The sequence below is a fragment of the Bemisia tabaci genome, chromosome 10, assembly GCF_918797505.1.
Source record: "Bemisia tabaci chromosome 10, PGI_BMITA_v3".
NCBI lineage: Eukaryota > Metazoa > Arthropoda > Insecta > Hemiptera > Aleyrodidae > Bemisia > Bemisia tabaci.
In genome coordinates this window covers 28,472,459-28,544,547 of record NC_092802.1, presented here as the reverse complement: position 1 = coordinate 28,544,547, position 72,089 = coordinate 28,472,459, and positions in this window count along the sequence as shown.

The window sequence follows — 72,089 nt, the reverse complement described above, 5'->3', positions numbered from 1 at the left end:
GCCATGCTGAATATTGTGTAGCATCCTAGAGCGCAAAGGTTGGATGGAGTGATTTCTTTTGCGGACTGTTCACCTGTGCTGTATGTAGTGTTTGAAGCGGAAAGCTTAAGATAACGCACATTTTGTACGGAGATTGTGAAGTCAGGAGTGTATTTCAAGCTTTTCCGATGCGCTCTTTGTGATTTTGGAGCCATTAATTAACAAATGAAAAGAATGGGATACTACACAAGGTACGAATTTCAGCATTCTGATACATGTTTCTTCTTCACTAAAATTTTACGTAAAACACGATGCGCACAACGAAAATTACCGAAATCATCTCCTTCGGAAGATATTTAATGATTCTCGGTGCGTGAATTGAAACCACTCGCTCATGAAAACTCAATGCTCTACGTGATACACATCGCGCGCTAAACGTTATCATGACACTCTCTGCGATAAACAAAATCTGGCAACCTCAATCTTGACGCTTTGGCTCAGCTATAGCAAATTACTTATAGTTTGAAAAAAACATGGTGAGAAATGAACATTGTTCGATTGAGAAGCTTGCTGAAACCGTTGTAGTGCACGATTTGACTCACGTAGAGCTTTGAGTTTCTTGTCAGCGGGCAGTTCAAATTCCTCTCGTAACCAATGTGAAATAAAAATGTTAATATCTCCGCTAGAAGTTGCTTTCAGTAATTTTCGTTGCACGAATCGTGTTTTACGTGAAATTTTGGTGAAGGAACATGTATCAGAATGCTTAAATTCGTACCTAGTTTAGAGGTCCATTTTTGTTTTTGCTCCGGCTAGAGTTTGCAACAGGCCCATCCATGTCCAATCTCAATCGATGGATGTCTTGTTCCACTGTACGGCGCGGCGTGGCGCTCAGTTTTGGCTTTGGCGGGAGAATTTGGGGCCGGATTAATGCCCCCGTCGGATCTCGTTATCCGAATTATCACTCGAGGTGAAAACATGCAGGTAGGAGCCGATAATTGCTCCGATCCGATCGCCGGCACCCGCTCCGGTCGCCTGGAATTGAAAATGATCTCGGCTCGGTTTTTGGGAGGTGGGCGCGTGGGAGCTGAGGGTGCGGCTTATTTTCGAAAGATGGCTCCGCAGTTACCCCCAGGACCTAGGTGTCATCGTTGGAGAAAACTAGAGTCCCTCTTAAGAGAGAGTTGAGACAACGTGGCTTATAGATATCATGGTATTTGGAGTGTAGCCGACGAGTGCTAGAAATAATGTAATTTTTTTTTTTAAAAAACTTACATTTAATCAACAAACTTAGACCGAAGCTTTTCGAAGCAAACGCTTCATCGTCAGGGTCACAAAATCGATATCACAGAGGCCATAATTTTTTACAAAAATATATATTAATATATACAAAATTTTACATTATTTCTAGCACTTGGCTACACTCCAAATACCAATATATTCAGTGCTGCTACCATTCAGACATTGTATTACAATGTTCACTGATTTTGGTATAGATATCACAAACGGGGATAAAGATTACACAAATCGGACGTGTTTTGTAATCTTTAGTCAACCCATTCCCGAATTCCTGTTTCCGTTCCCTCTCTCATTTCAATTGGATTGCATTTTGCAAAAAGGAACCAAGAGAATTACAATGTTGCTAAGATTGTACAGGTTCATCCTTTGCGATGAAAGTACTAGAAGCATGCAAAAATATAAAATTTACATGGTAATTTTTGTCTTCAATTTACAATTTTTAGGGTGTAAATTAGAAATTGTTTATAAATGATCAGGATCCCTCTTCCCTCTTTTTCCTCTTCCTCTTCATCTTCTTCCCTTGTTCCCTCTTTTTCCTCTTTCTCTTCATCTTCTTCCTTCTTCCCTCTTTTTCCTCTTCCTCTTCCTCATCTTTTTCTTCTTCCCTCTTTTTCTTCCTCCTTCTCATCTTTTTCGTTGCAACGGTGCAGATGAACTTCGTTTTTAACCCTTCAAAATGGATATTTTTAGAGACAAATGAAATTAACACCCGAGTTTTCTTAAAATAGTTAAAGAAAATTGAAAAAAATTGAAAAATGTGAAAAAACTTAAATAAAATACACGTAGCACTGAACATTATTTCCGCAATAAAACGAAATTTTCATTTTTTCCGAATCGAACAGTCTTCACGGAGAACCACTGAACCATGGCACCATTAGTCGTTATCGTTAGAAGCCTTTTTACTGTACGAACTAATACAAAACAAGCAATGTTAAAAAATAAAATTCGCAATTGTTTGTGATTGCCAACCCATAAACACACAATCAACCCTACAAACTACATCATTGCTGTAAAGCATGTTTTAGAGAGAATCGGCAACATTAGCCTTTGTTTACCCTCACAGCGCCCAGGGCTCGGAGAGTTGTCTCATTACGCGGGATTAGTGCGAGGATGGCCTTTATAGGTTGTGACAGATCCTAATGGTGAGATGATTAATTCGTTCGATCCCTTTTTTTCGAAGGCTCGTTTTAATAGCCTTTCAGATTGCGTTATTTTTTATATGATACTCGACGACAAGTTAAACCTCTTCGTCTCAGGGAGATGTCATCGGGTCCTTGTCCTATCTCCCACCGTGATCTTCTTATTTGGAATGCGGAGAGGCAGGTTGGTGAAAATTAGAACCACTAATTTTTGACCCTTCCATTTTTTAAACCTTTTTCAGTGATCTTTCCATTTTTTATGCCTTAGAGTGCTTTGATCTCCGATACAGAGATGGATGCACTCTTTTAATAGCCTTTTTCGATTGAGAATACCAGACATTTCTAGCAAACTTCTCGTGGTTTTTTGTCAAAATATCTTTGCATTCCCAGTTTTCAAAGTCAGTATTACCTAGATAATTTGGGCGAATTTAAATTTAATTTTTAGCTATACTATTATATGGACGTATTTCTACCAAACGGAACTATGTGCATTAAGACATGAGCCCTGGGACCCATAAGCATATGTGCATAACAGGGCTCACGCCATAATGCACATAGTTCCGTTTGATAGAAATACGTCCATATGTTGTTCTCTAAGCGTTAATATTTAATATTCTTCGGATATTCGTGCAATACTTCACTGAAAAGTACCTGACCTGAAAATATCAATTCATAATTTATTGAAAATTATAACATTTAAAAAGGTTATTAATATCGTGACAATGTTGGCTGAATGTTCATTATTAACTGGCATGAAAAAAACACAAAAAAAAACCAGAAAAAACACGTTTCTCAATTTGTGTTGTTGGAGACTTCTTGTCTTTATTTCTTTTTCAAATGAAAAGTGACAGACATTATTCATCGGAATTTGTCATTATTTTCCTTATCCTCTGAAGAGGATTCTGTAAAAATTCTTCAGCTATGAAATTGAAGCTCCGAGTGCAAAAAGGGCATTTCTTGGTTACAGTGTCTCAAAATCTCAGCAAACGTTTCACTCATTATAATTAAAGCAAATGTATGTAATTTGTCGTAACTTTTACTGAATATTCTTTATGATTTTACAGTGCTGAATATGTAAAATTTCAGAGAATTGACCCAATAGTTTCCTCTATAAAATAATAATTGCATACTAAAGATTCTGAAACACATCGCAACCAAGAAATGCCCTTTTTGCATCCAGCGCCTCAATTTAAAGATTCACATTGGAAAAATTAAAAACACAACGGAATTCTAAATCGAGATAGTGTTTCATGACTTTCACATCGACATGCAGGACTCTAAAAATAGCGAGGGATTATATTTTAAGAGAAAGTAGTCATCTTCAGACTTTAGGTCCCTGCCGAGACGAGGGTCGGAAAAGGGCGGAAAAGGTGAGGAAGTGAGGGTCTTTGCGACGGAAAACGTCATAAACTGGAAATTCGAGGTCGTAAAATCCGCTGTATCACTCTCGATATCGAGCATTTAATTTTGAGTTACGGATTCGCGAAACTTTTTTCCCCTGGACGTCGACGGCGCGGGGCAGGAAGAGGAAAGAATAAATATGAATTTGAATCCATTCCAAGGTGGGTAGGGGTGAGAAGTGGAGGTGAAAGCTACAGGGTTGCCTGTCATGATTCGTCTCCTTTCTTTTAAGCTAATGACAGATCTAAAGTAGAGGACCTTTGTAGAGAGAGTATGGACAACTCGAAAATTTGGAGGTTAGGTTTGATCAGGTCATGTAGCTCTTGGAGCCCAAAAGCGGAGCCAACCTATGAACTCGAACTATCCAATAGTACTACTCCTCACATTTCAACTATTTACACTGATCAACAAGTATAAAAGCATAAAAGCACGTATAAAACTTTGATTTCGCTTACATTTTCTCAGTTTCTAAGTTTTCATCCTTAAAGACGCTTGATTGCATTGTGCTGTCGGCCATATTAAGGGATCTTCCACATGCATAGGTTGGCAGCGGCACTTTTCTAGTGATTTTCGTTTTTCACGTTGTCGCCTATTTGGGCCCTAAGAGCTACATAAATCGAGTTGTCCATACTCTCCCTATGGTTCTCTAATCAAAATCATTGTTTTTGAGGGAGGGAAAAAATACCTACAAATGAACCATTTTTTGAACAAAAACAGATCCTAAGTACTGAAATAGTCGCACTTTCAGAGATTGCGTATGAGACCTCCTTCGCCCATTGCTAACAACCACTTCCACCGATAGGATAGCTACATTTTTCTTTGTCTTTTTTGTCTATCACTTTGTCGATCGATTTCAATTATCACCTAGCTGCTCATGCTCTACCTCTGCCGCTAAGTTTTTCGTGCAAGGATCAAACTACTCGACTGAAACAAATGAAGTATCACGTAGAAAAATAAATCCATAAATCAATAAATTACGTCACCCAAGTGGGGGGGGGGGTGGAGGGAGTCTAGTGGTGGATAACGATGAGTGACAGGGAAAGGGGGGTCAAGCAAAGGATGAAGTAAGCTTTTCTGAAGGCAAAAAGCTGAAAATTCTCAACGCTGCGGACTATATCCACCAATTGTTATCAATTTTCTGCGTCTTCTTCCAAAAAGGGGGGGGGGGAAGAACACGACATATATTTAATACTCAATAAAATAAATCGATCATGTCCTTAACACTGCAGGCTATATCTACTGATATTGATCGATTTTATGCGTCTCCCCCCAAAAAGGGAGAGGGTACACTAAGGATGGCATAATTTTTAGGGGGGTCCAGCAGTGGATGACGGTTGGATACGGTGAGGAAGAGAAAGGGGTCAAAAAATTGACAAAAATGGATGACGTAATTTATGGACGGCCCTCTTCAGCCATCATTTCTCCCATCGCGTGCATCAGGAATATATTCATGGAAAATCTCGAAACCATGGAGCGAAAAACATTTCCAACACGCACATTCCCACGCGTCACGTGCTGTTTTTACGTGCGTCTGCGGACGCTATCTCACACACACCCACCCGAACGTCGGTTCGAATCTGAAGGGGGCGCTCGAGTTTTTTTTTTTCTTTTTCTGCTCGTTTCTTTCAATTTATGCGTCGTTTCGGGAATGTCATGGGGACGCGCTTGAGGATTCGGGAATAAAATGGGGGGTGAACTTTCAGCGACTTGAGTCGTTTTTCGAATTTTTATTTTCGGTGCTAAGGCCGATGAGCTTTTTTTCGCCCCCTACGACATGCCCACACGATCACTCCAAAATATCACTTTTTGTTTACTAGCAACCCGCGAAGCGCAAACGTTCAAAATTTATCCCTCAGCGCTTGTTTCCCGTTCTATAACAGCCAGGGCTCTCGTTCCTAGAAGGGTCTGCTCTGTCACAGGCTAATAGTCAAAGTCGGTATTTTTCTATTATTATCTTATAGCAGACTGGAGTCTGAGACGCTTTTTGATTTTCACACTGGAAAAAAAAGTCGCTTGGATCTAGAGTTCAGACTCTTAAAACAGTGACAAGAAAAAATACTCTTGATTCAATCGGACTTTTTGCTCGAATCAAAAGGGAATCCGCCTAAATCAAGAAGCTCGGCTCTTTGATTCAGGGAAAATTCATGTTAAATCAAGAGAATTTTTTCTTGTCGGTCTTATGAAGGGTCTGTACTCTAGATCCAAGCTCCTTTTTATCCAGTGTACCCGAAATATGTGCGTTACAGCTCTTGTTAAATGCTGAATCAATTAATTTCTGTATATATTCAGAGTTTTTACCAGGAAGAATACAGATCTCCAAAAATTGTATTTTGATCATTTTTCTTCAGTCAAATGCTTGCTCAAAAAATAAAATAATAAAAAAATAACAAAAAACAAGTTTTTAAAAATTCACAAAAATACGAAATTTGACTACCTTTTCAGGCGCTTTACAGTATACATTATATGTTTTTTAGTGTGCGACGTACCCATAGTAAAAGTTTCATTTTCTTCTCCTTCTTATTTCCCCTCTGTATTCCATCCCCACCTAGTATCTGTGATAAATTCTGAGCTGAACTTAATATAAGTCTTTTTTTCAAAACTCTTTTAAAAATATGATCCTATCATATAACTTTATACTTTTATAGCAAGCCTCAGTTCTAAAAGACCCGAGTCAGTCAGCCAAGCAAGGATTGACATAACCCCTCTTTATTTTATTTTTTGACCACGTCACGAGAATCACACTTTGCTTGTCGTCCTATGCCAATAAAACACGAGTAATAACACCCATATTTAGTTTTCGAAAAGAGGTCCCAATAATCCCGGCGTGCGAACACAAAGTATCCAAACCTTACAATTGACATTGTTACACCGGGAGTCTTTTAACTCATTACCGTAACACACATAAAACTCGTAAAAGTCCAAAAGTTCCGAACTGGAATATCGGTTGCAGGGAGGAAGCAACGCACGGCTTCGGTGGGAAGTTTCACGCACCTCGAGGTGCTTGCAACATGGTTCAGTGCTTTTGTCGGTAGCTTTCAGAAGCATGGAAGCCTATCGACTCAGGTTACAACATGGTAGCCGTTACAGTAGACCTCCGTTTCGTGCTAGCACAGCCATGCTAAGTTAGAAAGTCCGATGAACAAGTGACTGTTGCCAAATTTCTGAAAATGAATTATCTAGGTGATAGAAATATTCAAATATTAAGCGTAAGGTGATTCGATGGACGCCATATTTTGTGTCAGAACGGCATGTGATAAATCGCATCAATTGGTTCCATTTTTTCAGCTACTCGTCATTTTTCTCCAACTTTGAGATCGCAATTCTGTTGTCAGGAGACTAAAGCACTCACTTACCAATTTTAACAAAGAAATTCAACGTAATAAAGGCGTGGTTTTTTTAGAGAGAAAACATCGCATTCGATACTGATATCGAAACTGCACTCGAATGCGATGTTTTCTCTCTAAAAAAACCACGCCTTTATTACGTTGAATTTCTTTGTTAAAATTGGTAAGTGAGCGCTTTAGTCTCCTGACAACAGAATTGCGATCTCAAAGTTGGAGAAAAATGACGAGTAGCTGAAAAAATGGAACCAATTGATGCGATTTATCGCATGCCGTTCTGACACAAAATATGGCGTCCATCGAAACACCTTACTCAAGATATTTAATGTTTCTTGACGCGTGAATTCAAACCTCCCGCTCATGAAAACACAATTCTCTAAGTGAGAAAATATGACGTCCATCGAATCACCGTAATACTTAATTTCATTAATTTTTCTTGCAAGAACCGTGTTCTACGTAAAATTTTGACTTAGAAACATGTATCAGAATGTTTAACTTCGCACCTTTTCTGGTGGTTCATTTTTGTTTCGGGGAAATTTGGCAACCCCTCGAAGCTCATACGACGTTCTTCCGTAGGCGGAGGCGGCGGCGGCACGGAAGTCGATTCGGAGAACTTACAAAGTAGGCATCCGCGGGGATCCCGACGTAAGACCCTGATCCCGGTCAGGGAGCGGCGGCGCGTCGCCCCCTCGAGAGAAGGGATGCTGGCGGAACAAGGAAATTCCATTTGGCACCCCCACCCCTCCCGCCCGGCCGCGAGGCGGAAAACTACTTTGGCCCAATGATTCATGGCCAAAAATCACTGACGCTAAGACGTGGTGGCGGTAGCGCCCCTCCGGAATCAATCTTCCCTTGTTTCTGTCCCGCGCCCCTGCGAAACACCCCTCCCTCCCCCGCGTTCGCGGTCTGGCCCCTTGCACTGCTATCCGTGCATGTGTTTATGTTGCAGCTTGCGTTTAGCCGACAGTTTCACGCGCTGTGGTCTCTCATCGTCACCATTCTGAGGTGAGGGTGTATCTCGATGGAGATGTTGCATGTGTGAGGGATTTGCGATTTGACTGTTGATTCTTATGTAAAAGTTCGTGAGAAACACGATGGTTTTCTCTGAAATCTACTCCCAAGCTCAAAAAAGCTCTCAAGTTGAGGCCAAAATGGAGGGGATATCCCACCCCACCATGTGAGTTCACGTCTACATCAAGGCAAACTCTCCATGCAAAGATAGGGAGCAAATACACTGACAGGGCTGCCGCTTTATTTGGGGACTCCAAAACTGAAAACACGGCAACCCTGCTAATGTATTTGCTCCCTATCTTTGCATGGAGAGTATGTTTTGGTGTAGAGGTGGACTCTCAGGGTAGGGTGGGGTATCCCCTCCATTTTGGCCTCAACTTGAGAGCTTTTTTTGAGCTTGGGAGTTAATTTCAGAGAAAACCAGTGTCATCATCGTGTTTCTCGCGAACTTTTACATACGAATCAACAGTTAAATCGCAAATCCCTCACACATGCAACATCTCCATTTTTATGTGAACCCTGTTTCAGATATAAAATCCATGCTTTCTGGGGCTCATGCAGTAATGGAGATACGCCTGGAGTGACGACGTGTTTGTTGACGGGCCGGAAGAGGCCGCCAAAAAACAGGCAAACTCCCGTTAGCTTAATTTTATGAAAATATTTGATTGTTAAAAATTAGGCACCACCATATAGATCCCCTCATACCTTGAGCGAATTCACGGCTGAAGTTTTGAAAAATGACATTATGACTATTGCAAAGCCGTGATTCATTTTGTTGGGGTCCTCCCGAGTGGTTCATTAGCGGCCATTGTGCAGCTCGTTGTCCGGCTGGGCTTTTCGTTGCGCTGGAGTAAATTTTGAGTAAATATTTAGCGATGCCTCTGGCTTCGAACTCCTCCGGGCAAACTTTGGTTGCTTCGCTCTTTACTTTGCGTATTCATCAAGTTGAGTTTTCCAATCAACAACCCTTCCGCGCTATCCCTATTTGTTTTTGGAGCAGGACGAGCAAGGGACTGGGGATGTCCCTCAAGTTTGCTGTTTACCCCGAGAGATTAGGTTCATGTAAAAATGTGTCGTCCTGACACAGTCGCATACGATGTCAAAAATAAATATTCTCTCGGCTGTATCCGCTTTGCATCACGCGGTCGAATGAGGGTCGCATTTGGTTCCGCATTGAAAGTAATTTTTCACATGAATACAATTATACGGATTTTTGTGCAAATTTCGGCGCATTTAGGCATAGTATGAAGCAAAATCCACAGAATTTTCGAGGGAATCCGTGCATACGATCTTTTGTTAACAATTTTTTTTTTTTTTTGGTTAAATTTGACAGTTGATGAGGTTCGGTTCTTCTCTATTAAATGCCGTGCATTTTCTTAAAGTGTAAAAAAAAATTCATATCTACACACTTGCAGCGTTCAATATGAAACTCCTTCATTTTCCTGAATATGCAATAAATACTATTTTGTAAGTCAAACAAGTCGTCTTTCAATGCCCAACCAGTAAAATTGTATATGCCAATTTGTATGCCAATTTCACACGCGTGCGAAAGTTTTTAACATGGGCGAGAGGTAGTGTTCAGCATAATATAACTCCTAAATGTTCAGATTTGAAAGACTCGTTGCTTGTCTACGATTTAATAAATGAAAATTGACGCTGTCATTTTATTCATTCTGTAGAACAAAACCATTCACCTTTCACTGATTTTTAGGCTGAACAACATCATCTATCACGACAAATCACAATAAAGTGGGCAGTGGGGAGCTTCGGGAGAGTGGCCAAAATGTGTTCTGATTGCAGCCACCTACTATTCAAAAGTTAACGGATAGATAGTTCCGCCTTCATTTTTCATAAATTATAAAAGCGAGACAAAAAATGTATTTAATGCAACCAAAAGTTCACTTTGATGAATTTTCTGGCCTGACTTTTGCTTTTTTTTATCCGCAATCAGTGTGCCTTAAATTGTCCTTTATACTTCCACGCCAAGAAAAAACATTGAATAAGCAATAGCGCGGCGTTAGTGGTCAAATATCGATAATTTCCCATTGAAGTTGTGGTAAAGAATCGATTATTAAGGTGTTCGTCGCGAATACAGTGTCTATCGATCCTTTTCATTAGGTTTAAATGGCAGAACAATCGATTTATCTCAAAACACGCCGCTGGTGTAAACATCCGGATGTTGCCGAATTTCTCCGAATAAAACATTCATTTCTGATTTCTAAGGAAAGTTATGAGTATTATTCCTTAAAATTTTCAGAGAGTTGATATTAAATTGCGAACACAATTTGTCTGAAAAATATTTAAAGCTTTCCCAATAAATTGGTAACCTAGCAAAGCATATTTGGCAACACTTGACGACGTTTTTCCTCAGCACGACAGTATGTGAGCCTAAAAAGCTTTAATCTGGCCCTGCACGTTAGATGAAATCACCGCAGTCGGATTGTAAATCATCGAATCTAAAATTTAAATGACCACGTGATGTAGTAGTGGCAATGCGAATCAAAATTCGCTGATTTTCAGCCACAATCTGGCAACATTGAATCGTTGGGGGGTAAGGGATTAATTAAGCGATTGAGGGGTATGAAGCAACCAGGCAAACAAACTCAAAACTGTTTGCTCGGCGCTACTTCCAGGAAGTTCCCAAGCGGTGACAAACGACAACATTTGTGCGATGGGTTGGGGAGGAGAGCTAAGTAGAGAGGGGGTGCTATTACGAAGAAGCCAGGAGAGAGAGCTTTTAATTTAAAGAAACACGCTGGTATGGCTTTTCTCGAAGAAATGGACAAAAGGGAAAAACGTGTCTTAAAAGAGGAGAGAAAGGGGAAGCCAAAAAGAAAGCTGCACATGGGGTTGACCAGGGGGTTAGAAAACCAGGAGGCCAAGATAGAGAACAACAGAGTCAGGTAATAGGAATAAGAGAAAGAGAAATGGAGGAAAAATCTAGCCGAGAGAACACTGGAAAAAAACACATTGGATCAAGAGTCCAGACTCTTGAAAACATTGACAAGAAAAAATACTCTTGATTCAATAAGATTTAAGCTTAAATCAAAAGGAAATCCGCTCAAATCAAGAGGCTTGGTTCTTTATTTAAGTAAAAATCCGATTGAATCAAGAATATTTGTTCTTGTCGATGTTTTTAAAAGTTTGGACTCTAGATCCAATGTGTTTTTTTTTCCCAGTGAATGTAACTAAATTTCAACACTGCCAAATCTTCAACTACAAAATATATTTCAACTAGAGACCTGTCGGGTATTTCTAATTGCATATGAATTTCACCAATTTTTATCCTAATACCACGCAAAAATTTCAGACAGAAATTGCAGTCATATTTTGATTCAAGTTAATTGAGCCAATTTTGCAACATTGGAATGGAGTTACGTTTCCTCCTCCTGGAAACGACGAAAGGATGGGATGATAATGGAGAAAGAAATAATCATTAAGGTAAGAGAGAAGAGGACAACGATTTCGGAACGAGGGAGGGGGTGGGGAGGGCAGAGAGGTAAGGGGGAAAGATGGGGAAGCAGGATGAAAATGAAGACGGTGGAATGGGAATGGCCTGTGCTTGAAGTGAAGAGTCTAGAACAGGAAAGACTGGGAAAGTTCTTAATTTCAGAAACAGTGTCGTGTTGGTGTGGCGCGATAGATGATGCCATTTCAAGGAATTCCTTGCAGCTACTGTCGTATTCGTAAAGCTTTCAAATTTCAGGGTCTGGAGCGTTGTCCATAGAGCCATCTCTTAACAGAATGGGTCCACCTTACCAATTAGAACAATAGGAGCAACAATAGAGTCAACAAATAGGAAAAAATAATATTCAAAAATAAAGGGACAAGATTACAGTACTGATTTTTTACGTCTTTAATGTGAATGGACAGTGGACACTTTCTCCGTCGTATGAACATGGTAGTGGCAGCCACACTTCGGAGAACGTGTAGTGAAAAGCATGACCCCATTTAAGTTTGGATCGGACAGGCAACTAAACTAACTCATTGACAAAGCGTGGAGTATCACAGAAAATGAAGGCGCCTCAAGTTGAGATCGTATTATTTAAACTAAAGAAATTTTTACTTCATTTTCATGATGAAAAATTTTCTTCACAGGATCCTGGATCATCATTAAATGAGAGAAAAATGTGTTGAATCTTAACAGGTTTGAATTTCTATTCTTTGACCGGACTACATTTTGAAATTAGAAACTAGTATTCTACGTTAATTACAAGTTAAATGCTATTAATGTATGATAAATGCTTCCTCTTCTTCTCCCTATACTTCTCATTCCTCTCCTTGCTTATATTTTTCTTTCTAGTTTTTCTCTTTTTCCTCTTCTTTTTGTAGTCTTCATTTTTCTTTGTTTCTCAATTTCATTTTTCATCCTTTTCTCCTACTTTCCTCTTCGTCTTCTGTCTATTCTATCTTTACTCTTCCTCCTCTTCTACATCTTCATTTTCATCTTTGTCCTCCACTTGTTAATCCTCCTCTTAATTCTCTCCTTTTCCTACTCCTCCTCTGTTCTTATTCTTATCCCTCCACTTCTGATTCTTCTTTTCCTTATCGTTTTTCCACTGCCTATTCTTCCTCCACCTCTCTCCACTTGATGCTCCCCATACAGATGTGTGCTTTTACGGATGAACCAAAAATACTATCTCCGTATTACAAAACGTAATACAATTATTCATCCTCTTCATTAAAAAATATATCTTTATCGCAGGACCTTCGACAACGTCGGATTGCTCTTACGACGTTCTTCCTTATCACACCAGACCAGACAAGCATGAGCATCGTGGAAGGAGCGCAGGGCCAGGGGGGGGGGGGGGGGGCTGTTTCAAAGCCGGAGACAGGACAGAAGTGACTGCGGAGTCACGCGGGTCCGCAAAACCGGGGGCGACACGCGGGTGGGGGGGGGGGGGTTACAAGTTCGTCAACAGAAACTTTCGGCGGACGTCTGAGCACTTTGCCAATCGGAATGGAGCTTGCTACGCGGGATAATTATGCAAACTTGGGGTCTCAGCCCCCCCCCCTCCCCCGGCATCGCCCCGCCCCGGCGCGCGGGTCTTTGATGAGTAACGTGCATAATGACTCTATTATGAATGAGGAGTTGTGACTCGACTATCGATCGCCCCCCCCGACCCCCGCCCCCCCTCGAGGGCGTCTCCGTGTCCGTTGGCGTCGTCCCGGGAGCAAACATCGGGAAATTGCCGATATGTTTACCACCGACTCTAAGGCCCCCCCCCCTCCGCCTCACGGGAGGCCATGCCCTTCTCCACTTAGTCGAATTAGACTAATGTCGTAACCTCACGACGAGTGTTGTCGATTTTCTCCGGAAAATGACTTCGTGATTAGGTACTTAACATAAGCGGATCCTGGGGGGGAGGGGGGTTGGGGGCTTACACCCCCCGTTCACCCGGAAAAATGAGGTGGGAAAAAGAAAGAAAGAAATTAATAGTAGTAAGATGAGTGTATTTTAAAGCGGTGCTTTAGCATCTAAGGCCATTTACACCTCTGTGTGTTTACATGGAAGTGTTGAGGGGGAAGGTTAAATTTTAAGTTTAGTGGAGCGCATAAATTCAAAAAGTTTTACAGGATAAGTATTCGGAAGTAAATTTTTAAGAGAGGGTAAGGGTCTGGGAAAAACACGTTTTCGGATTTCCTTATAAAGTGAGGAGAGAAAGATGGAAAGAAGGAAGGAAAGGAAGAAACTAGAGGGGAGGACGCTTTTATTTGGAAATTATTCATGTCGAAATTGACTCATACTGCATATCGGCCGCTTTAAAAGTTCGAATATTATCTGGGGGGCGGACCCCCCTCCCGTTCGAAATACCTGGATCCGCATATGAGACTCATAATTTTTTAACTGTGCAGATGAGCCCGTTCAATTCAGAGTTTGGATATACAAATCCAAAGGTTTTTATTGTACATGATGAGGTTGTTGATTTTTCCACTTACGCAATGTAAGTTTTTATTTTTTGTCACAGTTTGTTCTACCGCTCCTATAAGAAGATAATTTCTTACGGCCGCCGTCGATAGGAGACAGTCTTAAAATGAGCCCGCTCAGATCATTCACCGATCCGCGGGGTTAGTGATCAATAAATTACCGATATTTCCCCATTTGAAACTGTGGCAAAGAATCGATTATGGAGGTGTTCGTTGCAACACTCTGTCTTGATATCTCGCAAAGCACACTACGCAACTGGTTTTCATTTCTACTAAAATACGGCACGATTAACTTCGATTAATCTTGTCGCCTGCTTTCAAAATGAATTTTCTCATCAATAATCACAGCACTAGCGTATACGGGTGATAACTGAATTTATTCCCTCATTAAGATGGAGAGAACTGAAATAAAAAAGGCTCAGACTCTATGCCCGAGCAACAATTAAAACTTATAACTGGGGAAAGGAAAGGAAAAGTAATTTTATCAGACAATAGCATCACCTCGCAAAATTTTGTAGGTCATCAAAAGTTTTTTACAGTCGCTTTCTTTTCCATTCGTCCACTTCAGAAGGTGGTTTAATTGGGACGGCCAGATGAAGTTCCCTATACAACACCTTTCTCTTCCCGCGGGTAATAAACCGCAAAAAAAACCGTTCTTCAAAATTTATGGATCAATCACCTAGTGCAAATATAACCCAGGTCCGGGTCTCGCGTCTTTTAGAATCAGCTCGAAGCGAAGTTGTCGCTTGTTTCGAATTTTCGCTCATTTTAATACCACCCAACATAATATTGTTTGTTTTTTTGTTTTCTGGCTTTTTAGATTTTTATCCTGAGATTTAGCGCACCATATTGCATTCTAAACTTATTTTAGTGTCTCGAGGTGGTAAAATAGTGTTGGGTTTACACTGTTTTGCGTTGAGGACAAGTTCAGAAATTTCGGTTGGGCTCTTTCTAACCCCCCCCCCCCCCCCAAGTCCTGTGCCAGTTCTCATCAGAGCTCAAAATTGTTGACTCTAATAATTGACATTTTTGAATTTTTAAGGCCTTGTTCTCCGCGCTAAATACACGGTTGTCACGGTCAAGGAATACCGGAGAAACCGGGAAATGTGAGGGAAATTCTAGAAGTGTTAGGGAAAACGACGAAAGTGCCAGGGAAAAATTGTTCAGTCACCTTCATTGGCTTTCTAGAATGGGTTTGACAATTCGAACAATACATTTTGTGTGGGAACTATTTTAAGTTACGTCTTTTAAATCATCTGGCATATATCCATACCTGTCAGGAAATTTCACAAAATTTTTTTTGCGATATCAGGAATATATCAGGGAATTTTATTTCCTAAATTCTGTCGCAACCCTGTAAATATGGTGGATTCAGTACTATTTTACTACCTCCTTACATACATTTCAGGTCACGTTCCTCGCTGTTTTTCCTTATTTTGGCATCAACCAGGTCCATTTCCTAAAAATGACGAAAAAGGAACCACAGGACACCCTGTACAAAGACACTCCAGGCAATTAAAAGCGCAATGCTTACCGGATAAGAAACAAGGGCAAACAGAAAGACGGCAATCGATTATGCCGGGGTCCTCCGCGAATCGCGGTGGCGCACGGTATTCATGGGACAGCGCTAATGGACTAAACTGTCCCTGCTACATCTTAAATCCCGGCAACCCGGACCCCCAGAGCTCTTTCGAGAAGTGTTTAAAGGTGTCCTGAATATTTGACGAGGGCCAGACCAACGGAGACAGTTATCCGCAACTCTCTTCACAGCTCGAGCTTTCTGCCCCCCCTCCCCTCCCCCTCTCCCCCTCCCCCTCTCCCCCTCCCCTCTCCCCCTCTCCCCTCCCCCTCCCCCCTCCCCCTCTCTCCCCCTCTCCCCCTCCCCCTCCCCCTCCCCTTTCTCTCCTGGAAATCCGGATCCTACTTGGCGCGCGTCCCTTAAGTGGTCGTTCCGCTTCATCGCCCCGTGCTAACACTTCAGGATTCTATTGTCGAGTTAGACGATGCATTTCGGAAGTTTTGGCCGCTTTAGATCCCCTCTGAGAGTTATTTTAATCAGCCATGCTTAAAACCTTCACTGAAAAAAAAGTGAAGTTGATTTAACATTCTGGATGTAAAAAAAGTGTGCGAGAATTTACAAAATGCTGAATTAACTTCCACAGCAGTAATTTTAGCAATGTCGAGATGTAAAACTAACTGCCGTTGCGGGTAATTTAGTTTTTTGTGAGTTCTCGCACACTTTTTTTTACATCCAGAATGTTGTATCAACTTCACTTTTTTTCGGTGATTTTTTAAGCGCTCAGCCGATAGGAAGCACATCTTGATTTCAACCTGCCTCTAAAATTCTAGTATACTACACTGAAAAAAAAAAAAAAGTTTCGGGCTATGAAGACGTACCGTTCGTTCCAGGCTCATAGGCCGAAAGTTCCGGGTGCTTGAGCCGTAGCTTCGATTGCTCCGGGTTCTACGCCCGGTGCAGTGACGTGGCGTACTTTGCGATGTATTGATTGTTTTGCCATTTTAACCTATGGAAAAGGATCGATAAACAGGGTGTTCACAGCGAACACCTTAATAATCGATTATTTACCATAGGTTTAAATGGCATAACAATCGATACATCGCAATTCACGCCACGCCACTGGCCCGGTGCACAGACGGTATGTCTATACAGCCCGTAATTACGGCCTCTACAGCCGGAGCTTTTTTGAGTGAAGTGGCAATCTGCCGTGCTAAGGAAAAACGCCGTATGAACATTCGAGAGTTGCTAAATTTCCTTCGATAAAATTTTCATTTTTAAGGAATGCAATGAATATTTTTCCTTGAGTTTTTCAGGACCTTTAGGTGAAATTGCGAACAAAATTATTCGAAAAATTGGAGGGAAAATATTCGTAAGTTTATTAGGAAATTTGTGTTTTATCAAAATAAATTTGGCAACGCCTGAAGGTTCATACGGCGTTCTTCCTTAGCAAGGCAGCAATGTGCTCAAATAGCGCACCAGCTCAACAACAAGGAGAATGACGGGGAAGGGTCTAACATATTTAGAATAGAATACTTTGTGACACCTTAATTTAATGCTTCTTATATCTAAGCACGGCGAACAATAATCGTTTTTCTATATTTATTTTATTAGTGGTAGTGTAGTTTTCTCAAAATTGATAGTTGAAATTTTATTGAGCGAGCTCTTTCATCCCATAAGTGCTCATCCTCTTAGGGGAAGTTAAAAACGCGCCCACATAGAAAACAGCTAAGCGCTTCTCTGAACAGGGCCGGATTTACCTACTTGCCGCCCATGGGCCGCCTGTATTTTGCCGCTCCCTTCTCATTCGCTTTGAAACATTAATAAAAACCATCAAATGAACGTGCCAGCGGGGGAAGGGTGCATAAGACGCGTTTACTCGTGTTGAACACACTTTTTGGGAAAGCCCTGGCAACACTACTAGCAAAAGTTCACGGAACTTTGCGCGAAAGTTAAGTTTCGTAAACCTACTCTGTGTGGACAAGGCCTTCCATTCATAAGAAATGAACGAAAAAATGATGAAGGAACAAACATAAATGTGGATCAATGATTTTGAATTCCGCCGTCGCGCCACGCAGATCGCGCCGTGTTTTGCGCAATGCGTGGAGTATTCACGCAGTCTTGTAGGCGCTATGCGTTTCACGCTGATCGCACTGTGTTTGCCGCAATGCGTAAAGTATTCATTCATTCTTGTAGGCGCTGTCCGTTTCACGCTGACCGCAATGACGCACTGAGTTTGATGCAATGCGTGAAGTATTCTTGCAGTCTTGTAGGCGCTAATATGTGTTACATGCCGATCGCCGCGCCGATGGCTTCTTTTTAGCGGCTCTGGTGCTTGCACTAGAGCTGCTATTCCGGACGGTCCCAGCTGGGGAGTATCAATGCAGCATGTTACATTGTAGAGACCGCGCGTTGGTTGATGGGAATCGGCGCCATTTTCGGCTATGTTCCTTGTCATGACTTTATTTTATTGCATACTGTTTTATTGTTAGTCAATGCTATGTTGTGTATTGTATTTTTGGAATCATGGTGATACAGTCAACAATTCAAAACTTGTTTGTGCTTTTATCTCGTGATGGAAAAAATGTACTTTACGTTCAAAATTTGAAAATTTGAATTTTAAAGTTTTCGCGGTTAAGGAAGCTTTAACCACTGGGTTGGAGCTTCCTAGTCATTTACTCGATATCAGCTGATAGCAAACAAAGGTTACCAGGGAAACCGTAAACGTCTAACAACTATCGTGGCCATTGGGGCGATTATTGAAATGATATCGACTTTATGTCGCCGCTTACGACAGGACATAGCCCTATCTTAACTGTGTAATATATCGCAATTCGATATTGTTTTGATTTTTAAAAGGAGCAATTCATTCATACAGTTCCGATTAGTTTTGGCGAACGGGCCCTTAGCCTGCTTAGTACGTATAATCCCAAAACGCAGGAAAATAGATTGTAGGAAAATATTTGCATCGGAAAATCGTAACAATTTTCCCCTAGATGTCTTCCATTCCGGGTACATATTTATTGAAAACGGCGAATTTTTCAACAGTCCTATTTTTAACTACAACATCTAAGTGGCCCTTCATAATCATTTAATTTTGGCCCCTGGCCAGAAAAAGGTTCGGAAATTGCAGTGATTTTGCCGAAAATGCTGAAGTAAGTAAATTTGGGCATTTTTTTTCCTTCTTCAAACTCTGTGGAGAAGCACTTCTCCTCCAGTACATCTATTTTTTTACTTATCTCTCGCAAGGTACATTTACAGAAGGTGTGTTCCAGTATTAACAGTTCAGATTCGTTGTTTTTTTATTATAACGCTTATTTCGGAAAGCAATTATTACATTGTTCAATTCTACTGACTTTCAACACTCGATTATACTCCCGGCAAATTCTGCAGCAGCGTTTCAAATGTTGACTCTAATGCTTCCAACAGCCATCCGATGTCTAAGAGTTTATTCCTAGATTTAGGGATTTTCCGGAATTTCCAGGGATTTAGGGATTTTTCAGGAAATCTAGGGATTTTTTTTTGATGAGGTAAAGTTACCAAAAATCAACTTTTTAACCTCAATTCTAGCTTCGACAATCGAAAACATTTTTTCATCTATATTTTGTAGGCCTTTTTGGCAACACTATTTTCCCCGCAAATAAGCCGGAAATTAAAACGATTGCGTCCTTCGATGTACTTGACATTCAACTGCATTCAACCTGTTAATAATAAGAAATCAACTAATATTCTTTCATTTTATTGGTCTGGATTAGCACTGCTTTCAGAGAGCGCCAAAATTCAAACGAGCCAATCAGATTTAAATATTGCAAATCGCTACATCGAATGACATCATGATTCTTCATAAAAAAATGGCGCTTTTTGCAAAATCTAGGGATTTTTTAAGTATATTTGAGCAAATCTGGGGATTTAGGGATTTTTAGCGAAATCTAGGCATTTTTTTTCTTCCCCGCTAGGGATTTAATATCGGAAGACTGGCTTCCAGTATCGTAGCGTTGATCGTCGCTGATGTCGAAATGGAACCTAATGCCGGACTTACTGTAACACCTCCATTCCTCAATTCCGGTGAGGAATACGTCTCTACCCTTAACTCAATATAAATATACAAATTGATAAGTGAGTGCTTTAGTCTCCTGAAAACAGAATTGCGAAACTTAAAATTGGAGAAAAATGATGAGTAAATGAAAAAATGGAACCAATTGATGGGATATGTCGCATGCCATTCTGACACAAAATATGGCGTCTATCGAATCACCTTAACTAAATAAAATAACCAAATTTTCAACTCTCAAACTATCAACTATCAACTATCAAAATTCAAACTATCAAAATTTCCAACAATGACAAAAATGATTGTAATATACCTATAATGTAATGAAATATACACGCTCTAATCATTTAATTTGTATTACCTTTATGTTATGTACCTACATGTTATACTATTTTTATAATAAATTTTGCCAACATGCTTTTCAATTCAGTCTACAACATTTCATTCCGACGTGGCAATAATGATTTATAATGCCCCTAAACATTAAAATGAATTACAATAGTAATGCCGCATTATAATGTCGTATTATACATCGCAACGATTCATGTCCTACTGATTATTGATTATTGTAAGATGAATTCTGTTTTCTCTGATTGTATGTTTCATACGTGCGAAGCAAGTACGGGTCACTAGAAACGTGGTTCGTACGGGTGGCTGATGAAATTGATCTTCGAATACCTTTTGATGAGCTAGGGAAATGGAACCATCTGCATCTCATGGACAATAAATAGTTGCCGTAATTAAGGTCATCCCGTGATTAAGGTGCCGTGATTTAAGTCATAAATTCTTCATCTAATTCTTGATTCATCTCCAAAATGTCTGCTAAAGCTTTCATGCGCTTCTCCTTGTATGCATGAATGAGCAAATTGGGTATCGAACAAGCGGACACTTTTTGAAAATTTAGATGATTCTGGACAATATCGTACAGAAGTCCACGAGCTGCAGATAGAACCATTACCTCTAGCTCATCAAAAGTTATTCGAAGATCATTCAACAACCTCTTTGACAAGTTGCAAAAACTTTTCGTTAACAATAGTGTCACACGGTACTAGGAATATTTACTATTTAACGAACCTTATATTTCCCTGACTCAGTCCTAAATTATAGAAGTATGCGTTACTTTTCCAGCAATCCAAAAAAACAATTATACAAAAAACCAATACCTACACTTTCAGATATAAAAATGCAAATTTTTTGCAGCCTCGCTAAACGACTTATCAACCAGAGATTTTTTAGGAAGCGGACCTCCAAAGAGCTTTCAAAATTGAAAGTATACAACAAGTGATAATGCCATGTATTCGCCATATCAAAGCCCAATACACATTTATACACCGGCTACGTAAATCTGCTAAGTTACAAAACATGAATCGACAGTTGTCGGATTGTACATCAATGACAAAATGTGTCTAGGCCCTCATTCTTGACTACAACTACTGCCCCCAGAGCCGCTCTCCGACGCCAATGCGTTGGAGCTTCCTGCTTGTTTCCATCTCAAGTCCTCGTCATCATTTCTCTCTAGGTAAGTTGCGCCGTTCCAGGCCAAATTGTGTGTTTGGTTTCTCTCTTAACTCGACTAATTAAAGGTGCTGTCTCTTGTATCACTGAAAGACGACAAAATTAGAAATTACTATACTCTGAGGAAATGAGAGATTTTGTCGCCGTTTCTCGTTAGTAATTTTTTTTTTCTAAATCCGATTTTTTTAATCCGGCCACCCCGTTAATCTGGCCCTGTCTCTGAAACGAACCTATTTGAGCTTTCCCGCTTGTTTTTAGCGTTTGCTTGTAAAAAAGTGATCTATTGTAATGAAAGGTATAGGTATACCAAATTATCTGAAAATTACAATCCTCATGAAGTTTTTACGTCGTCCTGTAAAATCGTTAGTTTGCAGAAAAGTGGTATTGTTCTTTAGCCATCGAAATGTTCTTAAGACTTTCTTTCTGAACACTGAAGTATGGACTTAAGGACTTTTCAGGAAGTGGACTCGTTAAGTTTTGTCAACGGTCCACTCAATTAATGACGTACCTTCTCCTGCTCTGCCATGCTAAGGAAGAACGCCGTATGAGCCTATAGGTGTTGCCACATTTCTTTTGATAAGGCACGAATTTCTTTACAAGCTTATGAATATTTTTCTCCCAATTTTATTGTCAATTTTGTTCGCAATTTCACATAAATTTTCTGAAAATTTCAAGGAAAGATATCATGAACTTTCCTCAAAAACAGACATTTTATCGAAGGAGACTTGACAACCCTCGAATGTTCATACGGCGTTTTTCCTAAGCACGGCAGTGCTGGCAGTTACTCAGTTTGGAACGGTTTCCTTGTTACTGGAAACTCTTAACTCTTAATCACGATGTATTTTTCACACTCTTGTCTCGTCTGCACGAGTTATCACGGCAGTGGCGTGGCGTGCTTTGCGATACATTGATTGTTATGCCATTTAAACGTATGGAAAAGGATCGATAAACAGGGTGTTCGCAGCGAACACTTTAATAATCGATTCTTTAACGTAGGATTAAATAGCATAACGATCGATACATCGCTATTCACGCCACGCCACTCATCACGAGGCGGCTCCTTTCGATTGACGACCAATGGCGCAGCAGTGGACATGAACATAAAAAAGTCTTTTAGGAACACTCACTCCTGGTGACAAGACACTCGCATCAACACATGCACCCGAAGCGCCACTGGTGGTGGAAGATGTAATCATCGAGCTTTCGGAAGAAACAACCAATGTTGCCGATCTGCTCAGAGATATTTCACAGGAGATTAAGAGAGTGAAGTGGAGGAGGAGGAAGAAAAGAAAATACACTCAATTCACTTAATTCAATACACTTAATTTCTTTTTCTCTTCCTTACATTTATTATTTCCGTTTTTTCTTATTTGTATCATTTCAGTTTTTAGTCTTCATATTCTTCATATTTTCTTTTTTCTTAACCCTTTTTTACATTTTTCTGCCCGACTCCCTTTTTTCTCCATTTTCTCATTTCATTCTTCCACTTACTTTTCTTCCTTCCTCTCTCCTTTTTCTACTATCTCGTTCCGCACCTCTTATTATTCTTCTTCCTCCACTTTTTTCCCGTAGTTTCCCTCTTACTTTCTCTATTTTTCTTCATCCTTTTCTCGATCGTCAGTTTCTTGCTATTATTCTTGCTAGAGTCCTCGAATTTTGCAGGACTTACGTACTTTTCAAAACTCTCGATGTAGGCATTAACCTCTAAACATATTTCTACTTTCCTTTTTTTTTGTTTCCAAAATTGTTATTGATTTGGATACATCATAGCATATTTTGAGCAAGTTTAACCTCAACTTTCTTCAAATTTCCGCAATAAGAGACACATTGACGCGTTGATGACAATCCAGAGATACAACTATTCGGGCTTGATGGATTTTCATGCTGTATCTGCAAAATTGAAGGCGCGATAGCGTGAGGCGTGAACTTGCAATGCATGCTCCGCGCTATGCTGCCAATGAGGTATCGCTCAAATTCGGGGGAAAAGTTAAATAAAAACCGAGGCCCAGCTCCTTCACTCCTAATCTCTAGAGTCCCTTTATACCCAGAGTTAAGACAACTCACTTTTGGTTGGGCTGAAAGTGGCCTAAAAAAAATCCAATTCTGATTGGTTCTCGCTCATGGAGGCCGAAACGAGTGCACCAAGATGGCAGTACCTCGAATGTGAACAAGAATAATGAAAAAATTACCTAATTGTGGTTTATCAAGAGTAAATTGTTATTTCCATCGGTCTAAAATGAAAATAGATTAAGAAATTATTCACAAACCAATCTAATTTTTGTTTTAATTGATCAATTTGTTGATGTTGTTGTTTTTGTGTGACAGACATCGCAGGATTCCTGATCCTTATCCCTCAATATCGTTCGTTTGGGTGCACTCGTTTCGGCCTCCATGGCCAGCCACGGCCGGCTGCGAGTCAGCTGATAATCGAGTTGTCTTAACTCTGGGTATAAAGAGACTCTACTAATATCGGCTGTGTTGCTCACGAAGTTCTTGGAGCTCTTCTACAGAAGAGATAAACGGAACCAATACAACACAGGAATAGAGTGAGGGAAAGGACGCGTGTTGATGACGGCGCAGAGATACAACTATTCGTGCTTGATGGATGTCCGTATTGCATCTGGAAAATTGAAGGCGCGATAGCGCGAAGCATGAACTCGCAATGCTCCGCTGTATGCTGCCAATGACCGGTCAGATTCGGAAGAAAAGTTGATAAACAAGGCTCGTATACGTCTTTCCTACCATCGGCTGTTTTTCTCACGTAGATATTGAAAAACTACATCAAAAGTGACAAACGAAACCAACACAACATTGGATTAGAGAATATCTGCTTAACACCATCCAATCGGACGTATATGTACGCTAAAGAAACTGTGTTGCACGCAAACTTTAGGCATATCGTTCTTTTTAGCTTACATTCCAAAAATGAATCTGTGAAAAGATCACTTGAAATGTGTGGCTTGGAATTTCTGTTCGTTACTCACGAACCTCTCCTCCAAGAAAATCAAAAGTCACACTGGAAAGAAAACACATGGGATCTAGAGTCTACACTCTTGAAAAAATTGACAAGAAAAAATACTCTTGATTCAATCAGATTTAAGCTTAACTCAAAAGGAAATCCGCTCAAATTAAGAGGCTTGGTTCTTGATTTAAGCTTGATTGAATCAAGAGTATTTTTTCTTGTCGATGTTTTTGAGAGACTGGACTCTAAATCCAATGTGTTTTTTTTCCAGTGCAAGCAAACTCTATGCATATCGTTCTCTCTAGCTTACATTCTAAAAATGAATCCGTGAAAAGGCCACTTGAAATGTACGGCTTGGGATTTCTGTTCGTTACTCACGAACCTCTCCTCCGAGAAAATCAAAAGTCATTACTATTCAAAAGACCGCAGACGCCTTTGAATATGGTGTGCATTTTGGCAAGCAGCAAACAACACCGCGACGAAGCAGTGTCTCCGACACGATGAAACATCTTAATCCGCCTCTAATTAGTGTCCCTGTCGGGTCGGGCGACTAAAGAGCTGTGCATTTGTATCAAAACGTGCCGACGTTCTCATTTCAGCTCCGTTTTTTTCGTCCTTTCCCGCATTTCGTCTTCCTTTCTTCTTTTAACCCATTTTTCAACGCTTTCTGTCCACGAAATTTTGTCCGGCTGTCTACTTTTTCCCACTCTTGCCAAGCGATTCTGAAAGTTAACTTTTTCCCAAGTAAGGTGGACTTAAGGTGATTCGATGGACGCCATACTTTGTGTCAGAACGGCATGCGATAAATCGCATCTATTGGTTCACTTCTTTCAGCTACTCGTCATTTTTCTCCAATTTTGAGATCGCAATTCTGTTGTCAGGAGACTAAAGCACTCACCAATTTTAACAAAGAAATTCAACGTAATAAAGGCGTGGTTTTTTTTTAGAGAGAAAACATCGCATTCGATACTAATATCGAAACCGCACTCGAATGTGATATTTTCTTTCTAAAAAAAACCACGCTTTTTTCACGTTGAATTTCTTTGTTAAAATTGGTAAGTGAGTGCTTTAGTCTCCTGACAACAGAATTGCGATCTCAAAATTGGAGAAAAATGACGAGTAGCTAAAAGAAGTGAACCAATAGATGCGATTTATCGCATGCCGTTCTGACACAAAGTATAGCGTCCATCGAATCACCTTAATGCTAAATTTTTGGATTTTTGACCTTCATCCCCCCTTCATTAGGCTATTGTGGACTCAAAGCTATTCCACCATCCTTTTACAGTAGTTGAGCCACAATTTCAGTGATTTTTACCTTTTCTTCTCTGCTTAAATCGAGTCACTTTCATTCCGGAGTAACTCTATTACGCGCCTTTCAACCTATTTATCCCTTTTTCCCGCGTGAGCATGGAGCTTATTAGCTGCGTCTCTCTCAAGTGAAGAGGAGAGAAGAATTACCAGTGGCGCCACCGTGTTTTGATAAAAAATTCACTGTAAATTGATGCGGCGCTCGCAAGCGATTAGCCGGTCAATTAGAACCTGATTCGTTCCCTCACCTGGAACAAGTTTCGCACCATCGCACAGTGGATCAGGTCAATCAGCGAGGTCGAACATGAAATTTTTGACTAAAACTGATAATTTTGATGTTTACTCGATCAGATTTTAAATAATAAGGAGTGCTTTTTAAAGAAAATTTTACAAGGAAACCAATGAAACCGCTTTTGGAACCACAAAATTTTGTATAAACGGAGTTATAAGCTTTCAAAGTATCCAAATTTTATCTGACCTCTTCCACCGACTCGGTCCACTGTGCATCGACCGTGGTGCATCATTATTTCTCCCGCCTAAAAACCTCATCCTAAACTGCCGTGCTAAGGAAGAATGCCGGATAAACATTACGAGGTTGCCACATTTTCTCCAATAAAATATATATTTTTATGGTAAATTCTTGAATACTTTTCCTTACGATTTCCAGGTACCTCAGAATAAATTGCAATTAAGATTCACTGAGGAATTTCAAAAAAAAAAAAAAAAAAAAATCACAATTATCCCCAAAAATGTGTGTTTTAGCCAAAATAATTGGGCAACGTCTGAGGGTTCTTACGTCGTTTTTCTTTAGTAAAGGAGGCAAGCAGCACGTCATGTAAGTGTCTCGCAGCGTCTGTCGCTGCCTTTAATCTCGCGGTTAGTGATTGATGATACTTTTGACTTCTGCTTTGATTTCTCACACCCGGCCTGGGATTTCGTGCAAGCGTTAATTGCACGTGTCTTAAATTATTTAAGCCGCATCTTTTCGTCCTTCCTTTCTTCTTAGCGATTGGGTATTAAAGAGCGCTTTAAACATCAATTAAGTGGAGGACGAGTGTATCATTTATGCATTGACATTTGCACTTTTTTACCGTCCAAAGGGAAAACGCTGGGACTGCTTTATAGATTCCTTTCTCCTCCACACATACTGCACCGTTCCAAGCAATCCTGATAAGTGATTACTATTAAGCTCCATTTTCTCAGCTTGAACTGATCGCAGCAGTACTGGACCGGTTTCAATCTTAATTTTTAATTTTTAATCTATATTCAAATTAGTGACAAATTGAAAATTGACACGAGGAAATTGTATTGCTTCATTTGAGAGCGTTTAATGAGCTAAATTCTCAGTATTTATCATATATTTCTCTGATGCGGGAAATTGTAGAAAAATATATTTAAAAATGAGAAAATGCACCACCTTGCGACGTCATCTGGCGGCGTTTTGCATTTAAACACATGCATTTTAACAGATTTGGTTATTTTGTCATATTTTCTTCAATAATTTAGGAGCTTTCCGGAAAAGGGGCACATAGAAAAAAATCGCGTTGGAGAAAAATGCATTTGGAGCTTCCTTCATTATTCTATGGCCACTGATTGTGACTTACGTTCTCAATCGGGAGTCCAAGCTGCGATGTAAGTTACCATCAGTGGCCAGGAAGTAAGAATGGAAACTTAAAATTCATTTTTTTCAAACGCAATTTTTTGCTATGTGCCAGTTTTCCGGAAAGCTCCTCAATTGTTCAAGATTAAAACCAAGAATATTCTCGTGCTCAATTCTCCCTGGGGTTTCATCTTTTAAATATGAAATGCACCAAATTTAAGACATTTTCACATCCTCCATTTTATTTCTATTGCCTTTTAATTATTGCTTTAATTCATACCTTCACTGAAAAAACACTCCGGCAGTGGAAGCCGTACTCACGGGCTGTATAGACATATCGTCCGCATTCCGGGCTCAGAGGCCGAAAGTTCCGGGTGTTGCATCCGGGGCAATTCAGCTACAGCTTCATCAGCACCCGGAACTTTCGGTCTCTGAGCCTAGAACAGATGGTATGTCTATACAGCCCGTATTTTTTTTTCGGTGTTGTCTGTTGCCTTGTAGTGGACATTTAAAGTTGCCCATCATCAGTTTGACAACAGTTTGTCCCCTCGTTTCCTTTCAGGAACAATTTACCAGAACTTTTCGCGGTTCCAAACAAAAGATAATCGTTATGACCCACTACCTCTCCCTCTTCTTCCCCGTTACCCCGTCACCCTCCCCCCACCCCGACCCTCATCGACTAAGTAGACTGGTCGTTTTATCTCATTCAACCGCGGGACGATTCGCATCCAGGGGAAAAAGTTGCCGCCTCTCTGACTGTAAAGCTTTATCAACTTTTTTTTGCCCCTCGAGAAGCCACGAACTTTATTCGTCCTCCCCCAATTATACTTTTAAATCGTCCTCCCAATCTGATAGTTCCTCAACCGACCGCCGATATAAAAGCGATGCGGAACTATAGCCTATGTATACAGGGTGTACAAAAATACCTCTACCTCCTTAACTTTGAGACGATTAAAACAATGTCATGTTAATTTACCATTCAGCGAACTGTAAGGTTAGAATATCTGAGTCAGAACTATAGAAAAACGTACACCGAGGGTCGAACTTAATGCAAATTTCATTCGATGGAGGTTTCAATGAGTGCACTTTGAATTTTACACTTTGATTAAGAGATGATCTGCCGTGGTAAGGAAGAACGCCGTATGAGCTTTTAGATGCTGCCAAATTTCCTTGGGCAAATCACGAATTTTCGGGATCACTTTTAAATATTTGTCCTTCGATTGAACCGAGAATTCTCTTCGTAATTTGATCGTCTGAAAATTTCAAGGAAAAATATTCATAACTTTTTCAAAAATGAATATATCCTGAGAGGAAAATTTGGTAATATTCAAACCCCCACAAAGGACAGTTATCTTTAAAACAGTATTTCCTAAGTGTCGGTTTTTTACGTTTAAGCGTGTATAAGGTGCACTGAAATAAATCTTGGTAAAATTCCCATTTATGGATGGTAACTTTACCGAGAAATCTGGGTAAAATTATTGAACTTGCTCGGTAATTTTACCGGACCTTGGTAAAAACGCCAATATTTTTTATCGACTGTGGTAAAATTACCGAGCTAAAACGGCAAAGTTACCGGGAATTGATTACCAATAAAAGTGGTCTTCTTACCTGAAAAAAACAGTAAAAATACAGGTTTTTAGGTAAGCTTACCAGTCTGTCTTGGTGAAATTACCAATAATTGGTAAAAAAGTGAGATGGTAAAGGTACCAACGGACCGTGGTAAAAACGCCGAGAATTTTTTTTTCAGTGTCTGAAGGGTCAGGGTACTTTTGGCACACCCTGTAGAAAGTAAACCAAATTTCAATCCACCCAACCCCTTTCTGCACGCGCTCAATGCGTCGTTCCTTTGACGTATAGGAGCGTATCTAAATTTGTATGTGAGCCCTGCTGTCCATAAAACGCCATGCTCTCTAGGGCTCATGTGGAACTAGAGTTACATCCTTACGTCAGAAGAGCGACGAATGGAGGTATTAAAGGGGCAGAATTAAAGTCGCGGTGCTTCCCTTTAATTTTTCCGGGCCGTTTTTACAGGCTGTTTGTCGGGGGATTAAAAATCATAACATTGTGTCACGTGAAAAAAAGACGAGGAGCGGTCGTCGAGAGGCGCCTTCAATGGACCTCGCCGCAACCCGCGCGCCGGGATGAGTAATAAAAGTAATATGACCCCTAACAAATCACCGTCGTGTTCATAAAAGATTTTTAAGTGCCTTATTCTTTTCGAACTGGCTTCATGAAGGGCAATACTATCACGTAAATAATAAACCTGGGATTCTATGACTTTGTTCGTACTTGTTTTTCCGACCGCAGAATTTCATCCCTCCCAATCAAGGTGGGTCGGATTTTGATGTTCTCGGAATTCAATGGACGCAGTCTGTTTTGCAGGCTCTCCCATGATGCACACACGGAAAAAAATTAAATGTTGATTTAGCATGTATACTGTTAAAAAGATGTCCGACAAGTTTCAAATGCTGATTTTACAATACAAAAATGCTAACATAACATTTTAATTTATACGTTTTGCAGTGGGCGTAGTTACGTTAGCATTTGTTAAAATGTAAAATCAGCATTTGAAACTTGTCGGACATCTTTTTAACAGTATAAATGCTAAATCAACATTTAATTTCTTTCCGTGCTCACCGTGAAAGGGACCCTGCAGGCTGATTATTGAAATGGATGGACGAAGCTGTAGACAAAGAAGACAAATTGAAAGTGAAGGAATCCTTTTGGTGAAAGCGAATAGTTGTAATGGCCAAAAAGGTTAGTATAGACTGACTAACTAACAGCAACCCATGGGAGACCCTATAGATAGTGTATCACTTCCCCCTCAATGTATGACAACTACTCGTTTCCACCAATAGAATCGCTTCATGTTCCTTTTGTCTTCTTTGTGCATAGTTTCTATAAACTGTCTATAAATTACAATAATCAGCCCACTGATCGTGAGCCTGTCCAGCACAGGGAGGCTTTAGGGAGTATTTCCCGAAAATGTTTGGAAGTGGGATATTTTCAAATGATATTTTTAGATTTAGATTTGACTATGAACCTAGTAGGAAAAAAAGAAAATGCTTTAGTCTAAAAGTATTTAAATAGTTTTCTGTTTAAAGGGGGAAAATAAAATGGGGAGCAAGAAAGTGGAAAATTTGCATTGTGCGAATAGGTTCAATTAAGTCGTAAATTCGGCCTTGATTTTTAGAAATTTTAACTCTTCGGAGAGGCCTGCCTCCATTTTAAGTATTATCCTTTGTAATTAAATTGAATCGCTGAGGATTTAACTCTTTCAGCCACCGTGTGCACCGATCGTTCTCATGGACCCTATGACAAATTGGAAAATAACATGGGGTCTCAAATGATTTCAAACCGACTTGGGTGTAAACATTTATCATAAAAAAGAGTTTTTGAGCACGCAAGAATACAATTCCGTGATTATAAGGGCTTAACTGCGCACAAATTGCTCAACATGAAATAATAAACAATCCTTAAGAAATAAAAACACCTGAAATGACGCTCTTGACATACTTTAAAATGATGTTTTACAGAATATTTGTTTCCTTGAGCAATTGCAATGGAAAATGGAAGACTTCAATTTTTTTTTAAATGTTTGTCCTCCGTCCATGTATGTCTTTAAGGAGCAATTGCAGATTTCTACCGTGCGATTTTCCATTCCCGATCGGTGTCCAAAGGGCAAAACAACGTATCTCCGTTTACGACGTTGAAGACTTCCTGTCATACTTTAAATATCTTCTTCAGAGAGGTACTCAACGTAATTCTTTGAAAACTTCCATATTTTTTCACTATTTGCAACATATTCTTAATATGTATTAAGCTGTTTAGGCTTCCTTCTCTTCATTTTTTTTTTTTTTTTTTTTTTTTTTTTTTTTTTTTTTTTTTTTTTTGAAACACCGCGATGCAGATACGTGGTGTCGTACTTTAGCAATTGATATTATTCAGTCTCTCGAAGACATCAACTAAGGAAAAGTATGCGTCCCGCATGCTGTCGTGCTAGGGAAGAACGCCGTATGAGCCATCAGAAGTTGCCAACTTTTCTTTGATAAAATATGAATTTTCAGGGAAATCTTTGAATGTTTTTCTTCGCATTTTTCAGAGAATTTTTTTCGTAATTCGATCTGAAGTGACTGAAAATTTCGATGAAAAATATCCATCGCTTTCCTCAGAGAGGAACATTGTATCGGAGGAAATTTGGCAACTGTCGAATGTTCATGCGGCGTTCCACCTTAGCATGGCAGCATGACATTCGTTATTTCCAGGTACATGCTGTAGAATATGATGTATGCATCTTAGACGAATAAAACATTTACATGTTTTGACTTTCTGTAATGAGACATTTTGACAAAAATACTTCTAAAATCTAAAAGAACCGCGGTTTTTCCTTATAGCACGGAGGAAATATTGTGGAAAATGCGGTTTGCCGTTTTTCATATTTACTTATATCTAAGAAGAGTGTGTAATACCTCGTAGCTTCAACTTTTCTGTAATTTTCGTGTTTGTTTCTGCGAGCTTCATTTAAATACGAGGAATAATTAGCAGTGTTAAACTGATCTTTGACTCTGTTCCGATCAAAGGCACTTTAAATACACATATATTTTTAGTTATTGTTGTCGCTGCGCCCAGAACAAACTCGCTTCCGAACAAGTATGTATCTCTTCCTCCGAATGTTTCTTTTTTTCGGCACCTTTCATGTAATTCTTGTAAATCCACATCAGTCAGAAATAAATTTAATTAGCACTGTTTCAAACATATGCAAAAATGCCGCAAGGCTTTCTCAACAATCGTCCTTTTACATCGTCAACGCACACACCCAGATTCCTGTTGGTCAAATTGCTAAACGTTTACACAAGAACTCCATTGCTACAACTGTGTACAACCATTGTTGGTACATCGCAGAGCTCAATCACAGTTTTCATCCCAAGAACGTTCTTTTCCTCGTGAAGAATGTCAATAGAATCCTAGATTTAATCCTAGCCTCCTCACTTAGAGGTGCGAATCACCAAGAGAGTGCTGATAAAATCAGTAATGCTGATGGTAACATAATTTCACCATTCCATGCGAACGCTTCAAAATTCAACCACAATGCAGAGGTTCAGGAGAGAATAACCAATAGTCTGCCACATTTTTGCATTCAGATTGACCCATCTCTCAACTTCATGAATAACAGTATGAGATGTGATTATGATTTTTTCATAACGTATGCAGAGCTAGAGCATGGCTCAAAATTGAGTGACCTTGTTTTCAACACCACCCGTAACTTATTTCATGACAAGCTTTGGAACCCGAAAAACCATCTAATTTTTGTCGTGAGTGATTCAGAAGGTGGAGAAAACCTTCCAACAATGAAGATCGGAGACTTAAGGCTGTCATTCGGCGAAAAGGCTAAGGCCAGTAAGAGGAAACCAATAAGTCCAATGGAACTTCAATTTTTCTTCAAATTCTTTTGGCGTTTCTTCAAAGGGATAAAGATTATCATTTGCCTTGAGGAGAATTGCTTCTATTATAATCCATTTGCGGAACACGTTCTAAAATATCCTATTCCAAATGCAGAGAAAATCGTCGATTTTGTTTGGAACGATTGGGGAGGAAAGGGCTTTACCTACGAGCTTGCGGATGACCCTACAGCAGAAAGGGCTTCAATGTTCTACGTATGGGATGATATTTTCTCCACTGCGTTAGAAGAGCTTCTACGTGAGAAAAATTGTATGTTGCGTCCCATTCCAAACGCTTGGGTAGGATTTAATTATTTCGAAGACGGTCAGAAATTTGGGCCCGATTTTTTTGTATGGCCCCGAGGGTTAAGCCCTGAGTTCGATGACACCGACTCCTCAAAATTCGAGTCGACAAACACTATCGAAGACTGCAGTTTGTGTATTGTAACCCCTCGTGCAAACTTTGTCCCACAACCTCTAGTCATCTTTAAATGTTTTGACCCTTCCGTTTGGTTGTGTTTCCTCATTTCGGTTCTTTTACTCTTATGCATGCAATATTTATTCCAGCACTCTCAGATTACAATCTTTGGGGGGCTGTACACAACAACGGAGTTATTTACGTATGAGGAGACATCTGTTATTATTACAGTTTGGGAATATTTCATGTGCGGAGCACCAATGAGACTTCTTTTGGGCCGTTTATTCACTGGGAAAATTCTCTTCATCATTTTCAGCTTTGCCGTTTTGATACTCTCCACCGTCATCCAGAGTAGAATGTTTCAGCTACTGAGTGAGTACTCTCGTTATGCAGAAATCGACACCGTTCAGGATTTGGCCGAGTCAAATGTTTTCATACGTGTTCCGAACATGACCGCTTACTCACATATTCTAGCACAGCACACCCAATTCGGGGCGCTGAAGAAGAAGCTGGTTCAAGATTATAATTTTTATCCTACTCTAGAATTGAGACAAGTCACCCTTAATTTGGCCGCGGAAAAATATACCGGAACAACCGTGAATCTAGACACGCCACTCAGTAGAGGTTTCGATGCTGTCCGAAAAAACGAGCATTTTCTAATGAAAATGGACGCTTACCTACTGAGCATTCCGAATTTGTTTCTCTCGCAAACCAATTTCTTGATAAAAACTATCTTCGCTCCTGAAGGGGTCGAGTTCCATCGTATTGAAGAATGCTTCGTCAAATACCCATTTTCGTACAGTATCCCGAAAAATGCATTCTATTTCGAGCCTTTGAACAGAAAAATTGTTCAACTCGTCGAATCAGGATGGGTAAAGAAATTCATAGAGGGCACATTACAAAACAAGGTGTGGTTTGGTCAGTTAGAATTTATAGTAAATCCGTACGGCATTGAAAGCATAAATCAAAAAAAGGAAAACCAGCCTAGGCCGTTTGGAATGGTTGATTTACAACTAGCTTTCATCAGTCTAGGCATTGGACATTTCCTCAGCTTTTTGACATTTACGGTGGAAATTTTCGTCAATTATGATGAGACTCTTATTGATAGATTTTTTAATCGAATTAAGATTTTTAGCACCAATTCAATCGAAGCCTGCATTTCGTGCTTCAAGAGAGTCTATATGGAGTAAGCGTGTTTTATGAGTTTCATTCGTTGATGCACCTTACAATCATCATGAGAAAACTGACAAGTTATGAAGGAACTGGTGGGGATGCAGTAAATACAGCCAGTAATACAGCACAGTAGTCGATGTTGAGAGTAAAAACTTGGTGTATGACAGTAATTCTTATTAATTTTTGGTAATTCATAAGCGAGCATAAACCATCGAAACACAATTCCATCGCTCGCACAACTGACACATAGAAATTTACAATGGTCATTATAACCACTATACATTATCGACTGGACTTCTTTCACCTAATTCGTCGTTTTTCGTCGAAAGAACGCAATTACGTCTACGTTGCCAAATTTCCCTTCACAAATTGCACTTTTACCCGGAGAATTTTTGGCATTTCCAAATAAATATTTCCCAGATTTTCCCTCTGAACTCGGAAACAAAATTGAGGGAAAATTGCACAGGTATATTCTCGTAAAAAAAATCGAATTTTTGGGTAAATTTTGCAATCCTGGAATGGAGTTACGTTCCTTCGTTCGGGAAACTACGAATTTTTGCACATACGTTTTCTTCCAAGACTCTCAACGCAGTGAGAGGACTGGTTCATCTGGAGTACCTATATTAAGAGAGTATGGCCACTAGGCCCCATGGAGCGGCTTAGGACCCAAAAATGGCGGTGCTTTGTTTTGGTTTTTGAGGATGGGAGGGGGGTCATTGCCAACTTTTGACGGTTATCACCAACCGCACTCGCTGCCAACCTTACGACATCTACGATAATTTTTCTCGAAACTTGCACACGATTAGCCGTAAAAATATGTAATATAAGTCGCAATAGTGCATTTGAATAAATTTCTTGTTATATACGATAAGCAAAGAAAACTACATTTTGAGTCATTTCGCATTACATTAATTAATGGCGTCCGCCATTTTTGGGTCCTACGCAAAGAGAAAAAAAGGAGGTGTTTGCATTTGGGGCATTTTAGAATTTTTTTGATGACGTAGGTCGGGACGGCGACTTTTATCATCGATTTTTTTGGAAACGGTGTAGTTTATGGAAAAAATGCTATCTACATAAAGTGTTCGAAATTATATCATGAATTGATTTAAGCAAAAAAATCGGAAGTTATAGTCCGTTTTCATACTTCGAATTCTGGATTTTGCTGACCAGGTTCTACCGACCTACGTCACAGGGTACACAATCCTCAAGATGCAAACACCTCTTTTTTTTCTCTATGGGTCCTATGGGCCCCATTCACACGGAAAAAAATTAAATGTTGATTTAGCATTTATACTGTTAAAAACATGTCCGACAAGTTTTAATTGCTGATTTTACATTTGAAGAAATGCTGACTTAACTACGCCCACTGTAAAACGAACAAATTCAAATGTTGTGTTAGCATTTTTTATTGTAAAATCAGCATTTGAAACTTGACGGCCTTTTTTTAACATTTTAAATGCTAAATCAGCATTTAATTTTTTTCCGGGCAGCCTAAGATGGCTTAGCCAATCAGAAATGGTAACACCAGTGACCATACTCTCTTAATATAGGTACTCTAGGTTCGTCTAGTACCTTCCAAAACATGCGAAACGCGTGGCAACATGTGACATTCGTTTGGCTCGCTTCGTCGACAAGTTTTTAATGGGGGTGGATGTTGGATTGGCATTCCTGCGGGTCTGCGGCTGCTAACTTGCGAGTGGAAACTTTTTTGGCGCGCTCTCTATGTCGGCCCGTCATTTCCATTCCCGGCGCGCGAATTGATGAACATGCGGGAAAACTGCTCTCACCTGTTAATTACGCTTAATATTTTAAACTTTATTTCTCCGTCCCCCGACCTCTGTCCGGTCGTTGATTCACGCACCGAGGTGAATGAAGCGGATGGAGAACGAAATAAAAACAATGGCCTGTACATTTTAGTATGAAAACTAGTGTTTCGAATGAAAAAGTTAAATTTGTTATTACAAACTATTGTATATCTCTCTTAATTTTGTATTGAGCGTTCACCCACGTTAGTAGTGTGCGCTGTTTCCCGTAGTTTTGCATCGGGTATGTTACTAATGTATTCATTGGTAAAGGCCCGCACTGCTCCATGGGAATCGGCGCCATTTTTCGTGGCGGGAAGCAATACCTAGTTTCTCAATTTTATTTATGTACTATTTCTAATTTTTTCTCCTATGTTGTCCACTTTATGTAATGCATGTAGGCTTGTCTTTGAGAAATTAATATCTTTACGTTTTAAAACTCTGAAACGTGCTTTTATTTAATGACTCTTTCAAGGATCGTTCAAATTTTTAGTCGTCGGAGATCTAAAAAAATTGTTGATTACAAAGTACCCCTTCACTAATGACCCCTATATTTTACTCTATGAAGACAAATCATTCCTTATATAGATGTATGTTTCTATCGATTCTTGGAGGGGTCAGGTACCCCAACAAGAACCCGCTGTTGCCAAATTGCTAGATCTGCCCCTGTAGAGTAATAGAGTAATATTCCAGCTTTCAAACTTTCCACGTCATGTCCGTCCTCTCCTATTGGCCCGCTTCACTGTGCGTTGACTTGGAGACTCGAAGACTTTCTCGGAAGAACAGGGATGCGAGGAAGAGGATGCGCCTCCGAGATTCGAGGGGCAGGAGGCAGGAGGCGAGCTCAAACATGACTTACGACAATTGGATAGCATTTTGCAATTCGGAACTATAGGCAGAACGGTAGGTTTTCAGGAGAGCAACTTTTGCAAAAACCATTGGCGTTTTTCGTCAAAACGATCAATGTTGCGGTTTGATGGTTCATTTTATAGCTATGGAGTTCCTTTAACACCCTGTCTTGACAGATTCGTCAAAAACATCACACTGTTGCCAATAATTACAAAAAAAAGGCTATAGTTCCTTATTGCAAAATGAAGAATCCGGGGAAGCTCATTTTGCAATTAGGAACTATAGATTGTTTTAGCACTGACTGCATAGGGGAGACGACCCTGGTGTCACTATTACAAACTGGAGGGTTAACCCCAACAGAGAAAACACCCCTTCCTTCCATCATACGAGGAAGGGGAGGTGCAGTGTCCCTGCGGAAAGATATTCTACAAAAAACAGGGTGTGCCAAAAATATGGATACCTACCGACTTGCTAATATTTCGAGAATGGTGGCAAATATTAACATGCAATTTGGACGGGAGGGTTTATAGATTTGATTGACATGAATCGATCAAAAAATGAAAGCATGAATCGATCGACACCGACTCGATCGACAAATTATTGAAAAACCGGTGTTATGATTCCGACATGACCGACATGAATCGATCGAAAAGTTAGAACATGAACCGATTGACGTGATTTGATCGGCACTGATTCGATTGACGACCGTGAATCGATCAAAAACCAGCGAATCGATCCGCAAATCCGTGAATCGATTGACAACCCCGTGATTCGTTCGAAAAATCCGTGAATTGATCGATAAACCCTTGAATAGGTCAACAAACCCGTGAATCGTGAAATTTTGAAAATTCGAAAATCCAAGATTAAGGATGTGGCCTATAATGCTATCTCGGCTCCTGTTCGATCGATCATGCTGATTTTCGGGGTCAGGGGGTATTTATGGACGGGAAACTCGAATTTCTGGTCAAATTTTGAAAATTCAGAAATCCAAGATGGCGGATGTGGCCTAAAATTATATCTCGGCTCCTGTTCGATGGATCTTGCTGATTTTTGATATCCGGGGGTATTTTTGGACGGGAAACTCGAATTTCTGGTCAAATTTTGAAAATTCAAAAATCCAAGATGGCGGATGTGGCCTAAAATTATATCTCGGCTCCTGTTCGATGGATCTTGCTGATTTTTGGTATCCGGGGGTATTTTTGGACGGGAAACTCGAATTTCTGGTCAAATTTTGAAAATTCAGAAATCCAAGATGGCGGATGTGGCCTAAAATGCTATCCCGGCTCGTGCTCCATCTATCGCGGTGAATCTTGGTACCAGGTAGTATTTTTGGATGGGAAACTCGAATTTCTGATCGAATTTTGAAAATTCGAAAATCCAAGATGGTGGATGTGGCCGAAAATGACCTTACTTGAGTAAGTATCCCCTGGGGGATCTTTCATTCCTCGGACACACGTTTAAAAGGGAGCTCAGAAGACGCAACCTCAAACTTGTTTTTCGTGGATTGAAATGCGAAAAATATCGGAGAAAATTATTGTGGCTTATGCGTAGTAAATACTTCAAAAAACGCAAAAATCAAAAATCACTGAACAAGCTCAATGTCAAAATTTGAAAAATTTCAATTTTTTGAAACTCGGCTAGGAATTCGAGTTTCCCGGCCAAAAATACCCCCTGTAAAAACTTTACAACACTGTATAGTTTTTAGTTGCTAAGTGATTTTCTCCCTGCTGTTCTGTGTATGCTGTTGATATATAAAAAGTTATTGCGATTCAGTTTGGTTTCCTCCGGTATTTGAGATTATTTATTTACTGATTAGTTTAGCTATTGAAAATAGCTCCACCCCCTATGCAACCAAGATTCACCACGATCGGTCGAGCAGCCCGAGATAGCATTATAGGCCACATCCGCCATCTTGGATTTTCAAATTTTCAAAATTTGACCAGAAATTCGAGTTTCCCGACCAAAATCCCTAATAGCACAGTTACACAATGGAATGTTTTTAAAATGTTTCAAATTACGTCAATCTCGGATCAGTCATTGACGTATGTTTCCAACAAATTTTCAAAACGAATACATGAAATGGGCAAGTTGGCCGTGTCTTTGAAACGTATTGAAAACAAATCGAAAATGTTTCTAATTGCGGTCATTCAAACTTTTTTAAAAATAAGTTGGAAACGTTTCAAACTTATTTCAAAAAGGCATAAATAACCCACCCGAAAAATGTGTAAGAATTGTGTCAGCTATGTGTTGTCAATATATTGCAGTCCGTTCAATAAACTATATTAGAAAGGTTTCAAAAACATTTCAAAACCATTGCCACAGCTAAGCCTATGATTGAAACATATTTACGGAACATTTCTGCCGCAATTTATATGAAAATCAATGAACCTTTATTGACATCTATCGGAAAAAATTTGTAATTGTGTCAATTTCTTTTTTAACGACCCAGGCACAGATTCATATTAGATATGTGTACGATATGTTGGGAAAGGAGATCAACTAAATATTTTGGAAACATTTCTAAAACATATTTAAAACGTTGCTGCAGAAATTCTTGGAAGTTCGAAGTTTCTGAGAAATAAACCTGACATATTTCTGACACAATTTAGCAACGTTTCCAAGATCCTTCAAAAACATGTTTCAGAAACAACTGGCAGATATTTCGTATTTTTAATCTGATAAGGTACAGCTATATGTTGAATCTATGTATGAAACGTGACGGAATGGTATATGAAACGCCCTCAGATTTTCGTGTACGGATTTCCCTCATTGCTCTCCAGTTGAAATACTCGTATCACTCTCATTTAATTGATCCGCGGCGATCGTACGTCATAACCATTTATAAAATTAATTTAAACGCATAAGGGTAAGGAAATTTATTTAAAAATGTGTCAGGAATATATCAGTTAAACAAAACAGTGCCTTGATTGTCATTAAAACCTGGTGAACACAAGTTGAAAACATTTCTCAGACCTTTCTAAAAATTTTCCTAGATCAAACTGAACCCACCAGAGAGCGTTGACGTTTCATTTTCCAATTTTACCAAATTTTGGTTTATTTTTTTGTCTCAAGGTTTACTTTTTGGCTATTTAATTATGCAGAGTTAAAAATAGTTTTAAATTCTTGGTATGCATCGCATTTATCTCCATAAGAGCTTATAAGTTATGGATTATCTAAAATATTGAAACCGTACATCATGCTTTGCGTATACTTTTCTAAAGTGAGGACGTCCTAATCGCTCTGATAGTTTAATACTGATGGAGTGAACCCATAGTTCCATACTCTCCTTAGGCATAGTCTGTAATCAGGCCGCCCAGGCACTTGATTTGATAGCTATAATGCCTCCACGACGTTTGCTAAAACAGATGTCTGAAAATTTTTTTACGGTTAAGAAGTAGTGACATGCGGATGTATTCAACACAGAGTGGGCTCGTGTTTAACACTACATAGACTGTAGTGATTATACCGAAAATGTGTCATAAACATTTAGAAAATCAGAGGAAAATCTGAGTTAAAGGCTCATTGTTTTACAAATGTGTCAGAAATGTGTCAAAAATGCACTGCCAACGGAGACCTTTGTCCATTGACAACCGCGCTGTCACCAAGACAGCGTGCGGTCAGTCTTCAGTCTTCTTCAATAAAGACATTGTGACTCAACTACGTTTCTCGTCTTGGCCCACACCTCAAACCTACACCATTGTGTCATTGAAATATGTAAAAAAATGAATTCGAAACATTTCGGTGGCACAATCTGCAAATGTTTCACAGACACATAAAATGTGGTGACATGGGAATGTGTTGAACACAGAGTGGCTTTGTGTTTGACACTTCATTCGGGTTTTTAAAGTATCACGTGAAACATTTCAGAAATGAGGCTTGGTGTCATTGACACGTTTTAAAAACATCTCTAAGACTAGGTTTGCTATTACGGTACCTCCTGGTACCAAAAATCAGCAAGATCGATCAAACAAGAGCCGGGATAGCATTTTAGGCCACATCCGCCATCTTGGATTTCTGAATTTTCAAAATTTGACCAGAAATTCGAGTTTCCCGTCCAAAAATACCCCCGGATACCAAAAATCAGCAAGATCCATCGAACAGGAGCCGAGTTAGCATTTTAGGCCACACCCGCCATCTTGGATTTCTGAATTTTCAAAATTTGACCAGAAATTCGAGTTTCCCGTCCAAAAATACCCCCGGATACCAAAAATCAGCAAGATCCATCGAACAGGAGCCGGGATAGCATTTTAGGCCACATCCGCCATCTTGGATTTCTGAATTTTCAAAATTTGACCAGAAATTCGAGTTTCCCGTCCAAAAATACCCCCGGATACCAAAAATCAGCAAGATCCATCGAACAGGAGCCGAGATAGCATTTTAGGCCACACCCGCCATCTTGGATTTCTGAATTTTCAAAATTTGACCAGAAATTCGAGTTTCCCGTCGAAAAATACCCCCCGGTTCCAAAAATCAGCAAGATCGGTCGAACAGGAGCCGAGAATGCCGAGAAAGCATTATGCCGTCCTGTCTATAGTTCCGAATTGCAAAATGGGAAATCCGAGTTTCGCATTACGCAATAGGGAACCATAGTATAGGTCCCAATTGCAAAATGAACTTCGCGTGATCCTGCGACGGCAAATTTTTGCGGGGTCGCTGAAGCGGGATAAAAATTGTTTTTGAGGATTTTCTTTTTCTCAATAGTAAGTAAATACCCTCCTGATACGGAATTCATCATAAAAAAAAAATCGAAAATTTGACCCTAGTTCCTTATTGCATAAAGCTGTCCAATTGCAGATACCATAAATCTCGGCCATCCTGCCCCCCCCCCCTTCTACGGCCGCCCTGTCTTGCGGCTTGCATCGCATATTTCATGTTTCTCTTCATTTACTTCTTCGGCTTTCGGCGCGTGGCCTTTGTTCGCTGCGTCTCGTGGAAACGGGAGATCGATTTTTCCGCGGTGGAACACCCCATCATAAGCCAATATCTGAGGAGCCGTTAGGATTTTGCAATTTTTCTCTCAGCGTAGCATCAAAAATAATATATGTATTTTTTCTTCACTTTATTTTGATTGGTTTTTCCCCGCCATTGATCTCTTGCTTACCCTGCCTCTCTGAATATGTAACATAATATTATCACGATTAAATGCGGTTAATTGGACAACATTTTGCAATTAGGACCTACAATATCTGGTTTATCTTTAAAAACACTCATGTGCATGGGGAAACTAATGGTGCATACGTTGTTTTTAAACTGAGCTATAAATTGTAGTTCCTAATTGCAAAATGTTGTCAAATTTGAGGAACTTTTGAATTTTTTCTCCGATTTTTGTTTTTAGAACAATTATGCCAAAGTCCCTTTCATATGAAGGATTTTTTTTTTTAAGCGTGCCAGTAGGGCTCGCTATTTGAAATCACTCGGATGTACCATAGTACTTTCCGTTGAAGTACAAATAAAAAGAGACCTCATTTGTACAAATCGGCCGAATAGGAGAGAAGTTACAGTTCGAAATCCAAAGAGATTAACTGAACGCGATTTCGATGCACGGCAGTTCGCCCAAATCACGGTCGTGCGCAAATGCCGCATATCAGCTTAAAATCAAGATAATTGGACGGAATCTTTAAAATCAATTTACATTCAACGTTCATGAATCAATATTTTCTCCCAAATTTAGCAAAAAGTACCAATTGATGCAAAAAGCAAAGACGTGAAAATAAGAGGTATTTGTCCAACATTTCAGTTATTCGGCACGCTTTTCCAACATACTCATGTTGGATTTTTTCTTCTTGTTTTTTTTTAGATGATTCTAGTCGAAATGTAATCGGAAGTATCTGCACAATTTCAAGAAAAATGATACATAACTTTCTCGAAAAGAAATATTCTTTCGGGTCGAGGACTTTAGAAACATGGAAATGCTCATACGTGGTTTTCCTCATCAGGACAGTCCAGGAAAGTTAGTATCCCCGAAACTTCCAACCGAAACTCGAATTGTTTTTCTCTGCGCAGCACATGACAGATCCCTGGAAACTCAGGGGCCGCGGGGAGAGGTGAAAGCAGAAACGCAGGGAGGAAACACAGGTGCGGATAAGCTGAATGAGAATATAAATTTTAATTTATAAATACTCAAGAGTTTCCCGAAGTTCAACGGTGGTGCGTCTGGGGGAGGTGGAGTGAGGGGGTTGAAGAAAAAGCGTGGGATCACTGTGAAAGCTGCTACCGCTTAATTTTGCGCCGCGCGAAATGAAAAGTTGCATTTTGTTGCCGATTTTTTACGGTTCCGACGGATAAGTTTCCTCCGCGGGAACAGAAGGTGACCGGGGGGGGGGGGGGGGGTTGCAGTGTTTCAATTCACCTTTGCAGATTCATTACATTTTACCAACCTGCGAGATTCATTTATGAGTCTGCGGTCGCTTTAGCACGCTTTATTTTGAAACCCCCTCCGAAATAGAGTCCATTTGGACTACATTTTGCAATTAGGAACTACAATTTCTAGCTCAGTTTAGAAACAACGTATGTATCATTAGTTTCCCTATGCACATAGGTGTTTTTAAAGATAAACCAGAAATTGTAGGTCCTAATTGCAAAATGTAGTCCATTTACACTCAGAGTTACGACATCTCAATTTTGGTCGGGCTTGGTTGGGCTCAACGACAATTGAAAGTGGCCTAAAAAATAATCAAATTTTGATTGGTTCTCGCTATTGGAGTCACAAAAGAGTGCACCAAGATGGCGGTGGCTTGAATGTGAACAAAAATCGTGAAGAAATAACCAAATTGTGATTTATCAAGAGTAAATTGTTATTTTCATCGCACCAAAATGAAAATAGATAATGAAATTATTCACAAATCAATCTCATTTTATTTTATTGCGGTTTCTTTGGTTTGGTTTTGATGACTTTTTTTGATGGTGTTGTTTTTGGATGACAGACATCGCAGGATCCCTTATCCTTATTCCTCAATATCGTTCGTTTGGGTGCACTTTTTTTGTATTACACCATGGCCAGCCGATAATCGAGTTGTCTTAACTCAAAGTATAAAGGGACTATATTCTGAAAATGTAGTCTCTCGTGTAGAAAAGTGTCCGAATTAAAATTATCTCTATTACGTTGAGGGCCGTGCAGGTATTACTTGCCATAGTTCGATAGAGCCATACTTCGATAAAGCTAATAGACAAATGCACATACCCATTGTTAGACATTTTCAACTTGAGGTTCGACTTCACTATCGACGCATACTGCCGTGCTAAGGAAGAACGCCGTACGAACATTCGAGAGTTGCCAAATTCCCTTCGGTAAAATGTTTATTTTTAAGAAAGTTATGAATATTTTTCCTTGAAATTTTCAGGAACTGTAGGTGAAATTGCGAGCAGAATTATCTCAAAAATTGGAAAGAAAATATTCATAAGTTTACAAGGAGATTCGTGTTTTATCAAAGGATATTTGGTAACGCCTGGAGGTTCATACGGCGTTTTTTCTTAGCACGGCAGCATAGACGATTCAGTTTTTGAAACATCGCGGTGGAATTACACTGCAAAAAAAAATTCTCGGCGTTTTTACCAAGGTCTGTTGTTACCTTTACCATCTCACTTTTTTTTACCAATTATTGGTAATTTTACCAAGACAGACTGGTAAGTTTATCTAAAAACCGGTATTTTTACTACTTTTTCAGGCAAGAATACCACTTTTATTGGTAATCAATTCCCGGTAACTTTGCCAATTTATATCTTGGTACTTCTACCACAGTCGATAAAAATATTGGCGTTTTCACCAAGGTCCAATAAAATTACCGGGAAAGTTTAATAATTTTACCGAGATTTCTCGGTAAAATTACCAATTCCATAAATGGTAATTTTACCAAGAAAAACTGGGATCAAATAGAACCCTGAATTTTTGGTAATTTTACCCTTTTCTTAGTAAATACACCGAGATTTTTTTTTCAGTGTTAAGTTTTTGAAACGTCGTGGTGGAGATACGTGGTTTCGCACTTCCGCCATCGATATTCATCAAGTGGGGAATGTACAAACTCAATGTTAAAAATCATGAAGGCCACCCCGAGGTCAACGATGGAAGGTGTAAATTACAACCTCTGGAACCGTCAGAGTCCATTGTCTCCACCTCATTTGCACCTCCCGCGCTCTGCAGAATCTGAATCATTTCCCGCCAACTCACCAGTTACCGTCGCTCAACACCTCATCCGATCTCGGAATCAGATCTCTCCGGCGACGATGGCGCACAGTGGATCGAGACATTGAATTTTTGACTACAACTGCAAATTGGACCGCGTTTAACAGAAAGGAACCAAGCCACATCAGCTGTTCCCCAATTTAACTAGGCAATTTAATTTTTTACGAGGGAACGTTTGTGTGGATTCCTTTGAAATTTTGAGGGAATTTGCTTCGTGCTATGGAACAAATCGACTGAAATTTGCAAGAAAATCCGCACAACCGTTCTCGTGTAAAAAATTAAACTGCCGGATTAAAGTTGCCAATAGCTGATGTGGCTTGGTTCCTTTCTGTTTAACGCGGTCCAATTTTGATGTTTATTTCGTCACATTTTAAATTTCGAGGTGTGATTTTGGAAGAGAATTTCACGAGGAAACCAATGAAACCACTTTTGGAACCTCCAAATTTTGTATATGTCGCAGCAGGCAATTAGTCAAAGCTCAAATGCTTAGGCAAATAGTCAAATAATGTTACTTGGGTTGAAATTCTGATTCTTCTCCTAATTTTAGACAAAATAATTATTCTCTCAGGTTGATAAGGAGTTTATCTGTAAAAATTGGCATCATAAAATTGTAAATAACCTAAATCTAGTCCTTAAACGAGCTTCCATCTAGGGATTTTCAGCATTTCAAATAATACCGATTCTATAAAATTCTGAAAGTTAAATTATATGAGGAGCATTTGGAGGGCAAAATACAAGATAAGTTGGTAGTTTTGATTAATTATTACTTTCAAAACAGTGGAAACTTCATAGTTCCGCGTCAAAGACATACAAGTCTTTGTAAGGCATCAAAATTTGACTATCCGTCTAGGCATTCGATGAAATGCCTGATTTAACTATTTGCCTGCGACATCTAAACGGAGTTATAAGCGTTTAAAGCAGAGCTTCCATTTCCCGAAACTTTTGAGATTTTCCTGACTTTTTCCGGAACTTTTGAAATTCCCGGAATGTTCCGGATTTTTTGCATTTTCCGGAACTTTCTCGGAACTATTGAACAAATCTAAAAAGAATCCTGGAACTGTCGACAGTCATAGAGTCGGTAAAATTGGAACAAAAAACCTCCGAATCCCAGAACTTTTGACGGACATGAAATGGACTGCATTTTGCAATTTGGAACTATAAATTCTGGCTCTTCTGGAAAAACACGTATGTGTATAGGGAAACTAATGGCACTTACGTTGTTTTTAAACCAGGCTAGAATTTATAGTTCCCAATTGCAAAATGTAGTCCAAATGGGAGTACTAATTTAAAGTTTCCAAATTTTGTCTAACCTCTCCTATTGATCCGATCCACTGTGCGGCGCGACAATTAATTCGAGGAACTACCGTACCGTCCGATCGAAAACAAGCTCAGGGGGGTGGTGGAAGGTGGGTAATGAGGGAGACCCCCCGGGAGCCTCGGACACGACGCGGGTGTCTCAGAGGGCCAAATTGGCGGGCGCCGCGGGTGTCGAAAAAACACAAACGACGAACAGCTCCGGAGAGTCTTCGCGGGGATACGCGGTTTGCGCCCGGCGGAATGCCGAGGACGGTGATGTCTTCATCTCGCAAATTAATACGTCGGTAGTCGTCAGTCGTGGCGGTCGGCGGTGGGAGGGGGGGGGGGGGGCAACGAAAACAAAGCGAAAACAACAAAGAGACGCTGGAGACGACGTCACTTTCGGTTTCGAAAAATTTCCCGCCACCGTGGCCCGAGCGCAATCTGACGCGGGGATCTTAAGATTGACGCACAGTGGGAGCTGAGACCATTTATGTTTTAGAGATCCACACTTGAATCAGTGAGTTCAAAAACGCACTAACTCGGGTTTTTTTCGATTTTCACTTTTTTGCGGTTTAGTAACACTTATGGATAGAAGCATCTGCACGCAAGAGGAAATTTCGGAATTCCAATCGGAAGTGCTCGAAACAGCGACGGGAAAAGGGAAGAATCGAAGTATTTCATTGGAAATACCAATTTTTGGCCATTTCAAGGGAAACGGGTGACCATCCGATTTTGCGGTTTTCTTTTTTCGGTTCATTATACCTTGCACCAACAAGATTTATTAATATTCAAGCGTTATTCAGGTCGAAAAATACATTTTTTCAGGGCAGACTATAAAAAATCAGTATCTGAAAGTCTGTGAGAACGGAAACACACCAACTCGGAAATTTTTAAACGCTTAGTTCTCTGTCATCAAACATGGTGTATCGATTTCTACTTGGTGCTTTACAAAGTCTCTGAGTACTTGTCATTTGGCACCGAAAAGGTTTTTCTTAAACTAACTTCTTCGCCCGCTGCGCAGTTTTAGGTGTTTCCTGAATGATTGTTTTTTCCGAGTTGGTGTGTTTTCGAACTCACTGATTCACTTATAATCAAAGAAATGTAATCGAGTGAGGAAGAAGCTAAGTTTGGAGGCCACAGCTGCTCTCCATCCAATGATGGTTGATGAACAACTTGCTGAGCAAAAAATCAAATCCATTTCCTCAGCGATGACTATGAATGTCGATTTGAGCGCTTCGATGGACGAATTGTTGCATCCCAAGTAGCAGAGGTCGCAAGAACTTGCAACAATCTCGTTTGATTCTTGCAACTAATAGATTGATGTGCAGATTGCCTACTCTCTCCCCCGTAGGAGCTATCATTATTGGAACTAGTTGCAATAAAGTTGAAACATGTTTCAACTTCAAAGTATTGATGGTTGCCTATCTTTAGATTTTAAACAACTTTGGTTCAGCAATTTTGCGATCTCAGCGGGTTGCAACTTTGTCTTCGATCAGATCGCCGAAAATCAGCACTTATCGACCAAAAGTTGACCGAAAGTTGCAACTTTGTTGAAACTAATACCAACATCGTTTCAACTTGTTGCAACTTTTGTCCAAAGCGTCGTCTATCGATTTCAATAACGGCCCGTAGCGCAACTGACCCATTCATCCAGCACAGGTTCCTTTTCAGCTCCAGAAATCTATGACCGTGGAACCGAGGACCGGGCCCACCGTGCGGCGGAGATCAAAGTGGACGCGCTGCCCGCTGCAGAGTGGCGCCCCTGAGGTGTTGATTTAAGACCCTCTGCGTCCCACGCCCAGGCGAGAAAAGCGTAATCGCTTAATGAAGAGTCCAGACAGCCGCCCGGGAGACGGAGAGAGCTGCCCACCTACGGTCGAGCGACAGAGAGCGAGCTAGGGATAAAAGTGCATGATGATGACTTCTTTTCTCCGGCGCGGGTTATGGTGGGGGGCGATAGGGGGGAAGTGGATTTGTGCACAAGGAGCATAGGTGCTTACCGCAGCGCCGCACACTGATAGGAATGATGCGTTCTGCCGGATATAGCTTAGAAAAAAAGCAGTGCTCCCATTCTGCCGTGCTAAGGAAGAACGCCGTATGAACATTCGAGACTTGCCAAATTCCCTTCGGTAAAATGTTTATTTTTAAGAAAAGTTATGAATGTTTTTCCTTGACACTTTCAGGAACTTTGGGTAAAATTGCGAACAAAATTATCTGAAAAATAGACAAGGTACGAATTTCAGCATTCTGATACATGTTTCTTAAGCAAAATTTCTCGTAGAACACAATGCGCACAACAAAAATTGCCGAAATCAACCTTTTACGAAGATATTTCATGATTCTTGATGCGTAAATTCAAACCACCCGCTCATGAAAACTCAATGCTCTACGTGATTCACATCTCGCGCTAAACGTTATCGCGACAGTCTCTGCGATATAAAAATCTGGCAACCTCAATCTTGACACTTCGGCTCAGCTATAGCATTTTGCTGATAGTTTGAACAACGTATGGTGGGAAATGAACATTGCTCGATTGAGAAGCTTGCTGCAAGCTTCTTGAAGCTTCCTAGTGCGCGATTTGACTCACGTAGAGCTTTGAGTTTCTTGTGAGCGGGCAGTTCAAATTCCTCGTAACCAATTTGAAATAAAGACGTTAATATCTTCGGTAGGAGTTGGTTTCAGTAATTTTCGTCGGAAGAATCGTGTTCTACGAGAATTTTGGTTAAGAAACATGTATCAGATTTCTTGAATTCGTACCTTGTCTAGTGGTCCATTATTTCAAATTTCGCCGTGTTTCCCTCTCATTTGACTAGACTGAGTATCATCTTCTTCGAAATAAGTCTATCACAGAGCCACTGTAAGGTGGGGTCCAACGAGAGAGGTGGAGAGCTCTCTCCTCGAATTGAACCCTCAAGATGCTGGCGGGTGGCAGGGGCGGGAGGGGGGGGGGGGGGGCACCCGAGTCGTCGAACAGGTAGAGTGAGTGGTTACCTGGAGCATGCAGCGCCTTGAGTGAGTGAAAAATGATTCGAGGTAATCTCAACGAATGATCCATGATTTATTGACTCAGCTCATTGTTAGGGCCGAGGGAGAATAAAGGGCGAGGAGGAACCGAAGTGCGGTGTGGGTTTTTTATTTTTAATCGTCCGGGATGCTGCGCTGACCGATTCTCCTTATTTTTTTAGCCTCCTTGTTTCCACTCTGATGACTGTGGTGACGTGCGAGCGTTTATTTTGAAATTAGCACGGGCTGCCTCGAAAATCAACACACTGAAAAAAAACTCCGGCCGTGGGAGCCGAAATTACGGGCTATATAGAGATACCGTCCGTTCCGGGCTCAAAGGCCGGAAATTTCGGCTGCTGGAGGCGTAACTTCGATTGCTCCGGGTTCAGAGGCCGAAGCTACGGCTCCAGCAGCCGGAATTTCCGGCCTTTGAGCCCGGAACGGACGGTATCTCTATATAGCCCGTAATTGCGGCTCCCACGGCCGGAGTTTTTTTTTCAGTGCACTCGGGAGAGCTGCGGGTTACGATTATGGACCCATTTCGATCGGGCATACTTCACACGGGTTTTTTTTACGTGTCCACGTCACTGTTCACTTACGCACGGCTATGCTGACGTCTCATTTTTGAAAACGAAGAGAAGTCGAAATGTTCATATTTTTAGTGTTTCGTGATTTGTGGTCAGGATGTGCCGTTGCACTGACACAATGGGTCAGTTGCGCTAGTTACAGGATCGTGTTTTGATGGTTTAAGCTTACGTTGTCTCTCCTCTGACGCACGGTATCTGTCTATCATAATATTTCAGGAAGTTCTTGGTTACAAAGACTGATTTTAAGATCCGACCAGTCATTAGTATCATTGGAAAAAAAACGCATTGGATCTAGAATCCAGACTCTAAAAGACATCGACAAGAAAAAGTACTCTTGATTCAATCAGAATCTAGCTTTAATCAAGAACCAAGCATCTTAATTTAAGCGGATTTCGTTTTGATTTAGCAAAAATCCGATTGAATCAAGAGTATTTTTTCTTGTCAATGTTTTCAAGAGTCTCGACTCTAGATCCAATGTGTTTTTTTTTTTCCAGTGTAATTTCAATTTGACTACTCTTCACAATACGGAATGACTTTTCCAGCTCAATCATAAAATTACCCATCTGCATAGGGTAAATCAAAGTAAAGGAGAGGAAAGATATGGAGAAGGGAAGCGGGTTAGAAGAGGAAATATGAGAAAAAAAAGGTAGAAGAAGGGGAAGAAAAAAAGGAACAAAGAAGAAAAAAGGAAAAAGAGATACAGAAGAAGATGGAAAGAATGAGAGGAAGAGAGCGTGAAGAAAAAAAAAAAATAAAATGCATTGAAAGAGGAGGAGGTGAAAGGAGAGAAGGAGGGAAAATGGAACGGAGGAGCGTGCAAATAGTTGGGCGAAATAGACGTCAAGCTCGAAGAAAACACTATATCCTATCGCGGAAATCTGGGGCAGAGCTCATATTTCGCCTGCAAAATCGAGCGTATGCAACTTGGCCCACCGTGGAGTTAATATAGTTGCATGTTAGGTTCGAACCTAACTGCGAATATGTTTCCATTGTTTTAAGCTGCGCACAGCATTCAAATGCTGAGTTTATTCATCGGTGAAGCTTATCGGTTGGTTTGTATCGCGTTATTTTGATTGTAATGTTTTTTCTCTGTTTACTGAGGAGCCTGGAGAAAGTTAAACGGGGTATTCTCAGATGATTCCAATTCTAAACGGGATAATGGAAAATGATGGAATTAATTTTAAATTGGAAATAGTGCTTCTTTAATTAATTTTTTGATGGAGAGATGGACTGGGTAAATGCTTATTCCACTTACTTGAATATGACGAGAGTCTAAAATGGGCGGATATCTGCCAAACAAAACTATGTGCATTATGACGTGAGCCCTGTTATGTATGTATTCTTATGGGTCTCAGGGCTCATGTCTTGACGCACGTAGTTCCGTTTAGCAGAAATACGTCCAAATATTAATTTTTTATAGGGAAATGTTGCCAGATTGTGCAATCCTCTTCTCATAATCATGCCATTGTGCTTTCAATTTATTTGCGTCCATTCTTTTCTCGTCTTCAATTTTCCAGTTTGGCTAGAGAACTTCTGCTTTGCATTAATTGTTGATTTGAGGATTTGTGTTATGTGTTGCCAAACAATTTGCCTCGTGATTTGCAGGTAACGATGTTAGACTCCAAGATAATAATAGATTTAATGACACCTTTATTCCTCGTTCAAAGTTTTATGAATGAAAATACTTATTATGTACAAACAACACTTCACTCCTAATTCTTGATGCACAAATTATATAAGTTTAGTTCATTAAAAGTTTTTTTAAAAGAGCGATACCTCTGTTGGTTTCGGACGAGGAAACTGAAATAAGGACGGATCTTCCAATTACGTAAACCTGTCAAATATCAGGGTGGTTATTTTCATTCTTCTAAATATCAGACCACTTTAAATTCATTCTCTGTCGCCGCACTCCTACCAAAACATATCTCGGGTGAATTCAAAAATAATCATCATCATAAATTGTCAATTTTCAAGGTAATGTTCCAAAATATCTTCTTTTCTCTCGGATAATCCCTCAAAAACACCATAATCTCAGCGTGAAATGACGTCCTCGGAGGGTGTCCATATACTGCTTCTAATTCGCCCCTTAATAACTCAGGTCTCCTCGCGGATCAATATTACTCATGTTGATATCAACGATGGTTCCATGTCATTAGACAGGAGGCTTTTAGAATTATCACCGGGGTGGAATGGATGTTGATATGATACTCGAGACGTTTTTTCGGGCAAGAGGTGAGAGCTGTCACGCTAAGGGACAACGACGTAAGTACGTTCTAATGTTGTCAAACTTCCTCAAACAAAATATTTATTATTGGAGCCTTTCGGTTGAGTTGCAAATCGATGGTGAATGTTAGATAATGCGTATCGCGTCTTGCAATCAATGACTGCGATGTTGCAGCTATCCAAATTTATTCAGAGGAAACCTTAGTAGACACTTTTTACTAAAATTTTCGATGAATATTCAATGAAATTTGTTTCACTCTTTTTGAAGAATCATCGTAGCAAATGCAGGAGATATTTTGATTTTTACTTCTAAAACATGAAGCTAATTGAACATTTTGATATTTTGTAAAAGAGACACACATAATTTCGACTTTTAAGGGCTAATAAAGTATCATGTGATGCAATTTTGTCCACATTATGACCCCCTTTTCCCCGTAAAGCAACCGGTCTACTCTTTACAAAATAACAGGAAGAGCCTAAAAAATATCTGAAACCATTATTTTAATTGAGAAAAAAAATCGGCAACCCAGAGTCAAAAGATACTGAATTCAATTTTAATCATCTCGAGGTGTCAGAGGAAAACCGCGCGTTGGTCCCATTGATTTCAATGTAAATCGCAATTTTGAAAACTCCGTTTCTCGCAACCGTCTCTCCGTAAGATGCAGTAAGGCAAGTTCCCACAGCTCCGCTCTCACGATCAAAATATCGTATGTTACACTTGAGGAGCCCTTTCATCGGAAGAAATTTGACAACGGCGAAAGTCCATACGCTGTTTTTACTCTATCACGGTCGATAGGCAGTGCTTGGGGTACAAGGGAGCTTGGAGGCGATAGATTGAGACACCAGCACGAAAACAGTCCACAGGGGGGCGAGTCACCGAAGGGTTAACGCAGGCAACCGAGATCGCACCGGGGGTGTTGGTCAATGCCAGGGGATGAGACTTCAAGGTCCGGGTTGTTGTGGTTCTGGGCTGTCTCGATTCATAAATGGAGATAGAAATCTTTGATGTCAGAACAATGGTTTCTGACTGTGCTGGAAATACGTTTCTTCGATTCGGGGTTGAACTCTGACCTAAGGGATGCTGTCACTGCCAGAGACTTAGGGGTCGTGTTTCATCAGAGAGAGGAATATCGGATGAAGAAGGGGATGATAAGATGTGCGGAAAGATTTGAGGAAGCACGAGTTTCACTTCAACTGCTCAGATACATGCTTGCTTTTTTTTGCTTATCATCAGACAGATCAACTCCTAAAATGTTCCTATCTAACTATGGGGTCTCTACTTTGTCATGGTTCAATTTTCTTAAAATATCAACAAAAATCTCCTAAATTTTTACCAATGTTTAATTGAATGAATCACTTGATTAAAATTTCCTCTGATTGTTAGCTGAGCTTCATGTTTGCTGTCATCTGCAAATGCGACATTTCCTTTGCCTGAGAGGATGTCAATCACAGAAAATTTTCTTTTTTAATGAAAAAGCCCATCTATTTATGATTCTTCCCCGAAGTCTTGCAAAAAAACCAGATGATGACGAGGACTTGAGATGAAAAGGAGAAGCCTTCGGCACGGCAATCGGCATGTAACACATATTAGCGCCTACAAGACTGCACGAATACTTCACGCATTGCATCAAACACAGTGCGGTCAGCGTAAAACGCATAGCGCCTACAAGATTGAGTGAATACTTCACGCATTGCGCCAAACACGGTGCGGTCGGCGCGGCGGCGAAAGTTATTTCCAAGCACAATTTTTGCCAATATTTAGTAAAAAGAGGGAGAGAGTCAGAGAAAAAGTGAATAATATTTTCAATTAATCGATCATCAAATCAGTGCCATAGGACAAGAATACAACAATAATGCATACAAACATTACAAAAATATTTTACAAAACCTTTTAAAAATGAGTTAAAAATAATTGTAAAATAGCTTTGAACATTTTAAAAATGTTTTTAAAATGATTGACAAATTACTTTGAAACATTTTAGAAACGCACAAATACCAGATGGTCGGACACCTCAAACGGAGGGATGCGGGAGGAGGGAGCGGGGGCCTCCTTCACAATTTTTTTAAATTTTTAGCATCTAATATGCAGTTTGAGTCAATTTCATCAGGAATAATTGACAAATGCAAGCATATATATTTCCTTCTTGTTTCCTCCGTTCCTTCCTTCATTCTTCCTTTCCTCCCTTCTTCATCTTTTTTTCGGGTGAACGAAGGGCCCCTCGCCCCTTGGACCCACCTTTGAAATGCCCCCAAAACTCCGTAAATAGTTTGAAGTCGTTCTTGAAATGCTTAATTTTTTCCACGTTTATAGTAAACGTATCCAAAACATTTTACTATTTTCATGGGTATTTTAAAACCATTTTTGAGCGTCATTGTGCCACAAATGATTTTGCATCAGGTCACAACACAAACACACACACCCTTACCCTCACCCTCTCACACAACGAAGAAAGTAGTGTAATAGGTAAACTGCATGAGCAATAGCACCCATAAACATCTCGCCGTTGACAGGAGTGGAGGCCACGGAGCAATATGCAAGATTGATGGCTGTATACTGCCGTGTTAAGTAAAAACGCCGTATGAACATTCGCGAGTTGCCAAATTTCTCCGGATACAACATGTATTTTTGAGGAAAGTTACACTGGAAAAAAGAAAACACACTGGATCTAGAGTCCAGACTCTTGAAAACATTGACAAGAAAAAATACTCTTGATTCGACCAGCTTTAAGCTTAAATCAAAAGGAAATCTACTCAAATTAAGATGCTGGGTTCTTGATTTAAGCTTAAATCTGATTGAATCAAGAGTATTTTTTCTTGTCGATGTTTTCAAGAGTCTAGACTCTAGATCCAATGTGTTTTTTTTCCCAGTGTATGCCTATTTTTCCTTGAAATTTTCAGGAACTTCAGGTGAAATTGTGAACAAAATTGTCTGAAAAATTTGAAGAAAAATATTCACAATTTTCCCAATAAATTCGTTTTATATTGAAAAAAATATGACAACGACTGAAGGCTCATAGGGCGTTTTTTCTGGGCACGGCAACTGGCGTGCTAAGGAAGAACATCATATGAACATTCGAGAGTTGCCAAATTGTCCCGGACAAAACAAGTATTTTGGAAGAAGCTTATCCTTATTTTTTTTTGAAAATTTTAGACGCTTTAGAGCAAATTGTGAACAAAAGTGTTTGAAAAATTAGACGAAAAATATTTAAAATTTCCCTGCACTGGAAAACAAAGAAACACATTGGATCTAGAGTCCAGACTCTTAAAAACATCGGCAAGAAAAAGTACTCTTGATTCAATCAGAATCTAGCTTACATCAGGAACCAAGCATCTTCATTTAAGCGGATTTCGTTTTGATTCAAACAAAAATCCGATTGAATCAAGAGTATTTTTTCTTGTCAATATTTTCAAGAGTCTGGACTCTAGATCCAATGTGTTTTTTTTTTTCCCGTGTCCTTTTCATGCCACCATGCTAATAGGTAATTTTGCATAATTTTGATGCTCTCTCGGTGTTCTTCTCTAGCACGGCTGAGAGACGGAACTGGAGGTAAATTATTTTTTATCCAATGAAATTTGGCAACGTCTGAAGGTTCAAACGGCGTTCTTCCTTAGCGCGATAGTGTAGGAGAGTGGACTAATGAAGGCGCGATCCGAATGTTATTTCATAAATCGTTGACAAACCAAGGAAACGAGCTGTTTACACGTAGTTCACCTGCGGGTCCTGGCGGTCGCTGAATTAAACATGATTCGGGCGGTGAGTTTGTCCTTTTATCTCATGACTTACGACCCTCCCGATGACGTTAATAATCTATGATTATCGTGTCTCGCCATTCTCTTCGGATGGAGTACTCCAGCGCGTACACAGATCCGGACTCTGAACGCCTAAGTTCCTTACCTTAAGGAAAATTTGAATCGAAAGGGTCTGCACTGAAATAAAAGCTATGATGGGTCAGTTGCGCTGGTCGCAGAGTCGTGTTTTGGTGCTTCATCATTGTAGATCAGCTTAAAATAACAAGATCCGTTAAAACGGCAAATTTCCAAGTTCAATTTTAACCGAGGTATAGCCATTGGAAAAATCGGATATTGGTCGCCATCCACCGCGGTGGTGACACTCTTGGTTTCTTCCATTTTGCTTTCATTCAAGTTTCACGTTGAACAACCAGAGCAAATGTGCGTCACACCGACTGAACTCGAAGTCTTGTAGGCACTAATATGCGTTTTACGGCAACTGGCCGACTCCGCTGCTTTCGGCGCAATGCGAGAAGTATTCACGCAGTCTTGTAGGCGCTGATATGCGGTTCACACCGACCGCACTATTCGGCGCAATGCGTGAAGTATTTCCACAGTCTTGCAGGCGCTGATATCATTCACAAGGTGTTCCTGCGTCCTTGTCATGACAACTATGTACGATTTTTGTCAAATCAGTTTTGTTAAAAAATTAAAAATTAAAAGAAACAAAAAATCTCCGCTGACTTCATTAAATGAAATGATTAGCGATTTACTGAAGAAAAGTGTGGTTACAAGCGGTGTTCCATCGTCGTCTTTTCCTCACGAAAGACAGTAGCTATATTCTAGTGTTGCCAGATTGTGCCGACCGCCGTATCCTAGCTAAATTAAAGCGCTGGGACGGAAAGGACATTTATTGGTTACAGTGTTTCAGAATCTCCGCCAACGTTTCATCCATTATGCTTATTTCAAAACTTATTTTACATAAGCAACATGACAAGGTAGATATGGAGGTTAACTTAACAACAACTACAATACTTAAATTAATTGAATATATATTATGATAAAAACAAATGCATTTTTTGCATTTGCATACCTTTTCCTTTGTCTTGCTTGTCTATTGCTTTATCTATCAATTTCAATAGCCCTTCCACTGAGCTGATCATAGGCGAATCCAGCAATTTGACAACAAAGGATTTCCTCCATTTAAACCTATGCTAAATAATCGATCCTTGTCGGAGCACCTGGCCCCTTCAAGAATCGATACATTTCCATAGGTTTAAATGGAGAAAAGATATTGTTGCCAATTTGCTGGATCCGCCAATGGAGCTGATCCAGCAAAACAAAGGTCGTGTGCGGAGCCAGCGCTAAAAATCCAAGCAGAGACGAGACAGATATCAACTTTTTGGCAAACCAACCCGTGTTGAACAGTGTTTTTATCGTTCAATTTACCCTCTCTTTATATCTCTCTCCTGGATGTAAATCCAGTGAAAGGGGCGGTCGGCAATGTTCGCGCCCCCAGACACTCTACACGCCGCTTACTGCTCCCTCAAAAAGCGTTCATCGTTCGGTGTCCAATTTCGAAGACAAATGATAGAGTTGCATGTTTGTCGTGCATTCATCAGGGTGATCGTCGGGAAAGAACACAAATTAACTTTCAGGAAGTTACCAAGACCAAAGAGCAAACAACGTCTCTATCCACCTCGCTAGACGGACAGCAACCATAGCGTGCTTTAAGCGTCGTCGTGTTTCACGAAAACAAGATCCTATTATTACATCGGATGTCAATTATCATAGATGAATTGTGTTTCTGACCATCTCCTCCTCTTCCTTCAACTTTCACTTTAGCTCGATGTTTCGTAGCTTCCTTTTTTTCTCACTTCATTTTCCCAGTGCTTACGTTGATCGTGAGGTACATACAGTCATCTGTCGTACTAAGAAAAAACGCACGGAAAGAAATCAAATTGCTGATTTAACAATTCAATTATTGCTGAAAAAAAGTGACTGCAATGTTTCAATGTAGATTTTACAACAAAAAAATGCTACTTTAACAACTATTCTAAGCTAATTTAACCACGGGGGTGGTTAAAGTATTATTTTTTTGTTGTAAAATCTACATTGAAACATTGCAGTCACTTTTTTTAGCAATTGAATTGTTAAATCAGCAATTCAATTTTTTCCGTGCGCCATACGTAACGTTTTGAACTTATGACGTGTCTTGAGGCTCATTCCAGAATGTATCTGTGCAGCCGTTTTCATCCAAAACTGAACGGATCATAGAAATGTTGCAAAATTAAGTCCACGTACACCATGCTCTCGTGTATTTCATCAAACCCTCCATCGTTTAGATGCGTTCCTCGTTTCGATGCATCAACCTATATATAAATTGGCTTATGAATATGAATTCCCTCCTAAATTGAACAAACCGCACTGAAAACGAAGTTCCAGGCTGTATGTATAACCGTACCGTCCGTTCCGGGCTCTGATGCCGAAAGTTTCGGGTACTGGAGCGGTAGCTTTGATCGCTCCGGGTGCTACGCCCAGAACTCTCGGCCTCTGAGCCCGGAACGCAGACGGTATGTCTTTATAGCCAGTAGATACGGCTTCCAAGGTCGAAGTTTTTTTTTTCCAGTGTGAGTATTCAGTCGCTGATAGTCGTTTTGTAGAGAATGGCTTTTTTTCTTTTTTTAATTTTTTTTAAAATATTGTACTCAAAAAATTTGTTCAAATTATTGTATTTTTTCATTGGAATTTTTCCTATTTTCTTTCTTTTTTGTTTCTATTTTTCACTCCCATATCTTAGTAGGTTTTTTAGTTAAAACAAGGATACTCAATTTCAAGATTTCACCCTTTTCTCTTGAGGTGAATTGTGGAACTCAGCAAGAGCAAGCGAACAGAAAAATTAGTCGATCGATACGTCTGCTCGATTGTGTTCGAATGAAAAAGTTGTGATGACTCACGAAGCCAACGCGTTTTCTTGAGGCTCCGGTGGGACGGGAGTGGTGGTGGTGGGAGGCGGGGCGGAGGAAGGCAGGATCAATCATTATCGGGCGATGAGGGTATCGAAACCGCGAAAAATATTTCACGCCAATCATCTCGTCGTGACTACATTATTGCCAACTTCGAATCATGAAGGATTCGGATTTCACAACGATGGAGTCATTTTTATCCAGGAGCTCTTGACATTATACGATTCCCTTATCTTCATCATAATCACCATCAGCTTCTTCTTCTTCTGCTCCTCCTTTTTTGCTCCGCCCTCTTTTCTTCTCTTGGCGGAATAGTACAAGGTAACTTTTTTCCACGAATAGTTGGTGGTGCCTAGACAAAAATCGCTACTCTCTATTACTAAAAGCTACTTTACTCTTTACTATCCTCTAAAATGAAGAGAAAAATACCACATGTAGGAAATTTTCTGCTGGAAATTGAAATTTTCAACTGAAAGCAACCAACTTGGCGTTTCTTAGCGACTCTCTATGCACGGAGGAAACGATATTTGGTTAAACGAACTGAATAATTAAGTACATGCGCCTACACAGGTTCAGAGGGATGAATGTTTAGCCGGAAGAACCGCACGCTTTAGTTGACGAAGGTAAAATATAGTTGAGTCAACCGGACATTCAGTTATACGGACCGGGGAGCTCTCGTTTGGTAATAATTTTTTTATAACTAGAATTAAAGTTATCAAGGTAACATATTCTAATTCGGAACTAACCACCATGATATAATTTATGGGAACGGGTTTTTTTGGGGCTTGAATTTTGATTCTTTTGAGTACTACATGACAATGAAAAGTAAAATTGTTATGAATTTTGTCTTTTTCAGCTTTACTAACTTAAGTCCTAAAATTTTTCTCTGAGGTTATGTTCTATTGTTTTGAACCAAAGGATCCATCGGACCAGGGTGGCATGAATCAAGAAAGAAATGAAAGATTGGAAATTTCAGTGAACTATTTCATGAAATTTCACGAGATTGTGAAATATTTCATATTTTCCGGGGCCAGAGTATGCAACCCGCACTGAAATACACACAAAAAGAAGAGAGTCACAATTTTCACATATTTTGAAACATGAAAAGGAACCGGTATTTTTCAATATATTTCATAAATTTCATGAAATATTTCACGTGTAATTCAGGATTTTATGTTTCATGAAATTTTGCGACCCTGCATCGAACTACCATTGAATACGATCTCTCGATTCGCTTAAATTATTGTCGATAAACACTGGCAAAGTGACAACGTTCGTGATGGTGGCAGGTAATGGATATAGTTAGCGCAGCGAGGATTGATTCGCATCACGCTTTGAATTGCTCCACTCAAAGTGGCTACGCGGAATAGGTTGTCTTAGATCACGCCTCACGCCCCCCTATCCCCCCATCGCAACCCCCCCCCCCCCCTGCCAAGTCAAGGAGCCATGATAACCGATACTCTCGCAAATTATCCCCTGTACGGCCCCTTGACCGCTAGATCACCCGCAACTCAGACCGCCGCTCTTCCCGCAAATGAGCCCCTCCTTCCTTCCCATGCTACTACTCTTGCGAAGAAAGTGCAATCCTCAGGATGAGGTATGAGTGTAATTCATTCATATTAAAACTATAAGGGCACACACCACGCATCGAAGAATGGCGTCGCTACCCATCCACAACAGCTCGCTCTCACCGATGGACGGTGGATCGACTCGACGGGAGAGGTCGAACAAAATTTGGAAACTTTAAACGCCCCTAACTCCGCACTGGAAAAAAAAAAAAAAAAACACATTGGATCTAGAGTCCAGACTCTTGAAAACATCGACAAGAAAAATACTCTCGCTTCAATCAGTTTTTAGCTTAAATCAAGAACCAAGCCTCTTAATTTAAGCGGATTTCCTTTTGATTTAAGCTTAAATCTAATTGAATCAAGAGTATTGTTTCTTGTCAATGTTTTCAAGAGTCTGGACTCTAGATCCAATGTGTTTTTTCCCCCAGTGCGTGTATACAAAACTTTGAGGTTCAAAAAGTGGCTCCATTGGTTTCTTGATGAAATTTTCTTTTAGGGACACCCTTAGAAATTTAAAATACAACGAATTAAACATCAAAATTTGCAGTTTTAGTCAAAAATTTCATGTCCGACCTCTCTTATTGACCCAATCCACTGTGCGATGGTGCATTCCACCGGAAATGGCCGTAATTGAGGCGTTGGGTGCAAAAAGGGCATTCATTGGTTGGGGAGTTTCGGAATCTCCAGTTTTTAGTTTTAAACATTATACAATTTTCAAGAAAATTCAGTAAACGTTTTTACGAATTATACACATTTGCTTTAACTTGGATGAAACGTCAAACTTTAAACGGTGGATGAAACCTTGATCGTGCATTTCACGAACGGCCATCGTTTATTTCCAACAAAAAGCGGCCTAAAAGTTCGTAGCCCCTGACAAAAAAATTAGCCCCTTGGTTCAGGTTATACCCCTTTGTAACGTCCTACTCGTAACTTGATCCTCAGAGTCGCGGATGGCAGCAGGAGTTTGCGAGAACTACGGGCAGAAACTTGGGGCGCAAATAACCATAATTGCGCTTTACAGCCGGGAGTCAAGAGGCATTTTGAGGAGGCCGTCTTGAAAGTGACGACTCTTCCACCGCGGAGACGAAAATTTAAGCCCTCGCGTGCCGAGCTCCCTCGTTCGGGCGCTATTTACAGCCCCCTTTAATTACAGAGGGCACGAGGCTCCCTTTGATTGCCCCCCCCCCCCCCCACCCCGCATCTTCCTTGGTCGCGTGGCTGGTGTTCGGTAGTTTTCGGCGCAAAACACTTTAATTTTATCTCCTAGACACTCAACCATCCTTGTTACCTTGTTGGTGTTCGAACTCAACTTTCCCGCGAGTGGAGCTATGCCACCGGCTGCTACTCATAAACCGTACTCAGTAGCGTGCGTGAGGATATTACTCTAAAAGACACTAACTTTTTTTCCCGTTTAGCGTTGAACACCGGAGGATACACTGCTTTCTTTTAGATAGTTGAAGGAAAATAAGTTTTGCACAAGGTAGCAATAATGACTCTTGTTGCAAACATCAGCTGTAGCAAATAGAAGAGTTGTTTCGTTTAGAAAGTGTCTCAAAAATCACGATGAGCGCATCGGGAATGTTTGAAATACACTACTAACTTCACAATCTGCGTAATAATTATGCGTTTTCTTAAGCTTCCCGTTTCACAAACGCTACCACGGCGCAGGTGAACATTTCGTAGGAGTAGGTATTCGTTTCATACAACCCTTGATCACCGGGATGCTACGCAATATTGTTATATTAACACGCCTGTCAATGGAGATGTTGCATGTGTGAGGAATTTGCAATATGACTGTTGATTCCTATGTAAAAGTTTGCGAGAAACACGATGGCGCCACTGATTTTCTCCGAAATCATCTCCCAAGCTCAAAAAAAGCTCTCAAGTTGAGGCCAAAATGGAGAGGATATCCCACGCTATCCTGAGAGTCCATGCACCTCTACATCAAGACAAACTCTCCACGCAAAGATAGGGAGCAAATACATTGACAGGGCTGCCACTTTATTTTGAGACTCTAAAACTGAAAACACGGCAACCCTGCTAATGTGTTTGCTCCCTATCTTTGCATGGAGAGTTTGTCTTGATGTAGTGGTGGACTCTCAGGATAGCGTGGGATATCCCCTCCATTTTAGCCTCAACTTGAGAGCTTTTTTTGAGCTTGGGAGTTGATTTCAGATAAAACCAGCGGCACCATCGTGTTTCTCGCGAACTTTTACATAAGAATCAACGGTCAAATCGAAAATTCCTCACACATGCAACATCTCCATTCTGGACGCAAATCGTGAGGAGGCACCATTACAGTATTTCTCAACGCAAAGAAATTGTAAATATAAACACACCGGTTGATGAAGTCCCGTCTCGTCTCGTGTCTTGGCGGGTTAGCCATGTTGAAAATTGGGTTGGATAGATATTTCAGACTTTCTCGACGCGTTCATCTCGTTTTTTGAGTCATTCTCTGCAATCGAAATGAACCATTGTAAATTAAGAGGTCGAATATGGTAATCATCGCAAATTGGAATATCCGATATTGCCAAAATGACTTTGTTAATAAATCAGTCCATCCACCTGGTCCAGTGACCAAACAAGCGCCAGACACGGGAACCACCCCCTTGGTACTTGCCTTTCAATTAAAAAACATGGCTTCGCGGCGCGAAAGGAAAAGGTGAGAATGACGTTCCAGGTTAAGGAGGAAGAGGCCCAGGAGAGCATCTGCAAGGGGAGGGCCTTGGATAAACATATTAGCTACAAAGTGAGAAGTCCCTAACATCATGCTATCGACATAAAGATGTCTTATTTATTTATTTTTTCTGGCCGGTCGGCCGCGTCTCGACCCGGGTATAATCTTCGGGACCATCGCGGCGCGGCGCGGCGTGGCGTGGAGCGAGGAGTATGGGTAATGAAGATATTAGAAACATGCCGAGCATATCACAATAATAAAGTTATTATGTAGCTCTCGGAAACCCGCAACCAGGTAACAAACGTGGTCTGGTCGAGGGCTCGGGCCGCGTTCACACAGACGCGTTGCGGTGCGCCGCAGCGGCGCGCCGAGCCCTGAGTACGAATATAGAGAGAGTGTGGTCAGGTCGGCATTTTTTTAGGTTTGGTCACGGGGATTTCAGGGCCAAAAGGGCAGCCATACTTTGCTGATGCTCAATCTGAAAACTTCAGAGATCAATATGACCTAAACTTCGGGCCCCGCGCACGAGGTTTTTTTCTCCGAGGGCCTACAATGGGCATGTTGCAAACTTCAGTTGGAAGAAAAAGAGGTGTTGATTCTTAGAGTAAGTAATGGCTCAAAAATCGCAATGAGCATATCGGGAAAGTCTGCAATACATCCTAACTTCACGATCGCCGTAGGAAATATGCGTTTCTTGAGCTTCCCGCTTCAAGCTACACATATTGCCATCACAGTCCTTGAAGGCGCCCTCGATTGAATGGAAAGCATGCAGTACAGTGAGGTGAGTAATCGACGTTAGTTCCCTGCCGGAACCGAGCGAAAGTGCCTGCAATACTGCATGCAACTATTCGACCTCTCAGGCTGCTCAAACTGCTATAGCGATTATTGAAGGCGAACTTGAAAGAATGGAAGACACACGAGAAGAAGAATGGAGCACTTGCAAGTGTTAGGACTTTGTGATTTAAATACTGATTCATGAGTAAAATCTTGCAAAAAAAAAAAAAAAAACTGTAGTGACACTGAGTTCTTCTGAAATAAAGTGCAAAACTAAAAACAGCCCTCAAAATTGAGGTCGTAATGGAGGAGATATCCCACACTATCACGAGAGTCCACCTCTATATCAAGTCAAACTCTCCATACAAAGATACGGGGCAAATACATTTTCAGGGTCGTCCCTTTGTTTGGGGACCCGAGAACACGGCAACCCTGCTGATGCATTTCCTCCCTATCTTTGCATGGAGAGTTTGTCTCAATATAGAGGTGTACTCTCAGGATATATGGCGTGGGATATCCATTCATTACGGCCTCAACTTTGAGAGCTTTTTTTGAGCTTTGGAGTTGACTTTAGAGGAAACCAGTGGTACCATCGTGTTCTTGAAAAACTTCATATAAGAATCAGTATTTGAATCGCAAATTCCGGATACATGCAAGGGCTCCATCGACACATTTTTTGACTTGACTGTCAGCCTGCGACAGAAACAACCATATCATATCGTATTATATCTATATTATATCGAATGACGTAGACACTAAATTAGTCTATTCCAAAATTTCAGAAATCATTTCTGGGACTAAAGGTGCTCAGTGTGAAGTAGGCTTCAGCCCCAGGACCATCTGCCGCCGAGTGGAGCGCGCCGTACCCGCCCCGCGTCGCACCAACACCACCAAACCGTGCGCTCAAAAACGGTCCCACCCCACAACACCGACCACGAACCCGTTCGACCCGGCAGCCGGGACCCGGATGGATGGTTACCATAACCATAACCTAAGCTTCGGTGTACCGCAGTTCGCCCTATCATTATCCACGCCCATCCCGTTTCCCGGTTATCAGCCGAACCAACCTGCGCCTCGATTGTCGAATCGTTTTCGAACGACCTCGATCGAGTTATACCATTATGAAGACAGGAAGCTATCGATCGAACTCATTCGATATCGATTTAACGATCGACCCGCCGGAGTCGACCTTCTCGCTTCAAGCAGGTGTTAGATTCCTCTCGGTGTGTGTGCAGTTTGCAGATAGTTTGTGGATAGTTCGCAGTTCCCCCGTCCCCTCGGCCCCCGGGCGGGTACTGGCCCCACCCACGGAAAATTGCGGTTCGTGGATGGGGTGTGCTTTTAACTGGAGGGCCCCCTAAATATTTCGATCTTTGACTCGGTCTCAGGACCGAGATGTATCGCAAAATAGGAACGTATCTTCATTCCAAAGTTACAAAATCGTCGAGGAAACATATTTCTTCACTGGAAAAAAAACAAATTGGATCTAGAGTACAGACTCTTGAAAACATTGACAAGAAAAAGGACTCTTGATTTAATCAGATTTAAGCTTAAATCAAAAGGAAATCCGCTCAAATTAAGAGGCTTGGCTCTTGATTTAAGCTTAAATCTGATTGAATCAAGAGTGTTTTTTCTTGTCGATGTTTTTAAGAGTCCGGACTCTCGATCCAATGTGTTTTTTCCCAGTGTTTTTATAAAAATATGACCGTCCCGTTTCTTTTAAAATGTCGCCAATTTTTTGGCCAGTTTTATGGGCGGTTGCAACTTGCTATCCGTTTAGTGCTTTTAGAAGAATAGATTATGCTGTATGTCTCGCAAGCCACTGTCAATCACATTCAATTGGGAAGCCACTGGTGAATAATTATAAAAGCTTACAATCCAGAATTAAATGAACAACATTAGAGTACTTATTATTGTGCCTTTAATGTGGATAAGCACTTCCTCCTGAATGAAAATATCAGTAACAGGCACAACCTGGAATGAGTGTAGTGAAATTCATTTCCTTAGTTAGGGTTTTGATCGGACAAGTAACTAAACTAACAGCGTGAACCTAAACACGCGCGAAGTATCACGATAAAATTAAGGCGCTGCAAGCCAAGATCATGCCTCTGAATGCCATTACCCATTAAATCCTCATGATACCGTTGCGTTTAATCAAAACAACATGTTGGCCGTTTGAAAATTACCGGCGATCGCTAATTTCCTGCAGCATAAACAACTCCTATCATCGGACAAGCAACTAAACTAGCTCCGTGACAAAGCTTAGAGTATCACGAAAAAATGAAGGCGCTCCGAGTCGTGATCATGCTTTTGAGGGTTATTACCCATTAAACCTTCATGGGAAATTACGCTTCGGTGCGTTTTATCAAAACAACTTGTAAGCCGTTTGAAAATTGCCGTCGATTGCTGCTTTCCTGCAACATATACATTACAACTCCAATTATCGGACATGCAACTAAACCAACTCCGTAACAAAGAGTGACGTATCACGAAAAAATAAAAGCGCTACAAGCCGAGATCGTGCCTCAAACCCTCATGATACCGTTTCGCATCGTTGTGTTTTATGAAAACAACATGTAAGCCGTTCGAAATTTGCCGACGATCGCTAATTTCCTCCATCATATACAACTCTTTCGAAATTAGATCATGTTATAATTCATTTTATTTGAGTTGTGAGATCAAAGTAGCTGACTTAAAACGCGCCTTTCGGGAATTTGGTAGCCACCCTGTGTTTTTGAAGATTTGAGCTTCGAGCAGGAAGGCCGGATGGAGTTCTCAAGAAACAACCTATCTGATGATTCGTTAACTGATGTAAATAATTCATGCGATCAGGAGTCCCAGATCGGTGGAGAACTTTTGGAGCAGAGCCACAGCTGCCACATTTAATCATAAATAGATATTTTTTATTCAAAATACCGAAAGAAAATTATTCACCTTAAGGCCAAAGTATCACAAGCAGCATGCGACGTTTAAAAATTTCCGCCGGAATTTTATTTTTACAGTAAAATTGTTGCTTGAATCTGCTTGAAAACTTCACTGAAGTTTATCGGCAGCACAAAGAAAATTCAGTGAAATTTTCGGGCAACTTTTTTGAAATATTTTTCTATAAAAAAATAAAATGTCGGCGAAAATTTTGAAACGCCGTATAGTGCTTATGATACTTTGCCAGGAAGGTGACAAATCGTATCTCCTGCACCAAACTAAGTTTCATTGACGTTTCACTCGAGAGCCCGGACACACACACTTTGATGCATCTACAATTTTCGACCGATTCTAGGTTTAAAAAAGGCTCTGACGGGCACCTGCCCTTTAAAAATGTTTAAAGAGGGTCCGTCAAAAGGCCTTTTTTAAAGAGGTATGCCAATTATGAGTCAGTTTGATCCGTTTTTGAAATGCATGTATTGTTAACTTTACATCCCTCTTTTTTAAGTCTACTTTGTCCAGTTAATTGTTGAAGCCTCAATTTTAATTGTTGTAAATCTGAAAATATCCTGCAACTTTGAGGATATGCAACCTGCACAGTGTATCATGGCTGCATTTGGTGCGACCCTGCGTGACGTGTGATGCCTAAGATATTTAACTTTTCTTTTCTTTCGCATCAAATGTGCAGGAAAAAGTAAAAGAAATGCATACAATAGAAGGAACAATGTCACACTAATATTCCCTATCGCCCCAGAACTACAAATAATTATTAAAAGAGAAAAATTGACAGAGACGGATCATAAATATTATCAATCGTGCAAAAACTTGCATAGCTCTGCCATTTTTGTAGTTAACTCGATGAAGCGTACAGATCTCTGGAATCAAAATTAAGATATGTAAAAGTATAATCTTACATATTTTTTTAACTAGCACCGGGTCAATTCATCCCCTGCGTGTCAGACAAGGGTTGTTGCATCTTGAATATAACAATGATGAATCATCCTGCTAATAAGCGTATTAGCTTCCACTCCTCCCTCCCCTTGTCAAGGAGACCTGGCAAGGGTGGCTCACCGCAAATTGGCCAAGCAGGGAGCATGAACGAACCCTAAGTCGAAGTTCGCGTTAACTAAGATGGATTGGCCACCCCCGTCCCTATCCTGTCCTGGAGCATCCCTGCATCCCTCTTGTAACCACCTCCGCCTACCCCCCTCCCCCCGCTCGTCGGCTAGTGATAAGATGCCCGCGGCTAACCACCGTCGAGCGCCACTTGCTCACTTGCTCGTCACCCGTCAAACAAACTCCCGACGTGGCGCGTTGCAAAATTTCCCGAATCCACGGACGATCTCAAAAATCACGCATCCTGGAATGCGATATTACAGATCTTCGGTCGGATTATGAGTTTTTGAAGGGTGATTGCGGGCTTATTGTTGAATTAATAGACATACAGATGAGATCTTAGATTCTACATAATCTAGTTCATTCCTTCTCGGATTAAAGAGGTAAAGGTTAAGGTCTTGATAAAGAGCTTTAAATTGTGGTAGAGACCCAGTTAAGAGCTTTAAATTGTGGTAGTGCCCAATTAAGAGCTTTCAATTATTGTGGTAGTGCCCCAATTAAGAACTTAAAATTGTGGTAGTGCCCCAATTAGGTTACTAACCCAGCTGTTGTTGCACTATAGCCCCAACTTGAGTTGCGGATTTAATACAATTAATTTGAAATGCCGATATCATCCAACATAATGGGGTAGCACCACAAGTTTAGGGGATACATCTAACATTTTTTATTTTTTTTGTCCAAAATTTCCGCATTTTACTTTTCAAAATCAATTTTGTTTTATCTTTTCAATATTAGGGTCCAAAGGCGCAATGATTTAGAGACTTGAAGGACAAGGCGTATAAGTGCAGTTTTTGCTATTTCGAGAAATACGCGTTTGAAATTTTGATGTGGCATGGATCCTTATGGCGGAGAGAGAGTTTGAACTGATTTTTGGATGCCTAAAAATTGGAATTTTGGAGCGAATTTCTCGCAAACTATGAATTAAGACTAGATTTACTTGAAATCATTAATATCTCGATTTTTTTTTTTAAAAAAAAGCACTTACGCGCCTCGTCCTTTAAGTCCTTCGATTATGATCATCACGAAATAGACCCTCAGAAACCATTTTAGGAGTTATGTAATTTGTTTTGAAATTCGAAGCCGTTCGATTTCGCGGCAACAGTGATGCGGAATGATAAGTTTGGCAGAGGTTTCAAATTCGAGCCACCGCGGACAGTAGCGCGGCGGTCGCGTCCCCGGGGACCGATTTGAGGGTCCTCGAGTTTCGGCGAGGGTGGGGCTTGGGGATGAAGAGGATCGCACTTGACACTCGCGGCGAATATGAATATAAATAGGCGAATAGCTGTCGAGTTTCATCAACTTGAGTCTTTTCACGGGTCGCAGCTACAGCCGATGATGCCTCGCTTAGACGCTAAATTATTGTATTCTCGGCACGTCTGCTCACTGAGAAAAATTATGATTAAAATCACCACACAAATCATAATTACCATATGGATCGCATTTAGCAAAATGGAACCAGCGCGATTACAGTGATTTCAAAATCATGCAATTTTGTTTCTTTTAAAAATACATAATATGTGCACGGTATTAAAATTTACACAATTATTTTCCTTTAAAATGAATACTTTTTTGGTGGGAAGTGAAAACTCTTTGCTATTCTGGGATATTTTCAAGATAATTATGAGGAAGCAACATTTTCACAACACTGTAATCGCGCTGGTTCGACTTTGCTAAATCCGATCCATAAAAATCTATATGTATATTAATTATTGATATAGGTCCAACCAATCCCAAGGAACATTTTTCTACGGAAAAGTCGCGATTTTTCTACGATTTTTAACTATCAGATAGCTAGAATCATCAACATCTGAGCGAGTATGCCGAGTATTTTATCTTTATAAAATTGCCCTCGATAAAATTGAAATTTTATCTCAATTTATCACAGTTTTTCGTTCGATAATATTGCGATTCTCTGTTGATAAAATCATGATTTTATTGAAAATTTGTGAGATGAAGTCGCAGTTTATCGCAATTTTCTCCCGATAGAATTGCAATACATCGCGATACATTCTCCGATCAAATCGCAACCTATTGCGATTACTGCTGCCTCGGATAGTAGTAGTTTTATCGATGATAATTTCAATGATCCAAAAGTTGACAACACTGCAAAAAGCCTTAGCTTTGGGCAGCTTCGCATTTACCATGCATGATATACTCGGTGTCCCAAAAGAATAAAGTTTGTGGCCGCATGCTTGATTACTGATGCCTGTGATGCGTGCAAGGAGCCTTAATCTTAATTACAGTGTCACCCTGGAAACATCTATTCATCATGGCGCTTGAGCTGCGAAGGAGTATCCTTAAATGCGTATTTCTGTAGGTAGACTCAGTATTTCACTACCGTCCTGAGGAAAAACCCTCTAGATTGTTTTAGATTTTTGGTGTTTTGGAGTAAGCGACACGCAAAAAAAAGGAGCTGGGATTTGCATGATATGGACATTTCCAATTAATGAGGCCCTGGGTGCAGCGAGGGCATTCAACGGCAATTCAAATGGAACATCATTCCAATTTTTTCAAGTATAGATATAGATAGATATCTGATCGACTCAAATTGCCAAGTAGACGCTTTGAAATTTCAAAAAATTTCTAGGGGGAAGCCCTTCGGGCCCCCCTTACGCCCTCCTCCGTTCGAAGTGTCTGAGTCCGCCTGTGCCATGAACACTGCCCTCATTCCTCCATATTAAAAAGCACTCCAAGGTTGGAAGGCTAAAATATTTTTCCTGGGTAATGGGGGTGGATTGAAACGTTTGTGTCGTAGTTCACCGATCTACGGTGAATCATCTGAGCCACTTCCCGGATGTCCAGCCAGTCACCTGAACCTTTAATCAGGGAGTGTAACCGGATTAGACCCCGAATAGACCCACCCCGCAGCGCACGACTTTTGAAAAGGAGCAGTGCTTTGCGTGCGCCAACTACGTATTACCTACTTGATTAATAACAACGCGTTGCCCGGCAACCATTATTTCACCCCATCTTCGACAACCTTCCTGTCCGAATATCAATGTCCTGCTTCCTGGTGACGCCATGTTTAAATTTTTACTCTTTTGAGCGTTCACCACGTTAGTATTGGACGCTCTTTCCCGTCCTTTTGCATCGGATATGTTACTAATGTATCCATTGGTAAAGGCCCGCACTGCTTCATGGGAATCGGCGCCATTTTTCGTGGCGGGAAGCAACACCTAGTTTCTCAATCTTTTTTATGTACCATTTCTACCTTTTTCCTCCTATTTTATCCACTTTATGTAATGCCTGTAGGCTTGTCTTTGAGAAATTAATATCTCTGCGTTTTAAAACTCTGCAATGTACTTTTATTTAATGACTCTTTCAAGGGTCGTTCAAATTTTTAGTCGTCGGAGATCTAAAAAAATTGTTGGGTGCAAAGTACCCCTTCACTAATGACCCCTATATTTTACTCTATGAAGACAATTCATTTCGTATATAGATGTATGTTTCCTAGGTTACGCTCCACGTTTAGTTAAACAGCGTCTTGCAGCGCTCTCTTCCGTCCGCGCAAAACCACTTTTACATATTGACGAGGTGCTACGGTGAACGCTCTCCAACGTCCGTACTTCCTATGTCCGCTTTGTCAACAGCTTTGTCGATCAATTTCAATAATCAGCCCGCTGCACCGAATTTCACTCTCCTCGCTTTCAATGGTGTAATCTGTGGTGCCTCAACCTCTCATCCACGCGGCAACACCGCCTTTCAGAATCCACCAAATGTTGCTCCACGGAACATTAGGCGCATCGAGCGGTGAATCTGATAAACGAAGCGTGCTACGCACAAAAAACTCGCCTAATTAAGACGTTCTTCCTGCGGGCCCAGGTAGTTGCGCCAGCCGTCTGGAGAGGTGCTAGAAAGCAAGTAGCAGTCAAAGCAAGAGGCTCCACGCCTTGACGAAGCGCTGCAGCATTCACGGGACGGAGAGGGTGGTTCCAGGGAGACCGGATGGTCCGGGAAGTGGGGTTTGATAACAGCTGTTACTCGAGCCCTGACCTATCGCAGGGTCGAACGGTGCATGCTCCGGCCGACGCACGCGCACACCCCCTTGGTCCGTTGTTGCGAAGCTCTCGGATTAAGGAGAGGATTTTTGGAACTTCGGAATCAAGCTCAATGAGCTGATTATTTAAATTGTTATACGCAAAGCTATAGACAAAGGAGACAAAAGGGATAAGACTCACACGCACACTCACTTACCTGATCCGCTGTTGCGAAGCTCCCGGATTCAGGAGAGGATTTTTGGAACTTTGGAATCAAGTTCAGTGAGCTGATTATTAAACTTGATAGGCAAAATTATAGACAAAGAGGACACAAGGGATAAG